Source organism: Cajanus cajan, chromosome 3 (genome assembly GCF_000230855.2).
Source record: "Cajanus cajan strain Asha chromosome 3, NIPB_CcT2T_4, whole genome shotgun sequence".
NCBI classification, from domain to species: Eukaryota; Viridiplantae; Streptophyta; class Magnoliopsida; order Fabales; family Fabaceae; genus Cajanus; species Cajanus cajan.
Genome location: NC_138519.1, coordinates 22055895 through 22127983, shown reverse-complemented (window position 1 = coordinate 22127983; position 72089 = coordinate 22055895). Strand labels below are relative to the sequence as shown.

Below are 72089 nucleotides of genomic sequence, written 5' to 3'. Positions count from 1 at the left end.
TAGTTAAAGGCCCAATGGTCTTCAAGTGTGAGCATCCTTGGATCACCCTTCACCCTTCTTGGTCTTACTTCTTCCAAAGGGATCCTTGGGGATTAGATTTTCATCACTCCTTGTGGCTGGCCGAACCATATATGTCCATCTTAGAAGTCAATCTTGCATAATAATTAGTCATTATCTTGCACATTTATGGTTAGCCACTCTCGCATGCCACCATCACCCCTTGTCTTGTTGTCCATTTTGTGAGTCAACCAATTGAGTTGTAAGTCTGAAATATTTCTGAACATACTGCAAAAATCTGCACCTAACAAGAAGACAAAAGTACCAAAGACACTTCACCCAAAACTTGCCATTTACAATCTACTAGTCCTTTTTGTCCCCTTCCTTTTTTTGTGTAACCTTGTAAACCACCACAAGTGTAAAAAACAAGCAACATAATAAGAAAAAGAGTATCAAAATCTGATCCCATGGGCTGCTCAAAAAACTAGTGTGAAAATTGAATGGAAAAGAAAAGAAAAGAAATTTTTTTTAAAAGGAATTATTGCTAGACTTGTGGACTTGGACCATTTTATCCTTAAACATTTGGACTTGGACTTGGACTATTTTTGGACCTATTTGAGACCAAAACCTTGGCTGGACTTGGAAGAATACCTTGGCTAGACTTGGGATGATGGACATGAAATTATAAAGACAAGACACACTAAACACTTAATTCTACTCTAGAACCATTCTAGGATTTCCTTTGAGTGCTTGCCTTTTTAAATGTGCCTTAATTTTTGCTTGTATTTCTTGGAATTCTTTCTGTTTTTTCTCATCAATATTCCATTGAGTTTAGCCTTTCTAATTGAGCATTTTTAGTTTTCATTTCCTTGGCCTCCTTTTCTTGCTCTTGGTTGGTTTAATTACTTGGTGTAGATGAAGTACACTTTTATTTTCCCTTACAACTTTGGGGAGATTGAGTGGGAGGAGTTGTTCGTGTAGCCCCAAATTGCTTTGGAAGGATTACTAAAAGTCTTGGAGTGTAGACACCTTGGGAGAGGACTAACCAAGTTTGCTCATTGTGAAGGAACCACCATTGAAGGCTTGAAGACTTAAATTTCCTAGTCTTTTCTTGTGTACCATTTTCTTCCTTTTTCTTGTTATTTTGTTGGGCCACTTGTGTCTTGGTCCTTATTCATTAAATTAGGTTGTAATTAGCCTCTTAACTAATTAATTTGTGTAATAATTCGTTTAGTACTTGTGGAAGTGTCTTGAATACCCCCAAGGTCACTTCAAGCTTCCACCCTAGGGCCTCCGACTAGTGTGTGTTTTATTGCTTTCCTTTACTCTTTCTTATTATTAGTATGCATGCCTTAGGTCCTTTTTTACATTTAGAAGGCCCCAAATTTTCCTACTAAGGGTCCGTGCACACACTCACCTTTGTGTCAAAATTGTTTTATGAGAAAAGTGAAAAGGAGCTTAGTGATTTCTACTTGAAAAGGCTTGGTTTTTAAGAGACTCTTTATGGTCCACCTCCCTTGATAGTTCATTTTGTGCACTTAGGCCTCCTATCACTATTCTTTCCCTCAAAATTTGTTGTGAAAACCTTTATCACTCACTCTTTGTGAAAATACTTTCAATAACACCTTTTTGTGAAAACCTTTCTTGATCAAGCATGACTGATCATTGAAGTGTATGTGGTCAAAATACCCATAATATTAGACAAAGTCTTAGGGATGAACTTAGAGAACTTAGGGAATACATAAAAGGAAAAGAAGAAGAAAGTGAAAAAAGAGAGGAAGAATATAAGATAAAAGAGAGAGAAAATGAGAAAAACAATAAGGAAATAACAGAGATGCTAGCAAAACAAGTCATGGAGGGAGGAGTTGGGGGCTCTGAACCAAAGGTTCCCCCAACTAGGTCCCAAAAAGGCAAAGGGGGAAGACACGCTAGCCATGAATGTGAGGGTAGCCAACACCCTTCAAGCCCCCCAAGTGATAGCCATTATAGCAGTCATCACAATGATGATTACTATCAAAGGCCACTAAGAACACAAAGACAAGGGGAGTCTTCCAATAAGGAACCCAACATTACTCTTCCCTCATTTCATGGAAAAAATAATGTTGAAACATATTTAGATTGGGAAATGAAAGTTGAACAACTCTTTTGTTGACATGGAATAAGTGAAGAGAAAAAGGTTTCTCTAGCAACCCTTAGCTTCCAAGGGCATGCTATGTATTGATGGACCTCCTTGGAAATAGAAAGAAGAATGCATCATGAGCCCCCAATACAATATTGGAATGAACTCCGTGGTGCTTTAAAAAGTAGGCATATTCCTCTATACTATGACCAAGAACTTATGGACAAGCTTCAAAGATTAAAACAAGGGTCATCTAGTATGGAAGAATATAGGCAATCTATGAAGTTACTAATGATGAGGGCTGGGATAAGGGAAGAAGAGAGAACCACCATATTAAGATTTCAAAGTGGCCTTAACCTTGAAATAAGAGACAAAGTTAAAATTTTGCCGTATAGGATTTGAATGAACTTGTTCAACTTTGTTCTAGAGTGGAACATCAACTTAAGAGAAAAACGTTTAGAAAAGACTCTACTTTCTCTTATTCCAAAAGTTTTAAGAAGGAAGGATCCTCTTCCAAACCTTTCCCCAATGAAAAAGAAAAGGAAAAGGAAAGACCTTCTCTCAAGGCACTTTCCAAAGATGCTAAAATAAGTAACATCAATTATTTTAAGTGTCTCTGCCATGGGCACATTGCTTCTCAATGTCCAACAAAGAAAACCATGATTTTAAGGGGCCAAGATCACTATCATAGCCTTGACGAAGCTACTTCCTCATCTTCAATTGATGAAGAACAAGTTTTAGAGTCTAAGGAAGAAACTTACCCATGTGAAGGAGACTTATTAATGGTAAGAAGGCTCTTTGGGACCAATCTAGTCATTTCGAACAATCCCAAAGAGAGAACTTGTTTCACACAAGATTTAAGGTTTTAGAAAATACTTGTTCTTTCATTGTGGATAGTGGATCTAGTTGTAATTGTTGTAGTACTAGATTGGTTAACAAGTTAGCCTTGACTACTTTACCTCATCCTAAACCTTATAAGTTACAATGGATAAATAAGGAGGGAGGTATTGTGGTCAACCAACAAGTAAATGTACTTATCTCCATTGATAAGTACAAAGATGAAATTTTATGTGATATAGTGCCATTGGATGCTAGTCATATTTTACTTGGAAGGCCTTGGCAGTTTGACAAACAAACCATTCATGAAGGCCTCTTTAATAAAATAAGTTTCCACCATTTAGGCAATAAAATTGTGTTGTGCCCTCTATCACCTTCCCAAGTGAGTGAGGACGAACTCAAAATGAAAGCCAAAAGAGAAGTGGATGAAAAAAAAGGAGAAAACAAAAGAAAGAAAGAAAAAAGTCTCCCCTTTAAAGCTAAATAAAAGGAAAAGAAGGTATAAAGTTTAGAGGCAAGTGTCCCCTCCAAAGAAGTTGCTCACAAAAGTCACTTATCCCTTAAAAATGACATCAAAAAAACATTTTTTCTTAAGCATTCTTTATATCTCCTCTATTTTAAGGAGACACTAACTACCACTAGTCATGAACTTGAGTCTCTACCTCAAGAGGTTCAAAAACTTTTGAAAGTGTTTGATGACTTATTCCCTCAAGAAGTTCCAAGTGGACTTTCACCATTGAAAGGAATAGAGCATCAAATAGACCTGATGTCGGGTGCAAGTCTACCAAATAGGCCTGCATATAGGAGTAACCCCCTAAAGACCAAAGAGATCGAAACTCAAGTTGAGAACTTGTTGAAGAAGGGATAGGTTCAAACGAGCTTTAGCCCTTGTGTCGCTCCCGTTCTTTTGGTGCCTAAGAAGGATGGCTAGTGGAAGATGTGCATGGATTGTAGAGCCATCAATAACATCACCATAAAATATAGGCACCCAATCCCTAGGCTAAATGATATGTTGGATAAACTACATGGGGCAATCATATTCTCCAAAATTGATCTTAAGAGTGGTTATCACCAAATTAGAATCAAAGAGGGTGATGAATGGAAAACCGCTTTTGAAACCAAGTTTGGTTTGTATGAATGGTTAGTGATGCCTTTTGGTCTCACCAATGCCCCTAGCACCTTTATGTGTCTCATGAATCATGTACTTAGGGATTGCATAGGGAAATTTGTAGTTGTATATTTTGATGACATTTTAATTTTTAGCAAATCCTTAGATGAGCATCTTGGGCATCTAAAAGAAGTGTTAATAATTCTTAGGGTCAACCACCTCTACGCCAACTTAGAGAAATGCACCTTTTGTAAAGAAAATGTGAACTTTCTAGGATTTATAGTTGGCAAAGAGGGAGTGCAACTTGACCCCGATAAAATAAAATCCATCCAAGAGTGTCCCACCCCAAAAAGTGTGGGGGATGTAAGGAGCTTCCATGGTTTAGCAAGCTTCTATAAAAGATTTGTCAAAGACTTCTCCACACTTGCATCCCCTCTTAATGAGCTTGTTAAGAAGGATGTTCCTATCATTTGGGGTGAAGCCCAAGAAAAAGCTTTCAATGATCTTAAGGAAAAGCTCACCAATGCATGTATTCTAGCCCTCCCAAACTTTGCTCAAACCTTTGAGCTAGAATGTGATGCATCCGATTTTGGCATAGGTGTCGTGTTACTTCAAGGAGGCCACCCCATTGCTTACTTTAATGAAAAACTTCATGGGGCCACCTTGAATTATCCCACCTATGACAAGGAGCTTTATGCCCTTATTAGAGCCCTCCAAGTATGGGAGCATTACTTAGTGACTAGGGAGTTTATCATATACACCGATCATGAGTCACTTAAGTACATTAGAGGGCAAGGGAAGCTAAACTAAAGATATGCGAAGTGGGTTGAATATCTTGAGCAATTCCCTTACATTATCAAATATAAAAAGGGAAAGAATAATGTGGTGGCAGATGTTTTATCTAGACGACACTCATTACTTTTTTCCTTGGGGTCTCAAATTCTTGGATTTGATAATATAAAGGAGTTGTATGAGGGTGATCAAGATTTCCAACCCACCTTCACCAAATGCCTCCAAAAGATTTTTGTGACACCCTTACTACCCCAACACATATATTGTAATAATGAAAACTTAACAAAAACAATTTCTCTATTTCGGTAAAAGGGTTCACATGAGAATCTTCAAAATTATTCTTCAATAACCACAACGATAAAAATGAAACGTGAGAGTTTACAAATGATTTTCAAAAATAATATTTACAATTCTAATTCCATATAACAATCTATGTCCTAAAGAAAATCCTCTGCCCCGATGTCACAATATCAGAGCATAACCACAACTCAACCGTTAGCATTCTAGATGTCACTCGTAGTCGGATCTTCCTCACCTAAAATATCCACAAATCGCACGGTGAGAAAATAAAACATCTATATATATAGCACATAAGAAAACACAACATATTATCTCATTATAACTTAATATTCATAAATACTTCAACATATCGTATTTCAATCAATCATACATCGTCATCACGTCATAATTCTCAATCACACCAATCATCACAAATCTTGCACTTCACACTATGCCAAGGTCACGCTACCCATTTAACAATCTCAGGCCGTGCTCACCCCTAATATAACACCGTGCCAAGATCACGTTATCCCTATTCCAGGGCCGTGCTCACCCCTGACATATTAACCAAGGTCACGATACCCACGTAACAATCCAGAGCCGTGCTCACCCCTGATATAACACTGTGCCAAGGTCACGTTATCCCTATTCCAGGGCCGTGCTCACCCCTGACATGTTAACCAAGGTCACGATACTCATGTAACAATCCAGAGCCGTGCTCACCCCTGATATAACACTGTGCCAAGGTCACGTTATCCCTAACCTAGGGCCGTGCTCACCCCTGACATGTTAACCAAGGTCACGATACTCATGTAACAATCTCGGGCCGTGCTCACCCCTGGTCATAGGTGTGAAGAACCACAATCACATCTCATTCACATCCACATTCACATTCACATTCACATCCACATCCACATCCACATCCACATCCACATCTCAATTCCACAATACATACACAATCCACACAAAATGGTGATTCACATACCCCTCAAGTAATTCATCATCTAGATCATCAAATAATATAACAATAACATTCATAAACTAATATAACAAACAACAGAATTATCAATTTAATATAATTTTAACGTAAATAGTAAAATCCCCAATTGTTCTAAAACCTAACTCACAGGCACTTTTCTACAATTTCGTTCTCCCTCTTAGATCACCATTCTTACAAATTATTAGCATATCTATAATCCTCAACACATACAGAATCTAATGGGATCCTCAATTTCTCAAACAGAAATCATCTAATTTTTCACAACCTAACTTACAGGCACTTTTCTATAATTTCGTTCTCTCTCCCAGAGCATCATTTTTACAAGTTAAACATATATTCGTAATCCTAAATATATATAGAATCACATAAGATAATTAATTCTCCAAACATAAATAATTATAAAATTATTCATAACCCTAAGGGCTCTTCCTCTACCTAATTTCCTCATGTAACTCTACATATAAATAATCTCCTTTTCCCCCGTACCTGGATAAATAGGAACTCGGGTAGAACCTCCTCCTCTTTTTCCTTAAATAAGGATCGGAACTAAAACTGGAGCAGAACCTCATCCTCTGAGTTCCCTTTGGTCTTCAGAGAGAAGAAGAGGAAAGAAAGAGAGAACAGAAGAGAAGAGAGAGTGAGAATGAGAGGTGTGTAGAAATGAGAGGATTTGAGGCCTATTTATAGGATTTTTGCCCACCTTCCACTACGGCCCGTTCCAAAATCGGAACGGCCCGTTCTGGGCCCTTCAAACCTACGTAAAATTTTCAACTGGAATGGCCCGTTCCCAAACCAGAACGGCCCGTTCTCAAACCCAGCAGAACGACCCGTTCTAATTCCAGAACGGCCCGTTCTCCAAACCAGAATGGCCCGTTCTCCAAACCAGAACGGCCCGTTCTGCTTCTATAATTTTCGCCATACTCACTATTCCAGAACGGCCCGTTTCAAAATTGAAACGGCCCGTTCTGGGCCACGAATTGGGCCTTTGGCCCACGAAAAATGGGTTGTTACAATACTCCCCTCCTTTAAGAAATTTCGTCCCCGAAATTTTTGTAATGGTAGACTTCTCTCTTCTTACTTTCTATTCCTTATGCAACCTCACTACGTTACTGATATACAACTCTATCAATTTTATCAAAGGATTTCTAAGGGTAAGACATATAAACTTGGCGAGTCTATCCACTGAAACACAAATAAAATTAATCTCTTAAGCGTCTTAGACAAACCTACCACTAAGGTCTATCCACTCACCATCTCACTTCCAAAATGGAGCGTCTAAGTGCTACAAAATTCTTAAAGATTTCTAGTATGCTAACCACAAGTATACAATTGCTTTACTCCTCTCTTCATCTTAGGTCACTACACTTCCGCTGCGCTACTCTGATACATCGTAGTAGCTCTTAAATGAATGCTAAGAGTACTCTTACGTTCTTTTGCTAAGATCATCCATTAATTCACTAGTCACTTTCAACATAATCAATTCAATGCTCCTAAGGATAATCTCACACACCAAGCATAAGTCTTTAAATTCTTCAATCAAATCTAATCCTTAAATCATCAAGAATGACATATCAGAGGTTATCATAATCAAGGCATCTGCCACAATATTAGTTTTACTTCTATGATCATTTCTAAAGATCAAGCACCTAAGCGTAAGTTCACTAGGTATACATATCAGATCTCTAATTTCACCACTCCATCTACACCCAAGTCAAATTCTTATCCATCACCTTATCCTATAGCGTCATACCTTGTCCACAAAGTTATGCCTCTCCAATTTCCTTCAACAATCCATTCATTACTCAAGTCATACATAGTCTCACACTACTAAGGGTAACCTTATAAGCCAAACTTAAATCTCTAATTTGAGCCAAAAGGATTCATCTCTCTAATCATAAGGAAAGATAAATATAAAGGTTTCCTACACAAAACATCGGTCACCACAATGACTTGACTCAAATAACAACTAAGTTTGAAATATTAGTCCTCTAGAAAGTTAAACTATCTCTTTTGTCTAATAATTAACTCCTTCAGTCAACCAATAATTAAGGCTCTAATTATCAATAAATACCTCAAGCTTAGATTCATATAGGCAGTATCTCTAAATATTACAACTGTTAACTTAAAAAAATCATAGGTAAGGTAATTCCTCTAATGAGTTTTCAATTTCCTAGAATCACAAGCTACTACCTTTCCTTCTTGCATCAACACTCCACCCAAACCTATCTTAGAAACATCAACCCATACCACAAAAGGCTTACTAAGATTGGCCAATGCTCACACTAGTGCACTAGTCAATCTTTCCTTAAGAATTTGGAAACTTACTTTCACACTTACTATCTCACACAAAAATAACACTCTTCTTACTCAATCTGCTCAAAGGTAGTGCTATCTTAGAAAGTTACTCAATCAATATCCAACAACAATGAGCTAATCCAAGACACTCATAACCTCGCTAATAGACTCAAGTATCTCTCACTTAAGCACAACTTCTATCTTAGATAGATCTACGTTTTACCTCCACAAGAAATTACATGGCTTAGAAAAATCTTCTTATACAACCAAAATTCATACTTAGATAACTTAGCCTAAAGCTATCTTGGATAAATCCGCACTCTTAATTCCAATTTTATGATAGCACACCTTAAGGTCAACCTTACTGAACACCCGCTAATTGATCCATAAGGTCATCTATCCTCATATCAACATACATGCATATCAAATCATATTAGAATACCTATTTAAACCTTTATATATATATCATTCCCAATCATATATATGAATCTATCACTATTTTACACCATATAACATGTGCATGAACTTAACTTTACCACATAGCATCATACAACCTTTAACAACCTTACAATCCACATGACAACACCTAAGAACATCATAACAAAATCATTTTTATCCTTGCATTGCCTAGTAACTCAAAAACATCATGATAACATATACCTCCCTAAGCATGTATGAATTGATCATCTTTTATACCATGAACCAATCATATAATTTTAATCAACCTTTCAATGACCAAACCTCAAAACATCACCAAATCCATTTTTAACCTTGTTATGCCTAAAATCTCAAAAACATTCATAAAAGCATATATCTACCTGACACATAGAGTTATATTCATCCAAATGATTTCAAACCTATCTCAAAAGAAAGCTAAAAAAGATAAGCTACAACTTTTATGAAAACATAAGATTCCCAAAAGATCATTTTCTTAGCTAAAATTTCAAAAAAAAAATCACCACAAATGTATTCTGCTCTTACAACTAAACTTCTGATCACCAAAGCAATTATAACTAAAGTTCTAGACCTCTGTTTTATGTTATTCCAGTTTCATTGGAAAGATAATATCCAAAGCCACAACTTTCATGAAGACCACAACATCTAATTCTGCCAATACGATACTCATACTGGCACAACAAAACTGTAGTGAAAATATCTTCTACACCAAACAACAATAGTGTATGCCACAAACTACCTCGACTCTTTCCAAACTCACCTCAATTTCTCATTCAAGTCTCTCACTACTATCCTCAATGAAAACAACTCACATGCTACCTAAACCATAAATAGTTGACATGCCAGTACTAACACTCAAGGGAATTACCGTCATTTCAATCTCTCACCAAGGAGACAATCACCTTAGATTCAACCGCTACAACTATAGATGTCAGAAACACCACCAATCGCAAATTCTTAGTACACTCGACAAATCAATGTATCACTTACATCTAAAGTTCTAGTTGGCTAGCACAAGGCTTCGTTCACTATTAATGGCACATGTGTTCGCAACACGAGCGATACTATTTAACCACTACTTCTTACATAAGTAAGAAGTATCAAAACCAATGAGTAATCATCAACTAAGCTATATCATGTCTTCCAAATAAATCCTAAGAACACAATGCACACAAATAAACAAACAAAAACAATCATCACATTAGCACATCAATAAGTTACAATCAAATCATCACATTACTCATCTACCAAACAAGCATAGTAGACTCATAACTCACGGCCGATTGGATCGACCTGCTCTGATACCACTAAATGTGACACCCTTACTACCCCAACACATATATTGTAATAATGAAAACTTAACAAAAACAATTTCTCTATTTCGGTAAAAGGGTTCACATGAGAATCTTCAAAATTATTCTTCAATAACCACAGCGATAAAAATGAAACGTGAGAGTTTACAAATGATTTTCAAAAATAATATTTACAATTCTAATTCCATATAACAATCTATGTCCTAAAGAAAATCCTCTGCCCCGATGTCACAATATCAGAGCATAACCACAACTCAACCGTTAGCATTCTAGATGTCACTCGTAGTCGGATCTTCCTCACCTAAAATATCCACAAATCGCACGGTGAGAAAAGAAAACATCTATATATATAGCACATAAGAAAACACAACATATTATCTCATTATAACTTAATATTCATAAATACTTCAACATATCGTATTTCAATCAATCATACATCGTCATCACGTCATAATTCTCAATCACACCAATCATCACAAATCTTGCACTTCACACTATGCCAAGGTCACGCTACCCATTTAACAATCTCAGGCCGTACTCACCCCTGATATAACACTGTACCAAGGTCACGTTATCCCTATTCCAAGGCCGTGCTCACCCCTGACATGTTAACCAAGGTCACGATACCCACGTAACAATCCAGAGCCGTGCTCACCCCTGATATAACACTGTGCCAAGGTCACGTTATCCCTATTCCAGGGCCGTGCTCACCCCTGACATGTTAACCAAGGTCACGATACTCATGTAACAATCCAGAGCCGTGCTCACCCCTGATATAACACTGTGCCAAGGTCACGTTATCCCTAACCTAGGGTCGTCCTCACCCCTGACATGTTAACCAAGGTCACGATACTCATGTAACAATCTCGGGCCGTGCTCACCCCTGGTCATAGGTGTGAAGAACCACAATCACATCTCATTCACATCCACATTCACATTCACATTCACATCCACATCCACATCCACATCCACATCCACATCCACATCCACATCCACATCCACATCCACATCTCAATTCCACAATACATACACAATCCACACAAAATGGTGATTCGCATACCCCTCAAGTAATTCATCATCTAGATCATCAAATAATATAACAATAACATTCATAAACTAATATAACAAACAACATAATTATCAATTTAATATAATTTTAACGTAAATAGTAAAATCCCCAATTGTTCCAAAACCTAACTCACAGGCACTTTTCTACAATTTCGTTCTCCCTCTTAGATCACCATTCTTACAAATTATTAGCATATCTATAATCCTCAACACATACAGAATCTAATGGGATCCTCAATTTCTCAAACAGAAATCATCCAATTTTTCACAACCTAACTTACAGGCACTTTTCTATAATTTCGTTCTCTCTCCCAGAGCATCATTTTTACAAGTTAAACATATATTCGTAATCCATATATATAGAATCACATAAGATAATTAATTCTCCAAACAAATAATTATAAAATTATTCATAACCCTAAGGGCTCTTCCTCTACCTAATTTCCTCATGTAACTCTACATATAAATAATCTCCTTTTCCCCCGTACCTGGATAAATAGGAACTCGGGCAGAACCTCCTCCTCTTTTTCCTTAAATAAGGATCGGAACTAAAACTGGAGCAGAACCTCATCCTCTGAGTTCCCTTTGGTCTTCAGAGAGAAGAAGAGGAAAGAAAGAGAGAACAGAAGAGAAGAGAAAGTGAGAATGAGTGGTGTGTAGAAATGAGAGGATTTGAGGCCTATTTATAGGATTTTTTGCCCACCTACCACTACGGCCCGTTCCAAAATCGGAACGGCCCGTTCTGGGCCCTTTAAACCTTCGTAAAATTTTCAACTGGAACGGCCCGTTCCCAAACCAGAACGGCCCGTTCTCAAACCCAGCAGAACGACCCGTTCTAATTCCAGAACGGCCCGTTCTCCAAACCAGAATGGCCCGTTCTCCAAACCAGAACGGCCCGTTCTGCTTCTATAATTTTTGCCATACTCACTATTCCAGAATGGCCCGTTTCAAAATTGAAACGGCCCGTTCTGGGCCACGAATTGGGCCTTTGGCCCACGAAAAATGGGCTGTTACAATTTTTGATGGGTTCTATCTCCTTAAGGGGTATCTTTCTAAAATGGGAAGACTTTGTATACCCCAAGAATCCATTAGAAAGCTTTTGATTAAAGAGAGTAATGAGGAGGTCTCATGGGCCATTTTGGGGTTGATAAAATCCTAAGTCTTTTAAAATGTAAATTTTATTGGCCACACATGAGAGTGGATGTTCAAAGTCATTGCTCCAAGTGTATCACTTGTCTTCAATCCAAATCAAGTGTGATGCCTCATCGACTCTACACCTCTCTCCCTATAGCTAGCTCCCTTAAGGTTGACATTAGTATGGATTTTCTACTTGGTCTCCCAAGGACCCTAAGGGGATTTGATTCTATCTTTGTGGTAGTGGATTGTTTTAGAAAAATGGCTTATTTGATACCATGTCACAAAGTAAATGATGCTAACTATATTGCTAAACTCTTCTTCAAGGAGGTGGTCCGTTTTTATGGGTTACCCAAGACTATTGTGTCCGATAGGGATGTTAAGTTCCTTAGTCATTTTTGGAAAATTCTTTGGGCAAAACTAGGAACAAAACTTGTCATTCCACTACTTGCGGCCCACAAACTGATGGCCAAACCGAAGTGGTGAATAGATCCATATCCACATTTTTAAGGGTCATTCTCAAAAGGAATAAGAAAACTTGGGACGAATGCCTCCCCCGCATAGATTTTGCCTATAATAGAGTAGTCCACAAGACTAATAACTTATCTCCTTTTGAGGTTGTATATGGCTTTAATCCTCTTAACCGTCTTGACTTACTCCCACTCCCTATGAAGTTGGGATTGGGTTTGGATTCACTTGAGGAAGGATAGATTCCCTACTCAAAGAAAGTCCAAACTCAACCCTAGGGGTGATGGTCATTTCCAAGTTCTTAAGAAGATCAATGACAACGCATACATCCTAGACCTTACCTCTGAATATGGAGTTAGTTTCTCTTTTAATGTTTGTGATCTACACCTTTTGTAGGGACTAATGACATGTATAAGGTTGAAGATTTGAGGTCAAATACTTCTCAAGAAGGAGGGGATGATGGAGGACCATCCTTGAGACATCGTATAGGGCCTATAACAAGGTTCATGGCTAGGAGAATAGAGGAAGATGAAGAACACACCACACCAAAAGCCATGCTTATCATGTGTGTGGATTTTGGGCCTCTCATTAGCTTGTCGCTTTCCTTTCCTATTTTTCCCTTGTATTTTGGGGTATATTAGATATTAGGATTTTTATTTTTATTTTCTATTTATCCTTTGTATTATGGGGCAAATTAATCTTAGAATTTATTTTAGGACTTAAACCTTGACTTGTAGGGTCAAAAGTCCATCTCTTTCATTTTCTAGGCCTAAGGGTACTTTAGTCTTTTGCAGAGATGAGAGCCATTTCATTTGGGTTGCATCTAGGGTTAATTTAGGGTGCATTTGGGCTTCAAATTTTTGGCCAAATGACTCCCAAGACACCCTAGATGCTCTCCTCTCTCTATAAGTACTCTAGGCCATGCACCTTGTACACACTTTGGAATGTATGCATTTTGAGTGAGCCTTTGTGCCTCAAAAGCCTTCCTTAGTCTCGTAGGGTCCTCACGCCTAACCTCATCTCCTTTCTACCCTAAAGAGAGTTTGAGTTCCCTTGAGTGGCCTCCACCATTCCTTGGTGGAGAGAGTTAGCCAAGAGCACCATAAACACTTTCCACCTTCCTTTCCATTTTCGCCCACCTTGACCTCCACCCTTCAATATAGTTTTTCCACCACCCTTGAGGAACATCCAACCATCATCCTTCCTCCTAGTCCGTGGAGAAAGAGGGAGCTCCTCCTTGGAAGCCAAAGCACAAGCCATGGAAGGAAGGAGCCCATTAATTATTTTTAACAAGTTTGTTAAGATGTCATTATGAAAATCATGTGACTTAATTTGTAGCTTAAATGGCAAGCTTGACATGGTTTGGACATCCAAACCACTTGCATGAGCAAGTGAACATCCAAACCTATGGGCCATAAAAAGCTTTGGGTCATCCAAGCGCCCAAATAAGTCTAAAAAGACTTTGCTAGTTATACCTCCCCTAATCTACTAATTACACCCTCAAGTAATATAAGGACAAAATTATGTACACTACTTGACCCAAAATACAAGGCCAAAAATATCCTAATACAATAACTACTAAAATGAATTACAAGTAAGAAAAATGTATAACAATAATAAGAGTCCTTGAAGGTAAGATAAACCTCCAATGGTGAGGTACCCTTCAAAATAAGGATATTTTTACTACAATTCTTTAAACCAACTTTATCATCCTTCACCCTTTTTAGCCTTATCTCTTCCAAAGGGATCCTTAGGAAGTAGGTTTCCATCAAAATCACATTTTTAACTTGTTTAAAACATGGGGGAAATAACTAAAATTACAAGAATTAAAAAAATGAACTAATGCTTTCAAAATTAAACAACAAAAACAAAGTCCTAATCTGATCCTAACTACGTCCTAATGTCACATGTCCTATTAGAGCAAAACCCAACACCAAGCCTAAGCCTCATGAATATCACACATTATGTTCTTAGACATCGTTATCACCAAAATACCCAAAGTCGTTAACAATTACTTCACATCATAACTTATTTACAATAGTTTTCTGCCATGATTTATATTTCTTAAACATGGATATAGGTATCTGAAACCATTTGTAAGATCAAACACTTAAAGGGTGAAGTCATTAATCATCATTATTCACAACTACATTTCCACCACCTAATTTTCTAAGACCTCATGTAGTCCAAACACAATATCTAAAGCTATACATATGTTATCAAGTTGATATTATTTTTCTTAATTATAAAGATAAGAGAATTATCTACAACTTCTATGTTGATCATAAGAGATAATTTTACCATCTATTATTTTTATACAAAACCACATCGTTTTAGCCTAAATTTGATAGCTTGACCTTTTCTCACTAATTTAATCATAACTATAGTTATACACCTCATTTTTAGATGATTCTAACATAATTTGAAAGTTAACATTTAAGGCTACAACTCTTATGAAGACACTAAAGGCTAATTCGATAATTTGGGATGCTTGCACTGGGCGTCAAAGTGGGTGCATGCCCATGCAGTTACATTAAACACGAGACTTTACAACACCGATCTCACGGGCATGAAATATAGTGCACGAGTGTGCCAGTTGCTTCCCTGAAGTGAAATTCATTGCAACGAAGTGCAAAAATTGCACATGCAAAACCAAAACCCCTAAACTCCAAACCAATTGGTAGAAAGCATGATTAAAACTTAAAATTACTCTATTATACCATCAATTTCTCCAATCTAACTTCAATTTCACATTCTAATTACATACTCCTATTAACTACTCATACAATAATCATTTAGGGTTCCCATAAGAACACCAAAACATATAATTTCAAGCCTATTTTAAAAAGAGTAAATACTTTGAAACTAAGAATTTATCATTACTAAAACTTATAGTTTAGGCAAGATTCAACAATATCCCATTTTTGATAATGACAAAACTTAAACCCAAATTTTAAGAAGAGTAAATACTTTTTTGAAGTCCTATAATCAATTCAAATTTATAGTGTAAAGGTTCTAAATTACTTCTCTTTAATTTATTCATTTATCATACAATGTACAAATTCACTCCCCGTTAATTTAAGAATTGTTTATCAAATAAACTCCCCCTTAACACATGCATTAATTCATATCAAAGATTCATCAATTAATGTACAACTATTACTACTTAGATTACTAACACATTCATTAGATTATCATTCAAATAGTTAGATCATATATTTTGTTCAATCACTAGAAGACATAAACAAATATATGATAACCAAATATATTCATTTAATTTATGCATCTCAAAACAAAATGTCATATTACAACCTACACAAAGTAGTTATCAAAATGTAGATGTAGCGAAAATTGCACGCAAAGTGAAACTAAAGGAATTGTCATTACACAATTATCCATCAATTAATTAAACACATACATCAATTTCATAAAAATCTCTCAATTTCATCAATTTTCATTTTATTATACATAAATTAAGGGTTTCCTACAAGACTATGGGATCTTATAAATTCACAATATCACACGGACAAAACCAAACATGCATTCAAAGGAATTCATATGTCATCAAGATCAATGATTCAATATAGACATACAACTATCTCCTTCAAATAACCAAACAAAGGCCCTCCCAAGGTCCCCTACAAAGTAAAACATTGTACTAAACATTTATGTGTTTCTCTCATACCAAACAAACGGCTCTCAAGATCTTGTCTACAGTGTGACACTAATTCTACCGCAACACATATATTGTAATAATATAAAGGAATAAAGATATAAATTTTCAATAAAGGTAAAATGGTTCACATAAATCCTTCATAAATATACTTCAATAACCACATGATTTAAAAATTGAATTTAAAATAATAAAAGTTCAATAAATGTTCCAAAAGAGATCAATATAACTCCAAATACAAATAAACTTAATTTCTAGAAAACCATTGCCCCGATATCACACTAGCACACACATGACTCAGCTATTGACATCCTAGATGTCACTCATATCAGGATCTTCCTCACCTAAAAACAACAACAAGATGTACGGTGAGAAAAGAAAATATTTATATACAAAGCACACTAGGAAATTTCACAATATAGTTATATACAAAGCACACCATGTGCAATTTTGTCTATATCTAATCAATAATTTTCATCATCAAATCTCAAATCATATATGTACACAAATCATCCATATCCACCATATCACATAACTAGCACCATGTCATGCTCACGCTACCATTGTCGTATCACATGCCCAACGTCGTGCCACGCCGACATATGTGCTAATCGCCACACACATCTTGAACTATGTGTTGAACACGCCACCGCTGTAGCATTACATGCCCAGCATCATGCCATGTCGACATATGTGCTAATTCCCACATATATGCTGCACTATGTCATGCTCACACCACAACTGTAGCATCACATGCCGAGCATTGTGCCACGTTGACATGTGTCAGGACATCACACCACTATCCACATCTTAGTTCCAAGTCACATACACAATCAACATAGCACCTCAAAATAATAATTCATATATCTCATGCAATTCAACAATTAAGTTTCATCATGTCATCCACAATTACAAGTAGTCCCTGGGAACAATGTTCCCAATTCATGAGTTTGCACCCGGAGGGCCGCCGCCATGCAATTTCCCAAAATTGTGAACAATCATAGCTACACATTTATCTTCAAACCAAAACATACAATACCTTATTTCAAGATTATAATTGGTTAAATTGCTTATTATTACACTAAAAAATAACATATATTATTAATTTTATAAAATCATACCTTAATTGGCAAAACCCCCAATTTCCCAAAGACTTAACATGTAGGAACTTTTTACACAATTTCATTCTCACTCCCAGATAATCATTTTTAAGAATTCTTTACAAATCCATACTCATAAACATATATATAATTTAATATAACCATTAATTCTCTAAACAAAAATAATTATGAATCATTCAAAATCGTAAGGGATTTTTCCTTTACCCATTCTCTCACGTGACTTTGCATATAAAATTTCCTTTTTCCCCTGTACTTGGTTGCGTTAATCCAAATATTTTGATGCCATTTGGAAATTTTTTCTGAGCACTTATAGAGAACTGCTCCTCAGAGCTCTTTGTTTCTCATCTCTTTTTCTCCTAACCCTTCAAAACACAAAATGAGGCAGATATGGTTAACTTTGCCTAACCCCTTTCTTAAAAATAATCCATTGGGCTGGGTCAACCCAACCCATTTTTCTTCTCTTCCCAACCTGCTTCTCTTTTCCCCCCAAAATAATTAAATAAAATAAATACATATATAATGTAAAATATTTTTCCTCTATAATAATAATAATAATAATAATATATTTCTAACCCAAGATATAATAATATAATTTCAATATCAAATTATCTTATAAAATCAACCTTTTATATTTTATAATAAAATATATATTTAGTCGACTCATAAATTATCCCTTAAAATATATAAATAATTATTTAAAACATTAATAAAAAATACTTATTTAATACGTACAAAATAATTATTTAAAACATACAAAATAATATTCCCTTATAATAACAAAATAATTATGACTAAATACTATATAATAATAATAATAATAATAATAATAGAATTTTTGAAAAATAGGTGTTACATACAGAGCAACAAAATCACAACAAATGGATTACAGCCAACCTCGCTACCCAAACAATTACTTTACACCCTAGAGTGAGATAACTCACTTCCCCTTTATCTCGATAGATGCTAGAGGAAGGAAAGGGATCTTTGGCATGCATTTTGGCAGCCTTTACATTCTCCTTAAGAACTTTAACATTTAAGAGAGAAAAAAAAAAGATAAGAGAGGTTTAAAACAATCTATAACCCTAATCCCTTTCTAAAATCAACCATATGTTATTTTAATTAAACAAATATAAAACATATTTCTCTCCAAATAATTTACATAATATAATATAATTTCACAAATTATTTCTTAATTAGTTGAAAACACTTCATTATTTTAAAAACTTCCATATTATTAATTGTTCCAACATAAGGGACTATCGCCAGAGAACCCTCAACAATATAGATACTAAGAGAGCCTAGCAATATTGTCATAGTCCAGAACATTCGATGAGCGTAAAAAGCCTAGCCTCTTTAAAATTCCATCCGCTCTATATATGTTAGTGTTGTATTAAAGGTATGAATTTGTTACTTTTAATCCTAATCCCATCAAATGCACTCTATCTTTATCCTCTATATTGAGCCCATAAATCATTTTTATGACCAAGATCGAATCTACGCAAAAATCATGACATTGGTTGGCTACCTCCTTTGATCCAACTAGGTCAAAAACCTATCATACATCCTGAGCTCAAGGTACTTAGGCAAAAGGAGGGTCAGATGGTACAAAGTCTTAGGTTGGCATGCTCGATTGGCAGGGGAGATGTATGATACAAAACCTTATAGACTCGAGCACTAAAATACGAAGGACCTCAAGTCAACATGTTTCATCGGTAGGAGGGATAGTATGATAAACAACCCTAAAGGCTTGAGCACCAGAATGCCAAGGGCCTCAAGCTAATGTGCTCGATTGATAAGAGAGTTGTATGATACATTTATAAAACATATTTTATTAATTAAAAGAAATCCTTTATTGTTTTTAGAAAACTTGGGGTGTTAAATGTTGTCTAATTTGAAAATGAACTTTATCCACTTTAGCCTGCATAGTATTAGAGTTAACAAATAAGTTAGTAAATAATTTTTCTATTTTTAGTTTAATAGTTTGACTTGGTCACCATCCACTAATCACTCTACAAAATTCATATCTTATATATATAGTAAATTACTTGTATGTATGTATGTATGTATGTATGTATGTATGTATGTATGTATGTATGTATGTATGTATGTATAACATAGAGAGAATATGAATTCATTTACACTAAGAGTAGGTCTACTTACAGTTACTCCACTTAATAACTTATGTTCTATAATTATTTTTTATAATCTAAGTTTAAAATTAAAAATTCTTAATGCAAAAATCAATTATGCAAATTTTTAAGAAATTTTTACAAGATTCTGATTGGAGAGTTCAAGGTCCTTTCAGTTGGAAATTTTAGGAAGCCCAACAAGGATGAATAATTCATATCTTTAGGGTGGGGAAAAAAATAGACACTAGAAAGGGAGTTGAATAATCTATATCAAAAACTCACATGTTTTCAAGTATGTGAAATAATATCATAACAAATGAAGGGTCAGAAAGAGTTATCAATAAACATAATGTTTTTATACTAGTTTGTGACACCTTCTATCTTGCATACCATAACACATAAATAATAAAATATGAACAACTTAATCCTTCATTATTAAATACCAAACATGTTCAAATAGAGAGCATCATATCCATAACTTGAACAAAATAACATAATCAGCAAAAATTAAAAAGAAATAAAACTAAGGTTTTCGGAATAAATAAATAGAAACAACATCCTAATCTAATCCTATAAATGCCCTAATGTTACATGTCTTATCAAAGCAAAGACCAACACTGAAGCCTAAGCTTCATCACCAACATTCTCAGCCTCATGCTGATGACACCTGCATAACAACCAAAGGAAACCAACATAAAAGAACAGGGAGTGAGAAGCATCTCACTCTGACCCACGTACGGTGTAGGAATACGCAACGGATACCAAAAAAGTACATAACAAGCAAAGCAATATCAGAGTACACAATAGAATATGATAAGCACATAACACATGTAACACCCCAGTTTTCAATAAAATTATTATTATTATTATTATATGGTATTTGGTCATAATTATTTTAATAATTATAGAAGAATATTATTTTGTACGTTTTAAATAATTATTGTTTTGGACAATTATTTTGTACTTATTAAATAAGTATTTTGTTTATTAGCATATTTAAATAAATATTTATATGTTTTAACAGAAGGTTGATTTTATATGATATTTTGTTATTGAAATTATATTATTATATTTTGGGTCAGAAATATATTATTATTATAGAGGAAAAATATTTTATAATATACATGTATTTATTTTATTTAATTATTTTGAGAAAAAAGAGAAGTGGGTTAGAAGAGAAGGAAAATGGGTTGGGTTGACCCAGCCCAATGGATTAATTTTAAGGAGTCAGGTAGCGTTAACCCTATCTACCTCATTTGCGTTCTGAAGGGTTAGGAAAAAAAATAGGAGAAACAAAGAGCTCTAAGGAAGAGTACTCAGCAACGACCTTAGATCACACCTTTGTCTTCTGCTCATCCAGACGCTTGAAGGAAGAGGGGAGAGGAGAAAATTCTTGAAGGAAGGCGTAAAGTGTTCAGATTGCTCCGTCGTTCTTCTGTTGGCCTTCGTTCATTATCCTTAAGGTACGGGGGAGATGGGTTTCTTCATATGTGAATATAGGGGTGTTCGGGTAGTGAGGGCAATCCCTAAGTCCCTCTAGGCACTTTATTTAAAATTCTGAACGATTATCTGTGCAATCGATGTTCTAAATTCTTAATTCATTTGGAAGAACTTATTTCTTGAATTGTCTTTGAATTCCATTGGGGCTTTCTTGTTAATTCTTTATCCTTAAATTTGATGACTTGAATTTTATGTGTTAAGAAGAGTTTAGATTTTTTTTTTTTTGTAAAACCAATGGAAACCAATTTTTGAGGCTTGAGATGTGTATGGATTGATTTGGAACGTATGAAGAATATAAATGGAGTTAAACTGAACCAACGGGGTGTAGAAGTAGTGAAAATTGGTAAAAACCTTGTTGGAACTCGTAAAACGCAGGTTTAATTTCACAGAGGGGAGTCTGGACAGAGATTTGGGCGTTCAGCGCCAGTTTTGGGCGTCGGGCGTCGGGACCCCGACATACGTTTGTCATTTTGCGATATCCTTCTGTGTAGTTATCCAAATCGAGTGCCGTTTGTTTTTTTCGAAACTAGACATCTGGGGCTACCATTTAGAAACAAGAATCGTGTAAAAATATTAATATTTGATCAAGTTATGTGAGTTTCAATGTGAGCCTTCCAATCTGTGTGCGAACCACAACATCAATTTTTGTGAGCCCTGAATGGTAACCTAAACGACTTTATTAGGATTTGTGTTCTTCATGAAAGTTGTAGATATTGATGTTAGGATTCTAATGGAGTTGGGATCACTTAGAAAGGATATTTATATCTCGAGTTATGGTTAAATTATTAACTGAATGTCATAGATATTGTGATGTGTGTGAAGAATTATGTGAAATTTGTGATCTATGATGTTGATAACTTAATGATAGGTACCTAGCATGTGAGGATGATATTGCATGGATTGTTATTGACATGTGATGATGTTATATAATGGAGATGCATTAATTATGAGTTACGTGGGATGCATGAGTTGCATGAGACTTATGAGTTGCATGTGGTGCTTGAGAAGCCAGACGTGACTATATTGCATTGGACCCTGGGCCCAGAGAGGGGTTGAGACAGGGGGGACCATGACGGGAGGCATTCCATGCGTGGGCCGTTGGGTGTTTAACTACGCAGCTCACTGGCCACAGAGGGTTTAACGGTGGGTGGATTGCCTTTGCACGGGCCGCTGGGTGTTTAACCGTGCAACATACCGGCCCTGGGAGGCTGTTAGAACGGTATGCCCGCATTGGCAACAATTAAGGGAATTGACGAGGTACGCCCATTGTGCGGAGTGCCAAGTTGAGACTCTTAGGAGAGGAGATGTGTATGAGCATATAGTGAGCATGTGTATGAAAGCTTGTATGATTGAAAAAAAAATGATGTTTGGTAATTATATGAGATGTATTTGTTGTTTATATTTAATGATGATATTTTGGATCACGGTGTGGGGGGGAATTGGGTAGCTCTATGTTCATATATGATGTTATCTATCTCTCACCGTCCTGTTTTTATGTGGTTTTCTTTTAGGTGAAGATGAAGGCACTCATAGTGTTGAGTTCTAAAGGGAAAGGGTTCTGCTCTGATAGGATGTGACATTGGGGCATGAATTTAGGATGCTTTAGTTATGAATTGTTATTTGTCGTTTGAGGAGACTTATTTTTAAGAGTTTTATATTCACCTTATATTTGTAAATTCTGGATTCCTTTCATTTTTCTTTAGAGACCTTGATAATTTTCTTTTAAGAGTAAAACTTTATTATCATTATTATTATTATTTCTATTTATTTCAAGACTTGTGAACCTATGAGTTTTTATTAAAATATGTGGACCCTTCTTGATGTTATATTTATTGAATTATTCTTATTGTTGTTACTTATTTATTATGGGGTAGAAGGGTGTCACATTTAGTGGTATCAGAGCAGGTCGATCCAATCGGCCGTGAGTTATGTACTTATCGTGATTCTGTTGTGTACTCTGATTGTGTCTTATTTGTTGTGTACTTTGATGATGTTTTGCTTTGATGATGATGATGTTCTTCTTGTTAAGCTATTTTTTAATTAGAGGAATGATAGTCATGATAGTGTTAGCTAATACCATTATGACCGCTCTTCTTCATTCTTATGATTGCTTATTTGTTTGATACTTCTTGCTTACGGAAGAAGTAGTGGTTGAGTGATATCGCTTGTGTTGCAAGCATATGTGCAAGTAGTGGTAGGCGAGATATTGTGATAATATTATAGGAACTATTGAGGCCTTAGACTTGGGTAAGACATTGATTGTTTTTAGTGTATTAAGAGTTTACGATTGGTGGAATTTTTTAAAGCTATAGTTGTAGCGATTGAATCTAAGGATGATGTATGTTGAGAATTGGAGTTTTGGTATTCTTAAGGAGTGATTGAAGTGTTGATGATTTATAGAGTTTGATGGTTGCATGTTGACCTTTTATGGTTTAGGTAGCATGTGAATTTTATTTTCTAAGCCTTTTATACTGAATATGTGAGTTGTTTTGGTTTAGGATTGTAGTGGAAAGCTTGAATATGAAGTTGAGGTGTGAGTTTGGAAGGGTTGAGGTATTTTTGTGGGCTTAGATATATTGATATACGATTGTTGTTTGGTGTAGAGGATATTTTCGCTGCAGTCTTGTTGTTTCAGTATGAGTACCATATTGACAGATTTAGATTTTATAGTCTTCACAAACGTTGTAGCCTTGGACGTTATATTTCCAATGGAACTAGAATCAGGTAAAACGGAGGTCTAGAACTCTAGTTGTAGCTACTTTGGTGATCAAAGGTCTAGCTGTAAGCGCTGAATATATCTGCTGCGGTTTTTGAAATTTTTAGCTAAGAAGATGATCTTTTTAGAATCTTATGTCTTCGTAGGAGTTGTAGCTTATTTTTTTAGCTTTCTTTTGAGAGAGGTTTGAGATCATTTGGATGAGTATAAATCTCTAGGTATCATTTTCTTTGATCGTTGTTGAAGGGATATGTATGATGTCATGATATTTTTGAACCGTTAGGCAATGCAAGTATAAGAATTGATTTTGTTAAGATGTTTTGGGGTGTTTTCTTGTGGATTGAGAGGTTGTTTAAGATTGTATGATGCTATGTGGTAACGGTTGTTCATGTACATGCTTATGGATGGTATATTTGAAGGTTTAAAGTAGGTATTCTAATATGATTTAATATGCATGTATGTTGATATGTGGATAGATGATCTTAGGGATCAATTGGTGAATGTCGTGTGGTTAGTGAGATTGATCTTAGGGTGTGATATGATCATATTGTATTTGAGGGTGGAGATATATTCAAGACGGTTGTATGTTAAGTTATCTAAGTATTACTATTTTATTTTATTTTATTATTATTTTTTTATTGTATGAGATAAGTTTTCTAGTTCCTGTAAATTCCAGTTAAGGTAAACATGGACCTGTCTCAGGTAGAAGTTGTGTTTAAGTGGGGAGATATCTAAGCCAGTTAGTGAAGATAAGAGTTTTATGAGGTTAGCTTATTATTATTGGAGATTTATTGAAGGAATTTCTAAGATAGCATTGCCCTTAACTACATTCACTAGGAGGAGTATTCTCTTTATGTGGGATAGTAAGTATGAGAGTAGTTCCAACTCTTAAGGCAAGATTGACTAGTGTTAATATTATTGGATTTTAGTAAGCCTTTTGTGGTATATAGTAGTACTTATAACATGAATTTGGATGCATTGTTGATGCGAGAAGGAAAGGTAGTAGCTTATGTTTCTAGGCAATTGAATTAAAATTCATGAGAGGAACTACCTTTTCTATGAGTTAGTGGTTATGATATTACATTAAGATTTGGAGACACTACCTATATGATTCTAAGCTTGAGGTATTTAGTGATTGTTAGAGTCTTAAATATCTTTTGACCAAAAGAGATAGTTGGAATTTCTTAAGGACTAGGATTTTAATCTCAGTTGCTATCTAGGTAAAGGCAATGTGGTGACAGATGCCTTGAGTAGGATGATCTTTTATCTATCATTATGATGATTTAAAGGTTAAATTTGATTGAAGAGTTTAGAGATTTAAGCTTGATTTGTGAGCTTACCCTTAAAAGCATTGAATTGAGTATGTCGAAGGTGACTAGTGAATTAATGGATGAGATTAGAGAAGCCTAAGAGTTAGATCCTTTCTTAGTGAACCAAGTGGAGAGGATTGGTAAGGGTATAGATAGCCCTTTTCGAGTGGAAGTTAATGGTGTTTTGTGGTTTCAGGATAGAATCTATGTGTCTAATAATCCCGAATTAAAGAAGATGATCTTAGAAAAAGGCAATAACAGTACTCTTAGTATTCACTTACGAGCTATTAGATGGATTAGGACCTTAGGAGGATGTATGAGAGTGACGTAGCGGAAGCGTGGTGGTCTAAGGTGAAGAGAGGAGTAGAGGAAGTTGAGGACTCGTGTGTAGTATTCCAAAAGCCTAATGTGAAACATTAGAAAGTCTAATGCAGGAGACATATCCATTTTTATTTACTTCAAGTAATTTCGAGGACGAAATTTTTAAAAGGAGAGGAGAATTGTAACACCCCAGTTTTCAATAAAATTATTATTATTATAATAATAATAATAATTATTATTATATGGTATTTGGTCATAATTATTTTAATAATTATAGAAGAATATTATTTTGTACGTTTTAAATAATTATTGTTTTGGACAATTATTTTGTACGTATTAAATAAGTATTTTTTTTATTAGCATATTTAAATAAATATTTATATGTTTTAACAGAAGGTTGATTTTATATGATATTTTGTTATTGAAATTATATTATTATATTTTGGGTCAGAAATATATTATTATTATAGAGGAAAAATATTTTATAATATACATGTATTTATTTTATTTAATTATTTTGAGAAAAAAGAGAAGTGGGTTAGAAGAGAAGGAAAATGGGTTGGGTTGACCCAGCCCAATGGATTAATTTTAAGGAGTCAGGTAGCGTTAACCCTATCTACCTCATTTGCGTTCTGAAGGGTTAGGAAAAAAAATAGGAGAAACAAAGAGCTCTAAGGAAGAGTACTCAGCAACGACCTTAGATCACACCTTTGTCTTCTGCTCATCCAGACGCTTGAAGGAAGAGGGGAGAGGAGAAAATTCTTGAAGGAAGGCGTAAAGTGTTCAGATTGCTCCGTCGTTCTTCTGTTGGCCTTCGTTCATCATCCTTAAGGTACGGGGGAGATGGGTTTCTTCATATGTGAATATAAGGGTGTTCGGGTAGTGAGGGCAATCCCTAAGTCCCTCTAGGCACTCTATTTAAAATTCTGAACGATTATTTGTGCAATCGATGTTCTAAATTCTTAATTCATTTGGAAGAACTTATTTCTTGAATTGTCTTTGAATTCCATTGGGGCTTTCTTGTTAATTCTTTATCCTTAAATTTGATGACTTGAATTTTATGTGTTAAGAAGAGTTTAGATTTTTTTTTTTGTAAAACCAATGGAAACTAATTTTTGAGGCTTGAGATGTGTATGGATTGATTTGGAACGTATGAAGAATATAAATGGAGTTAAATTGAACCAACGGGGTGTAGAAGTAGTGAAAATTGGTAAAAACCTTGTTGGAACTCGTAAAACGCAGGTTTAATTTCACAGAGGGGAGTCTGGGCAGAGATTTGGGCGTTCAGCGCCAGTTTTGGGCGTCGGGCGTCGGGACCCCGACATACATTTGTAATTTTGCGATATCATTCTGTGTAGTTATCCAAATCGAGTGCCGTTTGTTTTGTTAGAAGCTAGACATCTGGGGCTACCATTTAGACACAATAATCGTGTAAAAAAATTAATATTTGATTAAGTTATGTGAGTTTCAATTTGTGCCTTCCAATCTGTGTGCGAACCACAACATCAATTTTTGTGAGCCCTGAATGGTAACCTAAACGACTTTATTAGGATTTGTGTTCTTCATGAAAGTTGTAGATATTGATGTTAGGATTCTAATGGAGTTGGGATCACTTAGAAAAGATATGTATATCTCGCTTTATGGTTAAATTATTAACTGAATGTCATAGATATTGTGATGTGTGTGAAGAATTATGTGAAATTTGTGATCTATGATGTTGATAACTTAATGATAGGTACCTAGCATGTGAGGATGATATTGCATGGATTTTTATTGACATGTGATGATGTTATATAATGAAGATGCATTAATTATGAGTTACGTGGGATGCATGAGTTGCATGAGACTCATGAGTTGCATGTGGTGCTTAAGAAGCCAGACGTGACTATATTGCATTGGACCCTGGGCCCAAAGAGGGGTTGAGACAGGGGGGACCATGACGGGAGGCATTCCATGCGTGGGCCGTTGGGTGTTTAACTACGCAGCTCACTGGCCACAGAGGGTTTAACGGTGGGTGGATTGCCTTTGCACGGGCTGCTGGGTGTTTAACCGTGCAACATACCGGCCCTGGGAGGCTGTTAGAACGGTATGCCCGCATTGGCAACAACTAAGGGATTTGACGAGGTACGCCCATTGTGCGGAGTGCCAAGTTGAGACTCTTACGAGAGGAGATGTGTATGAGCATATAGTGAGCATGTGTATGAAAGCTTGTATGATTGAAAAAAAAATGATGTTTGGTAATTATATGAGATGTATTTGTTGTTTATATTTAATGATGATATTTTGGATCACGGTGTGGGGGGGAATTGGGTAGCTCTATGTTCATATATGATGTTATCTATCTCTCACCGTCCTGTTTTTATGTGGTTTTCTTTTAGGTGAAGATGAAGGCACTCATAGTCTTGAGTTCTAAAGGGAAAGGGTTCTGCTCTGATAGGATGTGACATTGGGGCATTAATTTAGGATGCTTTAGTTATGAATTGTTATTTGTCGTTTGAGGAGACTTATTTTTAAGAGTTTTATATTCACCTTATATTTGTAAATTCTGGATTCCTTTCATTTTTCTTTAGAGACCTTGATAATTTTCTTTTAAGAGTAAAACTTTATTATCATTATTATTATTATTTCTATTTATTTCAAGACTTGTGAACCTATGAGTTTTTATTAAAATATGTGGACCCTTCTTGATGTTATATTTATTGTATTATTCTTATTGTTGTTACTTATTTATTATGGGGTAGAAGGGTGTCACAACACACACGTCTGGTTTGAATCAACCAGGCTTTGATACCACTAAATGTGACACCCTCTACCCCGCATACCATAACACATAAATAATAAAATTTGAATAACATAATCTTTCATTATTAAAATACCAAACATGTTCAGATAGAGAACACTACATCCATAACTTAAACAAATAACATAATCAATGGAAATTACAAAAGAAATAAGGCTAAGGTTTTCAAAATAATATAATAGAAACAACATCCTAATTTAATCATATTTACGGCCCGATGTCACATGTCCTATCGGAGAAAAGCCCAACATTGAAGCCTAAGCTTCATCACCAACATCCTCAGCCTCATGTTGATGATCACCTACATAACAAACAAAGGAAAACAACACAAAAGAAAATGGAGTGAGAAACATCTCACTCTAGCTCACGGTGTAGGAATACACACCGGATAGCCAAACACAAACAAGACATGTATATGTACATAGCATAGATAGATTAACAATAATATCACTTCCCACTCATCCAAGACATAAAAATCACTTTAACATATAACATTAAAATGCACATGTAATGGACACGGACTACATATTATCATGCATGTGGCACCAATAACACATCACATGATGCATTGCCGCTAGCAACACACGTAGAGTAGTCTAGGAGTACATGTCGAGTCACACCCTATACGCACTCTCACTAGAAGGATATACTACCAGTGTCTAGTAGAGATAGCTAAGCCGCACAAGATACATCCCATGCATAATATGGGCAAGATTGGGACTTACAAATTGAGCTATCCCCAAGGACTAATCCCCAAGCTTTTACACAAGGGGGCCTTCCCTAGCGGTGTATTCCATATCGTACCCTTAAGACATTTATGCAAATGATGCATGTAATTCAAGACTCTATGCATTCTCATATCACATCATCATGTCTATTATCACATATGATCATATCTCATGTCTCATATTCACTTTTCGCATTATCTCATCATATTCATATAGTCTCCACAGAGCACTCTAATTCCTATCAAAACATATTCAAACTCAAAATTAAATATACATTCATGCTTAGTAATCATCAGGAAACACAATAGAAAACTTAGAAGGTAAAACAAAACAACATTCAAAATTTGCCTGTTTCTCATAGGGTTCCCACAAGAACCCACATAGCACTCTAATTTATACCAAAACTTGTTTATTTCCAAAATTAAACATATATTTACACTCAGCAAAAATCAAGGAACATAATAGAAAATTCAGAAGGTAAAGCAGAAAACAGTAGAAATTTGTTTGTTTCTCATAGGGTTCCCACACGAACCCATAGAGCACTTTAATTCATATCAAAACTTATTTATTTTTAAAATTAAACACATATTTACACTCAGCAAACATCAAGGATCACAACAGAAAACTTAGAAGGTAAAACAAAAAATATTAGAAATTTGCCTATTTTTCATAGGATTTCCCGTAGGAACCCTCAAAAATCTCAATCATATAATTACAATTCTAAAACTGAAATTAATCATTCATTCAAGCAATTCATATAATTAGTTACATAAAAGAATAACAATAGATGAAAGACACAATTCGGGAAAACCCCTCATACATGATCATACAACAAACACAATATCAGGGGCTAATCTTACTATCCAACATACATTCTCACACCCAGAGCGAGGTTTCTCACTCCCCCTTACCTTGTTGAGCAGAAAAGATGAATGGTTACGTCTGGGGTGATTTTCTCCTTCTTCCAGTTCTCCGAGCTCAGAAGCATAAACACGTACGTGAGAAAATGTAAAATGTAAAACTGATCAACTTTTTTTTTTTCTTTTTAAAACCTAACCTCCCTTTAACCCTTTAGTAAAAATGTGAACCATGGTTATCAAAAATAATTTCCCTTCCCTTATTATAAATGATTCAATTTAAATATATAAATAATTATAATAAAACACATAATTTTCTCCAAATACTTATTATAAAAAAATATCATAAAAATACATAGTTCTCTAATAAATATTACACAAAATAATTTTCATAAATATTTATTATTTAATTAAAATACTCATAATTATTAAAAAAAACTCTAAAATATTCTATAAGACCCATTTAATTAATTAAAACAATTATAAGAAAATAATTCCAATAAATATAAAAATAAAAATTATTAAACTATTATATTAGTTGAAAATTCGGGATGTTACAATTCTCCCCTCCCTTAAGAAATTTCGTCCTTGAAATTTATCGAAAACAAGAACAAATAAGCTTCATGCATCTTGCTCTCTACTCCCAAATAACACTTCCCTAAATATTTCCTATCATAAAATATTCTAGTAGAAAATCCCATGTAACCTCACTACCTTAATTATGTAAAACTCTATCAATCTTGCCAAGGAACATCTAATATTAATAAGAGTAAGGTGGGCAAAATTGGTGAGTCTATCCACTATAAACCAAAAAGAATCAAATTTCTTAAGCGTCTTAGGCAAACCTACAACCAAGTTCAACACACCATCTCACTTCCAAGCTAGAATGTCTAAAGAATGTCCTAAAGACTTCTGGTGTTCTACCTTAGACTTTTGGCATACTAAACACGAGTACATAAATTCATTTACTTCTTTCTTCATGTTAGGCCACCAAAACATCTTCCTACTTGATGGAGGAGGCCCATGGGCTAAAGGCCCAACTACTAGGGCCATGGCAAGGAAGATTCATGAAGAGTGGGCCCAAGCCCAAGGGAAGCCCATTACTTTGTTTTGTTGGGCTTTGACTCAAGCCCAAGTAGCTTAGGGTAGTATAGGATTTGGGCCTTAGTGCCTTGTATTTTCTTTTGGGCCTTGTATTTTCGGCCATGTAGTGTAGGATATACATTTAGAGGTCATGTGAATTTAGAGTTCTTTAGGTTACATGTGAAGTTACATTAGCATGTAATTAGAAGCACATTTGGTGTGCATTTTGGCCATGTGCAACACATGCACATGGTGTGAACCGAAATACAACTCAAATGGCTTCTTAATTACATGCCAAATGAGCTAGCACATGGGTGATCCGGGTTTAGGCACCAAAATTTGAATTTTGAATTCAAATTTTGGGTGCCTAAGGTTAAGTGAACCTTACCTTGGTTCCACTTAACCTTAGGCTAACCCAAGGTCATCTTAACCTAATTTTCTCCTATAAATCACTATGGTCGAGACTTGTAAGCCATTTTTGGATTAATTGAATGAGTTTTCACTACTTGAAACTTCTCCCTCCGAAAGTCCTTTTGGTTGCCTTCTCTACCCTCCTTGAGTGTTTCTCTTTGTAGAGCTAGGTCACCTTACTTCTTTGGAACTTAGCTTGAGAGCAAGCTAGGACCACCTTGAGTCTCCTTGGAGCTTCCATGCTTGACGTTCCTTCCAAGGATCCGTGGAGACTTGAAGCTTCTTCCTATGTGCATCCAAGTGGAGGCACATCAAGACTCCCCTCCCTCTTGAAAAGGATTTGTCCTCAAATCCAAAGCTTCCTCCTCTTGGGTAGCTAGTCCTGTAAACAAAGAGAGATAAGAAACATTGAAGCTAGAACTAACACCATACTCAGAAGGGAGATCTAGGACATAGGCATTATTATTAATTTTCTTAAGGATTTGGAAAGGACCATCCCCTCTAGGACTAAGTTTTGACTTTCTTTTGGAAGGAAACCTATCCTTCCTAAGGTGTAGCCAAACCCAATCACCTTCCTTGAAGATAACTTCTTTCCTACCCTTATTATTATATTTTTGGTATTTTTCTGTTTGGGATTGAATATGATCTCTAACCCCTCATGTAATTTCTTGACAAACTCAGCCCTAGATGTGCCTTCTTTATGAATAAAGGAAGCAACACCTGGTAGAGGTAATAAATCTAATGGAGTAAGAGGATTAAAGCCATAAACAATCTCAAAAGGAGACATGTTAGTGGTCTTGTGAATCACTCTATTATAGGCAAACTCCACATGAGGGAGATAGTCATCCCATGACTTTTTATTGCCTTTGAGGATTGCCCTCAACATAGTCCCTAGAGACCTATTTACTACCTCAGTTTGCCCATCAGTTTGGGGATGACATGTGGTAGAAAATAGAAGTTTAGTTCCTAGCTTTGCCCAAAGAGTTTTCCAAAAATGGCTAAGGAACTTAACATCTCTATCTAAGACTATAGTTTTAGGTAACCCATGTAGTCTCACAATTTCCTGAAAGAATAATTTAGCAATGTGACTTGCATCATCCACTTTGTGGCATGGAATAAAGTGTGCCATTTTGCTAAAATGGTCCACTACCACAAATATGGAATCTTTTCCTCCTTGGGTTCTAGGCAATCCAAGAATAAAATCCATGGAAATGTCTACCCAAGGAGAAGAGGATATAGGCAAGGGTGTGTATAGCCCCTGAGGTTTAGTGGTAGACTTTGCTTGTAAACTAGCAATGCAACTACTACAAAATCTTTGGACATCTCTTTTCATATGAGGCCAAAAGAATTTCTCTCTCAAAAGTGAAAGAGTCTTCTCAATTCCTGATGGAATCATGCCTAGGAAAGCAAGGGGTGACACATTGAAAGAGCCAAGAGGAATGGGCTAGATATGAAGATTTGGGCCAGTCGAGGTCCAATGGGCCCGATGGGCTTGGAAGGCCCAAGTTGAACTTCTCATGGGCCATATCTTGTTTTAGCTATTTTCTTATGTCTTGTATATATCATGTTAGTATAGGATTCCTATATTTTAGGTCTTGTATTTTGGACCATTTAGGATAGCATTTTAGGATATAGGCTTATTGGGCCTAGTTTTGGGCTTCATGGGCCTTTGGGCTTTTGGTACCCAATATTGGGCTCATTTTCATTCTTGTAATTTTTCCTTTCCATTGTATTTGCTTGGCCATTGTATTTAGGCCATTAGAATAGGAATTTAGAAGGATTAAGTAATAAAGCATGAATCATAGAATGTTAATTACATTTAGGAGTAATTAGAGTTTCATTTGAGTCACATGTTTTGTGCCAAAGGTGGCTGCACATGTGTACACTCAAATGAACCCTAAATTACCTCTAAATCCAATTAAGAATCTAGAAGGAAGGGCTGCACATGGGTTAGGATAAGTGGACGTCCAATTTGAATTCAAATTCAAATTTGAATTCAAATTGGCGCCACTTTTGAGTGCATATGTGATGGCTCCAAAGACTCCTATGATCCGTGGCTTTAAATGCTTGACTCCTTCACTATTGTAAACACTTTTGAATGAATGAGAATTCTGAATTTTACTTCAGCCATATTCTCTCCAAGAGTCACCGAAATCTCACTAAACCTAGTCTTAGGAAAACCTCCATTCCTAAGCTTGAAAGTGAGCTTTCCTTTGGATCTTTAGCTTGGATGCTTCCATCCTTAGCTTAGGGATTCTCCTATCATTCCATTCATCTTCTTCCTCCATTTGAATTTATGCAAGCTCAAGGAAAAGGTCTTCAAATTAGGAGAAGGTCACAAGAAGCAAGAATCACTCCATTGCTTCAACCTAAACTCCATCAATTCCAAAATGCCCCATGAGCCCACCCTCATGGCTCTCCCTAACCAAAAGTTTTCTAATAGATCCTTGGGGTATACAAAGTTTGTTTTCTTTAAAAAGAAACCCCTCAGAAATATAGTAACCTTGGTAAGGTTTTTGAATACATAAGGAATAAAAGTTAGCAAAATCAAGGTCTTTCTCATACAACTCCTTGATGTCATCAAACCCTAGTATTTGAGAGCCTAGGGTGTTCAATAAAACATGTCTTCTTGACAAAGCATCAGCTACTACATTTGTAGAGCCCTTTTTATATTTGATGACATAAGGAAACTGTTCAAGGTACTCAACCCATTCTACATGCCTCTTATTTAATTTATGTTGACCCTTCAAATATTTAAGTGATTCATGATCACTATGGATGACAAATTCCTTGGTCACAAGGTAATGTTCCCAAGTTTGAAGGGCACGAACTAAAGCATATAACTCCTTGTCATAGGTAGGGTAGTTCAAAGCAGCCCCATGAAGTTTTTCACTGAAATAAGCTATGGGGTGGCCACCTTGTAACAACACAGCTCCTATGCCAAGTCCTGAAGCATCACATTCTAGCTCAAAGGTTTTAGAAAAATCAGGCAAAGCTAGAACAGGTGCTTGAGTAAGTTTATGCTTTAGTTCTTGAAAGGCTAAGTTATGTTTTTCCTTCCATTCAAAGACCACATCCTTCTTCACCAACTCATTGAGAGGTGAAGCTAATGTAGAGAAGTTAGGAACAAATCTTTTTTAAAAACTTGCCAAACCATGGAAGCTCCTAACTTCACTAACATTAGTAGGAATAAGCCATTCTTGGATGGCTTTGATTTTCTTGGGGTCCACATGAACCCCATTTTTGCTTACCACAAATCCTAGAAAAATAACATTATCCACACAAAAAGTGCACTTGTCTACATTGGCAAACAAGTGATTATCTCTAAGGACAAGAAAGACTTGCCTTAGGTGATCCACATGATCACTTAGACTTTTGCTATAGATTAAGATATCATCAAAATAAACAACTACAAACCTACCAATGCAATCCCTAAGGGTATGATTCATCAACCTCATGAATGTGCTAGGTGCATTAGTAAGCCCAAAAGGCATTACTAACCATTCATATAATCCAAACTTAGTCTTAAAAGCGGTCTTCCACTCATCGCCTTCTTTTATTCTAATTTGGTGATATCCACTATTAAGATCTACCTTGGAAAATATGGATAACCCATGCAATTCATCAAGCATGTCATCAAGCCTAGGAATTGGGTGCCTATATTTTATGGTGATGTTGTTGATGGATCTACAGTCACAACACATCCTCCATTTTCCATCTTTTTTTGGCACCAAGATGACAGGCACAACACAAGGACTTAAACTCTTTTGAATCCAACCCTTCTCCAACAACTCTTGTACTTGCTTCTCTATCTCCTTGGTTTCTTGTGGATTAGTCCTATAGGCGAGTCTATTTGGAAGACTAGCCCCAGGCACAAGATCTATTTGATGCTCTATTCCCCTAAAAGGTGGAAGTCCAATGGGACCTTCCTTGGGAAATATATCATCAAATTCTTTTAAAAGATTTGTTACCTCAAGAGGTAGAGAAGTTTCCAAAGAAAATGTGGCAGTGCAAGTTAGTGTTCCTCTACACATGAGGATATGAGATGATGGTTCAAGAAAGAGAGAGGTTTTATGCAAAGGTTTTGAATCAAAAATCTCTCCTTGAACTATCTCTAGAGAGGGAACACTAGTCTCTCTAGAATCCTCTTTTTCCCTAATTTTTAGGGGTTTTTTTTTCAATTTTTTTTGTTTTTCTTTTTTTTGCTCACGTTTGGCCTTCATTTTTACTTGATCTTCCATCACTTGGGAAGGTGATAGAGGATGAAGCACAAACTTCTTACCCTTGTGAGTGAAAGTTATTTTATTAGTTAGACCATCATGATGAGTTTGGTTATCAAATTGCCATGGTCTACCTAATAAAATATGACAAGCTTCCATAGGAACTACATCACATTTAACTTTATCTTTATAGTTCCCAATAGAAAACTCTACTTCCACTTGTTGGTTGACCACCATATCCCCATCATCATTAAGCCAATGAAGTTGATAAGGTTTTGGGTGGGGTGTGGTAGTCAAACCCAACTTTTCAACCATCGTAGTGCTACAACAATTGCACCATGATCCACTATCCACTATGAGAGAACAAGCTTTGTTGAAAATATTGCATCTTGTATGAAAAATGTTCTCTCTTTGGGATTGTGTATCACTAGGTTGGTTATTGAGGACTCTTCTCATCATAAGAAGTTCCCCATTGTAAGGGTAAGTGACCTCACATGACTCTCCCTCACTTGCTTCTTCTTCATCCTCACTTGAAGATGAAGAAGTAGTAGCTTCATCATGGCTACTATAAATGTCTTGGCCCCTTAAAATCATCACTTTCTTATTAGGGCATTGAGAAGCAATGTGACCTCTCCCAAGACACTTAAAGCACTTTATATCACTAGACTTGGTGCTAGTGTGAGGTGTTTATTTTTTTATCTTTTTCTTTACCTTTGTCTAGATTTTTGGAGGGAAAAGTAGTCTTCTTTTCGAAATCAATTTTCTTGCCCTCCCTCTTATAGTTATCCTTAGAAAAAGAAGATGAGTATGAGCTTGTTTTAAAACCTTTTCTTAAATTTTGTTGTTCAACCTTAATGCAAAGTTGAACCAAATCATCCAAATCCCTATAAGGGAGAAGCTCAACCTTATCTCTTATTTCAAAAGATAAACCACTCAAAAATCTAGCAATGGTAATATTTTCTTTTTCCCTAATGCCAGCCCTCATTATGTATAACTCCATCTTTTGTCTATATTCTTCCACAGTCATATTGTTTTGATGGAGTCTTTGGAGCTTGTTGATAAGCTCCCTAGTGTAGTATGAGGGAATATGCCTCCTCCTCAAGGCACTCCTTAATTCATTCCAATATTGAATTGGAGGTTCATTATGGAGCCGCCTATCTCTAACAAGAGAGGTCCACCAATACATGGCATGACCTTGGAAGCTCAAGGTGGCTAGGGAAACTTTTCTTTCTTCACTCACTTGGTGGCAAGTGAAGATTTGTTCCACCTTCATTTCCCAATCTAGGTACCCCTCCACATCATCTTTTCCATGAAAATAAGGGAGATCTACCCTAGATTCCCTTGTCTTAGAGGTCCTATGAAATTTCCTAGGAGGTGGGTGATAATGATCTCCTAAAGCTAGGCTATCATGCATTGACTCTCCTAGTGTGGAACTATGAGCCTATGAACTATGTTGACCATGATATTTTTTTTATCTTTTTCCTTTAATAGACGAATTTCCTCCTTCATAAGAGCAATTTGAGCTTTTCTTTCAAATTTTTCTCTAAGTCTTTGTTGTGATTCTTGCTCTTTCCATAACTTTAGTGATCTTAATTCACGTGATAATGTAACAAAATCTTTGTTATCACTTGAATTAGTATCACTATGAGGAGTAGAAGATTCTTCCATTATAGGTGAAAGATTCTTTTTGAAGAAAGAAGTTTGAAAATCAATTTTTATGCAAGGTTAAGACTAAGTACTTGGAGGAGTATGTATACAAATTGAACTTTGGAGGGAGGTGAGCTACTAGGAGCCACTTAAAAACCAAGCCTCTTCAAGTAAAAATTACTAATCCCCTTTGTAGTTAATCTCTACCAAATTCTTTTCAATGAAAATTATTTTTGATGTTTTATGAGCTATGATATACTAGTCGTAGGAAAGCAAATAAAGACAAGAATTAAGCAAGAAAATAAGCTATCTAAACGTGTCCTAGGGTGAGAGCTTGAGAGATACCAAAGATCAATCAAGGACCACTCCCACCAAGTACTAACGAAAATTCTAACCCTAATGAGAGATGATTGTGTACCAAAGACACCCCTAAGACACTCCTTTAAAATGGCCAAATACAAGGTAAGATCACAACTTAAAAGCAAAGAAACAAGTGGCTTATAGATTTTATGAAAACAACCACTAAGAACTAGAGATGAATTTAGAGACCGAATTTGCAACAAAAAAAGTTTCAAACTATTAATGAAAAATTGGTCTCTAAAATCCGTCACTAATTCTTATATATTTTTTTTAAAACTCAATTACAAATTCAAATGAAAATCTCCAAGATGCTTCACGGTTTGTCCATCCCAGCAGCCACACCATTCCAGCCAATAATGTGATTAGTGTTTGTGTTTAAGTAGTCAAAACCGAGAGCCCTCTAGCTTTCTTTCTCCTCTTTTCCTTAGGCTTCTTTTGATGACCCTTGTAGAACTAGCTTCTAGGAAGATAGGCTAGGTCAAACTTACGCCACACTTTGATTAAAACAAATATAGGAACAGCAAAGAGTAGTGAGGAAAAAGAAAGACAAGAGTAGATTAAGAGATGACAAGTTTATATGACACAAACAAATAGGTGACTAGAACAAGAAGGAATTGTCCTAAGATGAGTTCTAGAATGGATGCTCAAAACCAAAACACTCAAAGATGTAATAATTGCTAATTTTCTGATCCAAAAATAGATACAAACCGAGAAGTAAACCGAGAAGTAAACAAGCTTAGCACTGTGTTTTTTTTTAAATCTTTAGGAGTTGCCTTTTACTATGAAATTTTATGTCTCAAATAAGTCTCGGTCTTTTTGATGGAAACACTAAAACCGGATTCACAAATGAGTGCCAAATGACAAGCCAAATTGATTTCAAATTCAACACAAATGAGACATGCTTTTCATGCTTGTAAATGTAATTGGCACATACACGGTTTTGGCTCCACAATTTCAGATTCAAATTTGAATTACAAACACAAATTCAATCACTTCTTTAGACAACAAAGATCAAACACACTCACGGATAAAAGAAAATTTTCAAAACATTTTCAGATTTTGGAAACCTAAAATTCTAAGAAAACTACTAATGGTCTAATAGTAGTTCATGAACTCAATTAAAAACAAAATGATGAGCTTATACCAAATGTTATGGACCTCGGCCAAATCCAGAAAATGATTTCAAAAATGTAAAAGAAAATCAAAAGTTAAACAAGCATAGCTAAGAATGATGAACATGAAAGGAACTACACATACTTACTAGACATGGATTCAAAAATAAAATGACTCAAACATATGATGACCGAATAAAATTTCAAATATGACTCAAGAAAACCAAAAACGTTCTTAGGTAGAAAATTCCTATCAAGCACAAGAAGAGAGCATGATTCATGGAAGCATATAATCATAGGCGCATATATGAATCATTCAAGCAACAAGAAACTAGATCCATCAAATTTAAGACAAGAAAAATAAATCTAGGAAGGAATCAACTCTCAAGTGACATGAACAAAAAGATGAACACAAGATGAACACAAAATTGAAACACGGATCCACACTTCAAAAGGCAAGGAAATTAACTTATCTCTTGAAGAACCAAAATGCTCTTGATACCACTTGATGTGCCTCCACTTGGATGCACATAGGAAGAAGCTTCAAGTCTCCATGGATCCTTGGAAGGAACGTCAAGGATGGAAGCTCCAAGGAGACTCAAGGTGGCCGTAGCTTGCTCTCAAGCTAAGTTCCAAAGAAGTAAGGTGACCTAGCTCTACAAGGAGAAACACTCAAGGAGGGTAGAGAAGGCAACCAAAAGGATTTTTGGAGGGAGAGGTTTCAAGTAGTGAAAACTCATTCAATTAATCCAAAAGTGGCTTACAAGTCTCGGCCATAGTGATTTATAGGAGAAAATTAGGTTAAGATGACCTTGGGTTAGCCTAAGGTTAAGTGGAACCAAGGTAAGGTTCACTTAACCTTAGGCGCCCAAAATTTGAATTCAAAATTCAAATTTTGGTGCCTAAACCTGGATCACCCATGTGCTAGCTCATTTGGCATGTAATTAAGAAGCCATTCTAGTATTAGGATGGCCCTCTATGAGGGTTTGTATGGTAGAAGATGTAGGACACCCTTATGTTGGGTAGAGCTTGGAGAGAATGCTATATTAGGACCTGAGATAGTTCAACAGACTATTGAAAAGGCTAGGATGATCCAGGATAAAATGAGAGCATCCCAGAGTAGACAGAAAAGCTACCATGATAAAAGAAGGAAAGACCTTGAGTTTAAAGAGGGAGACCATGTATTCCTTAAAGTAACTCCTTGGATTGGAGTTGGTAGAGCACTTAAATCTCGCAAGCTTACTCCACGATTCATTGGTCCCTACCAAGTCCTTAAGAGAATTGGTGATGTAGCTTACCAAATTGCGTTACCTCCATCCCTATCAAATCTTCATAATGTCTTTCATGTTTCCCAACTTAGAAAATACATTCATGACCCATCTCATATTGTTGAATCCGACAACATTCAGTTAAAGGATAACCTCACCTATGAAACTATACCTTTGAGGATTGAGGATAAGAGGGTAAAGCAACTAAGAGGTAAGGAAATTCCTTTAGTCAAGGTTGTTTGGGGAGGAAATGTTGAAGAAAGTGCTACGTGGGAATTAGAAAGTCATATGCAAGAAACATATCCGTTTTTCTTTGCTTCAGGTAATTTCGGGGACGAAATTTCTATAAGGAGGGGAGAATTGTAACATCCTGAAAATATTTACCAATGTAATAATTAATTGTTATCATTATTATTTTTATATATGGAGATTAATTTCTTATGATTATTTTAACCAATTAAATGGGTTTTATAAAGTATTTTAGATATTTTTAATTAATATGAGTATTTTAATAATAATTCTTTACGAAAAAAAATATTTTATATTTTAGTAGCCCAGAACGGGCTGTTAAGAAATTGGAACGGGTCGTTCCAAACTACCAGAATAACATATATATCTTGCATCGAAACGGGCCATTCCAAGACATGTTTTTATGAGAAAAATTTGAAACCAGAACGAGCCGTTCCGATTTAAGAACGGGCCGTTCCTGTACACGATTTTATAAGAAAATTTCGAAACCAGAACCGGGCCGTTCTGAATGAAGAACGGGCAGTTCCGGTTACATGTTTTACATAGCATTAATAAGTCCAGAATGGGCCATTTCGGTGGCATACTTTTGAGTTGACGAAGGAACCCAGAACGGGCCGTTCCGGATTTGGAACAGGCCGTTCTGGCCACGGCCTGGTGCCTATAAATAAAGCATTTTCACTCTTTAAAATTCATTTCTTCATTTTCTTATCTTTTTCCTCCTTTCTCTCTGAAGACGAAGGGGAACCTAGAGGGGGCGACCAACAAGATTCAGCTCCTGCTTATCGAGGTAAGGGGGGAGTGAGAAATCTTGCTCAGGGTGTGGGAATATATGTTGGGTAGTGGGATTGGCCCCCAATCCTGTGTTTGCTGTATTTTTTTGTATGCTCATACATGAGCGATTTTTCCCAATTGTATCTGTTTTGCTTATTATTTTTCTTATATGCAATTAATTGTATGATTTAGAGTGCTCTATGGGTTCCTATGGGAAACCCTATGAGAAATAGACAAAATATAAATATTTTCTATTTTGATTTCTGATTGCTCTATTGTATTTCTTGTTGAATGTAATGTGTAGGTATGTGATTAATTTTGAGAATAAATATGTTTTGATATGATTTAGAGTGCTCTATGGTTTCGTGCGGGAAACCCTATGAGAAATAGACAAAATATAAATATTTTCTGTTTTGATTTTTGATTGTTCTGTTATATTCCTTGTATGATGAGATGTAAAAATATGTATTTAATTTTATAAATAAATGAGTTTTGATATAAATTAAAGTGCTCTGTGGAGGCTTTGTGAATATGATGAGATAATGTGAAATGTGATTGAGACATGAGACATGAAATGTGATGACGAATGTGATGATGTGATATGACCATGGGAAATGATAATGTGATATGAGAATGCATAGAATCTTGATTGACATGCATCATTTTGCATAAGTGTTTTAAGTGTACGATATGGAATACACCGCTAGAGAAGGCCCCCTAGTGTAAAAGCTATGGGGATTAGTACTTGGGGATAGCTCGGTTTGGAAGTCCCAGTCTCGCCCATTGTGTGCATGGGATGTATCTTGCGCGGCTTAGCTATACCGACGAGACTCTGGTAGTATATCCTTCTAGTGAGAGTGCGCAGAGGGTGTGACCCGGCATGTATTCCTAGACTACTCTTCATATATTGCTAGCGGCAATATGCCATGTGATGTTTTACTGGCGCCACATGCATGATAATATGTAGTCCGTGTCCATACATGTGCATTTTCAATGTTATATAAATAATTGATATTTTTATGTCCCGGATGAGTGAGATGTAATATTGTTATAAATAAATCTATGCTATATCTGTCTTGTTTGTGTTTGGCTATCCGGTGTGTATTTCTACACTATGAGCTAGAGTGAGATGTTTCTCACTCCCTTTTCTTTTGTGTTGTTTTCCTTTGGTTTTTATACAGGTGATTATCAGCATGAGGCTGGAAATGTATGTGATGAAGCTTAGGCTTCAGAGTTTGGCTTTGCTCTTATAGGACATGTGACATCGGGGCTTAGATAGGATTAAATTAGGATGTTCACTAATTAAATTATTTTTGGAGACTCTACTTTTAATGTTTTTTTAAAAAATTTTGCTGATTTTGTTAAGTTATGCATGTGGTACTCTCTAGCTGAACACGTTTGATATTTTAATTATAAAATGTTATATTATTCAAATTTTATTATGTGTTATGATATGCGGGATAGAGGGTGTCACAATCCTCAAATATACAATCTCATATATTGTACTGTAATAATAATATATAATAATTTTATATTACAAATAATAATAATTAATAATAATAATATATTTAATTATTATTTATTTATATGTACTTACTTTTATAACTAACATCTACTTATTTTTATTTAAAATTATAATTTAAATTATTTAATTTTATAATTTATAATGATAATATAATTTATAAAATTATAAATATTTATTTATTACATACTTAGAAATTAAATTTTAATATTTTAAATAAATTATTAATTAATTTAATATATTTATTTACCTTAAATCAAACATTTAAAATTCAAAAAATGTATTTATCCTTGTTTTTTCTTCTTCTAATTATCAACTATTAATAAAATACTAACTTAAAATTATCTAATTATATATAATATTCTCATATCAAATTTAAAACCAGATATTAGTTATACAAAAATATTAAGATCATATAGTAAATTGTCAATAATATTTTAGTTAAATAATTTAAAATAATTAATGTTTCAATTATATTGTTAATTAGCAAATAATTTATTCAAAAACTAATTAATTTTTTATATTAATTATTAGTAAAATTTAATAACTTTTAATTTAACAATTAATTGATCGATAAAATTCAACACACGCCATGAGTTATTGAGCGGAATAACTTTACCGAAATTTATTTTGTAAGTTATCTTTAATCAAACATATAAAATTCAAAATATGTATTTATCCTTGTTTTATTTTTAAATTATCAACCATTAATAAAATACTAACTTAAAATCTTATCTAATAATATCATAATATTTTCATATCAAATTTAAAACTAGTTCTTACATTTTTTACAAATATAAATTTGTCTGAAATATTTCATCAATAATATAGCTTTTCCTACAAAAAATTTCTCATCAAAAATATAAATTTTTCAACAGATTTAATTTTCTTTTATAAGAAATCATCTTTGTTTAATATAACATTTTGTATATCTGATTTAAGAGTAAAAGATTTTTAATTTAACGGTTGAATTTACAAAATTCACATTTAATATAGAGTTATACGTAATGTTGTAACTGATTTTGTCTAAAAAGTAATAGATAATCATACCCTTAACTGATTTTTATTTTATATATTATAATTTTATTTGTAATAATATGATTATATATTTAAATAGTTTAATTTTAATAATTTTTTAAGTATATTTTTGTCTTTTCACTTAAAATATTTGAATTTCTATATTTTAATTTGAATTATTTTTTAAGTATATTTTTGTCTTTTTGTCTTAAATTTTTGAATTTCTATATTCTAATTTTAATAATTTTTTATTTCTATTATTTATTAACTCTTTTCTTTTTTTAATGTTTTATAACATTATTAAAATTTTATAATTTTAATTTCTATAATTTTATCTTACTTTTTGATTTATAAATATAATTTGGATTACTCATTTTATAATTAAATTAATTTTTTAAAATTTTTTATTAGTTTACATTCTAAGAATTTATTGAAACCCCTCAATCTTTAATTCTACTAATCGTACTATATGTTATTTTTAAATTTGAACTCCTAAACTTTATTTGTTATGTATGACATTTTATTTTGTATGAATGAACTTGTTTTGATTTACATAATTATGATTGATTTAATATCTTTAAATAGGATAATTATTTAATACAATTTTGAATTTAAAAAAAAATAATTTTTCATAGAATTTCCCACGAATTTCCTACGGATTTATCAGTGGGTAATTTCCCATTGACTAATCCGTGGGTAATTTCTCACGGACTAATCCGTGGGTAATTTCCCACGAATTTTTCCATGGATAATTTCCCACGGATAAACTCGTGGGAAATTACCCACAGATTAGTCCGTGGGAAATTACTCACGGATAAATCCGTGGGAAATGTAACATCCCGAATTTTTCTGCTAATACTATGAATAATTATTATTTATTTTTGTATTTATGAAGATTATTTTCTTATAATCATTTTGATTAATTAAATGGGTTTGATTGAAGTTTTAAAGGTTTTTAATAATAATCATTTATGAAAATTATTTTGTATAATATTATTAATTATGATATTTTGTTATAATTATTATTTGAAGAAAATCATGTTTTAAATTGTATGGTAATTATTATTTTCATTTGATATATATATATATATATATGTTATTTATTTATTTATTAATTAACAATTCTGGATTTTCATAGCTCTGGAACGGTCCGTTCCAGTTTGGGAACGGGCCGTTCCAAATCAAGCATGCGTGGGTAAAATTTTAACCCAGAACGGGCCGTTCCACTTTGGAAAATGGTCGTTCCAGATGTGGTTTTAAAGGACAAAGTCTTGACTCAGAACAGGCCGTTCTGGTTTTGGAACGGGCCATTCTGGGAGAGATTTTTGACCATGTTCTATGTGCCCAGAACGGGCCCTTCCGGATTTGGAACGGGTCGTTCTGGCCGCAGCCTAATGCCTATAAATGCGTTCCGGCATTCCAAAAAAAATGCATTTTTCACTTTTGACCCTTTTTCTCCTACACTTTCAAGAGATCCTGCTTCAATTTCAACCCCTGTTCATGTAACACCCTATTATTTTAATATTATTATTGAGTCTTTTCGTAAATTTATTAAGTTTTAGGGGTATTTTTGTAAATATTAATGGCATTTTTGCAGTTTTATTAAAGTTTGAGGGGTAAATGGGTAACTTGGAACGGGCTGTTCCAAAGTTGGAACGGGCCGTTCCAAGCAATAAAAAGATACTGAAATTTTAAGTTGGGAACGGGCCCAGAACGGGCCGTTCCGGAAGGAGAACGGGCCGTTCCGGAGGGAGAACGGGCCGTTCTGCTGAGAGTGAGAACGGGCCGTTCTGGTTTTAGAACGGGCCGTTCTGCTTTTTGGAAACGGGCCGTTCCAATTTTAGAACGGGCCGTTCCAGTTGAAAATTTTGCACAGATTCGAAGGTTCCAGAACGGGCCGTTCCGAAATTGGTACGGGCCGTTCCGGGTAACCCAGATTGCCTATAAATAGGAGGCATGGGGGGGTGAAAAATTATAACTGTGAAGGGTGACAAATTTTAGAGAGAGAGAGAGAGAGAGAGAAAGAGGAGGGAGAGAAAGAGGAATCTTGAGGAGGAGATTCTGTCCTAGTTCCGGTTATTGTTTAAGGAGAGAAGTGGAGGTTCTGCCCTAGTTCCAGTTACTGTCTAAGGAAAGAGAGGAGGAGGTTCTGCCCAAGTTCCTATCTATTCAGGTACGGGGGAAAAGGGGATTATTTATATGTATAGTACATGAGGGAATTGGGTAGAGGAAGAATTCCTTAGGATTATGATTGATTTTACAATTATTTGATTTGGAGAATTATTGGTTCTATTAAAATTATCTGTGTTGAGGTTTATAAATATGCCTAAGTGTAGGAATGATGATCTGTGAAGAAGAATGAATTGTAAGGAAAATGCGGTGAGCTAGATTTTGGAATAATGAGGGGTTTTACTGTTTATATTAATTATTCTATTGATTATTATATTAATGAAAGTTTTTGCTATATTACTTGTTAAGAATTAATGATATTGATGTATGAATGTGATTTTGATTGTGATTGTGGTGTCTCACATCGATGACTAGGGATGGCACGGCCCCTGGGTATGTGGTGCTACAGGGAGGGCGTGACCCTAGCATGGTGTGGGATGAGTAAGACAATTAACACACACCACTTATGTCGTTTATGGCAGCCCTGACATGGGGTTAATTGCAAGAGATTGTATTGATTGTAATGTGATTGTGTTTCCTCACACCAAAAGACTAGGGATGGCATGGCCCCTGGGTAAGTGATGCTACAGGGAGGGTATGACCCTGGTCTGGTGTGGGTTGAGTGAGGCAATTAACCTGTATCACTTGTGTCAGATATGGCGAGGTCTTGGCATAGTGTTAATTGTGAAATTGGCATGAATTATAGATGTTGAGATAATTGTTATATTGATGTGAATGAGGAAAGGTAAAAATGATAGTGTTAATTATAAAATTTAAATGGATTGTGATGGATTGATAAATTATGATACATGCTTGTAAATATTTTATTAAATAAAGAAAATATGATGAGATTTTAACATGGTGTGTTTGGATGTACTTTGCATATAGATATCTTCTTTTCTCACCGTATAAATTGTGGATATTTTAGGTGGAGAAGATCCGGCTGCAAGTGGCATATAGGATGCCAACAGTTTTATTTTGGGAAATGCTCTGATATTGTGACATCGGGGCAAAGGATTTTTAGGAGCGAAATATTCGTGTGAATTTGGTACTGTAATATTATTTTAAAAACAATTTGTAAAAACTCTTGTGTGTTATATGTTATATTTCTGCTAACGTGGTTGTTCGAAGTTTCTCATGTGAACCCTTTTTACTGTAAAAGAAAGATTTATTACAATATATGTGTTGGGGTAGTAAGGGTGTCACATTTAGTGGTATCAGAGCATGTCGATTCAATCGGCCGTAAGTTATGAGTCTGCTATGCTTGTTTGGTAGATGAATGGTGTAGTAAATTGATTGTTGAATTTATTGATATAAACGATTGATTAAATTTGTTGTTTTAGAGTATGATTGTTAACTTTTCTGGGAGGACAGAAAAACAATGGCAGGAGGTAGAAACGATCGTGCAATCGCTGATGCTCTGCAAGCGATGGCTCAGGCTATTGGTAATCTGAACCAACGACCAGAGATAGATTGGCTAGAGAGATTTCAGCGAAATAATCCGCCAAGCTTTCGTGGAGGCTATAATCCTGATGGAGCTGCTGATTGGATTTTTGAAATTGAAAAGATATTCCAAGCTATGGGATGTCCTTTGATACAGAAGGTAACTTTGGCTGTTTTTATGCTTTCTGGAGAGGCTGGCATCTGGTGGCAAGGTGCTTTGCAAAGAATGATGGCTGCGGGAACTCAAGTAAACTGGGATAACTTCAAGCGGCTGTTCTTGGAGAAATATTTTCCCCGAGATGTGAGACATAAGAAACAGGTGGAATTCCTTGAATTGAAACAAGGAGAGAATTCTGTGGCTGAATACGTGACTAAATTTGAAGACTTAGTTAGATTTTGCCCTATGTATGATGGTGTAGACAATGAGGAGGACAAATGCGTGAAGTTTGTGAGCGGTCTTCGCCCTGAGATCAAACAAGTGTTCAATTATCAAGGGATTACTCACTACCATGAATTGGTAAACAAGTGCAGAGTATTTGATGAGGACAACCGAGCTAGGGTAACTCATTATAAGAGTGGAGGACCGATGAGAAATACTAAGTTTGGTTCAGCTAATAAGAATAAACCTTATACCAAGTTTGTAGGGGACTCAAGTTCTAAGGTGAATCATCAAGGTTCTACGCAACAAAGAAGCCAAGTTCCAATGGTTAGCCAAACTTCTGGAAGGGGAAGTGTGGGTTTTGTTCCACACAACAACTGTTTTAAATGTGGAAAGCCAGGTCATAGGGCAGTTGATTGTCGGATGCAAAGGATAATGATATGCTTCAAATGTAAAGCAGAGGGACATAAAGCTAGTGAATGCCCTCAGAGTATGAAAGAAATAACAGAGGCTGGAGGAAGCGCTAGCAAACCTCGAACCACAGGAAGAGTATTTGCTTTGAGTGGTGCTGAAGCTACTCAATCCGAAGACTTAATTCAGGGTATGTGTTTCATTAATGGAACTCCTTTAACCGTTTTATATGATTCTGGTGCGACTCACTCTTTCATATCACATGCGTGTGTGTCTAAACTAAAATTACCTGTCTCTTCCTTGTCTTTTGAGTTAATTGTCGAAACACCCACTAGTGAATCGGTAATCACTTCTGATGTCTGTTCAAAGTGTCCTCTGACTATTGAAGGTAGAGATTTCATGGTTGACTTAATTTGTTTACCTCTAAGTCAACTAGATGTTATTTTGGGTATGGACTGGTTATCTTCCAATCATGTCCTTTTGAATTGTGCTAGTAAATCTATTATTTTTGGGGAGTCTGTTGAAAAAGTGAGTAAGGATTATTTGACTGCCAACCAAGTTAAGGTATCTTTGCAAGAAGATGCCCAAGTATACATGTTGTTAGCTTCTCTGAATTCCGAGAAAAATGTTTTGGTAAATGAACTGCCTGTTGTGTGTGACTTTTCGGATGTCTTTTCTGATGTGTCTAGCTTACCACCCAGAAGAGAAGTAGAATTTTCCATAGATTTAGTTCCAGGAACAGGACCTATCTCTATTGCACCTTACAGGATGTCACCCATAGAGTTAGTGGAACTAAAGAAACAAATAGAAGACTTGTTGAAAAAGGGGTTTGTGAGGCCTAGTGTATCACCTTGGGGAGCACCCGTACTTCTAGTCAAAAAGAAGGATGGTAGTATGCGGTTGTGTGTAGATTATCGCCAGTTGAACAAAGTGACCATTAAGAACAAATATCCGTTGCCTAGGATAGATGATCTTATGGATCAGTTGGTAGGTGCTTGTGTGTTTAGTAAAATCGATCTTAGATCAGGGTACCATCAGATTAGAGTTAAGAGTGAAGATGTACCTAAGACAGCATTTAGGACCCGTTATGGACACTATGAGTACCTAGTAATGCCTTTTGGTGTGACGAATGCTCCTGCAATTTTTATGGATTACATGAACCGGATTCTTCATCCGTACTTGGATAAATTTGTAGTTGTCTTCATAGATGACATACTAGTTTATTCTAAGACTAAAGAGGAGCATGAAGAACACTTAAGGGTAGTACTACAAACCCTCAGGGAGAAACAACTTTATGCTAAATTGTCTAAGTGTGACTTTTGGCTTGAGGAGGTGAGTTTCTTAGGACATGTAATTTCAAGTGGGGGAATAGCAGTGGATCCATCTAAGGTTGAGGTTGTGCTTAATTGGGAGACACCTAAGTCAGTTAGTGAGATCAGGAGTTTCCTTGGATTGGCTGGATACTATAGAAGATTCATAGAAGGATTCTCTAAGTTAGCATTACCCTTGACAAGTTTGACTAGGAAAGGAGTTATGTTTGTATGGGATAGTAAATGTGAGGATAGTTTCCGAGCCCTTAAGGAAAAATTGACTAGTGCACCGTTTTAGTATTGCCTGATCTTAGCAAGACTTTTGTGATTTATTGTGACGCTTCTAAGATGGGTTTGGGTGGAGTGTTAATGCAAGAAGGAAAGGTCGTATCTTATGCATCTAGGCAATTAAAAATACATGAGAGGAATTACCCCACCCATGATCTTGAATTAGCAGCAGTGGTGTTCACACTTAAGATTTGGAGACATTATTTGTATGGTTCAAAATTTGAAGTGTTTAGTGATCATAAGAGTCTTAGGTATTTGTTTGATCAAAAGGAATTAAATATGAGGCAAAGGAGATGGTTGGAGTTCCTTAAGGACTATGATTTTGATCTTAGTTATCATCCAGGAAAAGCTAATGTGGTAGTTGATGCTTTGAGTAGGAAATCTTTGCAGTTGTCTTCTCTTATGATTAGGGAGATGGACCTTTTGGCACAATTTAGAGACTTAAGTCTGACTTGTGAGGTGACTCATAGTAGTGTGAGACTAGGTATGACTCGGGTGACTAGTGAGCTGTTGAAGGAAATTGGAGAAGCACAAATAGTGGATTCATTTCTAGTAGCTAGACGTGATGCTATAGGGCAAGGGATTGAAGGAGAATTTACCTTGGGTGTAGATGGAGTAGTAAGATTTAAAGACCGAGTATGTGTGCCTAGTGATCCTACGCTTAGACGATTGATCCTAGAGGAAGGTCATAGGAGCAAGCTTAGTTTTCACCCAGGAGCAACTAAGATGTATCATGACCTTAGGAAGATATTCTGGTGGCCTAGGATGAAGAAAGATATAGCTGAATTTGTGAGTGCCTGTTTAGTGTGTTAGAAGGCTAAAATAGAGCATCAAAAACCTTCAGGACTACTTCAGCCTTTGAGTATACCCGAGTGGAAATGGGATAGCATTTCCATGGATTTTGTAGTTGCTTTGCCTAGGACTAGGAGAGGACATGATTCCATTTGGGTTATAGTTGATAGGCTGACTAAGAGTGCACATTTCTTACCTATTAACATTAAGTATTCTCTAGAAAAATTGGCTAGATTGTATATTGATGAGATTGTGAGATTACATGGGATACCATCTAGCATAGTTTCAGACAGGGACCCTAGATTCACCTCTAGGTTTTGGGAGAGCCTACAACAAGCTTTGGGAACCCAACTGAGACTTAGTTCAGCTTACCACCCTCAAACTGATGGTCAGACTGAGAGGACTATTCAATCTTTAGAGGATTTGCTTAGAGCCTGTGTGTTGGACCAAGGGGGAAGTTGGGATAGTCTTTTACCTTTGATAGAGTTTACCTATAATAATAGTTACCACTCTAGCATAGGTATGGCACCCTATGAAGCCTTGTATGGTAGGAGGTGTAGGACTCCTTTGTGTTGGTGCGAGCCTGGTGATAATATCATCTTAGGACCTGAGATTGTGCAACAAACCACTGAAAAGGTTAGATTGATACAAGAAAGGATGAGGACAGCTCAGAATAGACAGAAAAATTATGCTGACAGGAGGAGAAAGGATTTGGAATTTCAAGAAGGTGACCATGTGTTCTTAAAAGTCACTCCATGGACTGGGGTTGGCAGGGCATTAAAATCTAGAAAACTTACTCCTCGATTTATTGGTCCTTTTCAAATTCTAAAAAGAGTCGGTAATGTTGCCTACCAAATTGCTTTGCCTCCTAATCTGTCAAATCTTCATGATGTTTTTCATATTTCTCAACTTCGAAAATACGTCCATGATCCTTCACATGTGATTGAATCGGATCATATTGAGGTTAAAGAGAATCTAACGGTGGAAGCAACCCCTGTGAGAGTCGAGGATCGAATGGTAAAGCAACTTAGGGGTAAAGAAATTCCTTTGGTGAAAGTTATTTGGGGAGGAGCTACACCAGAAAGTGCTACTTGGGAACTAGAGGAGAAGATGAGAGCGTTATATCCATTTTTATTTACTTCAGGTAATTTCGAGGACGAAATTTTTAAAAGGAGGGGAGAATTGTAACACCCTATTATTTTAATATTATTATTGAGTCTTTTCGTAAATTTATTAAGTTTTAGGGGTATTTTTGTAAATATTAATGGCATTTTTGCAGTTTTATTAAAGTTTGAGGGGTAAATGGGTAACTTGGAACGGGCTGTTCCAAAGTTGGAACGGGCCGTTCCAAGCAATAAAAAGATACTGAAATTTTAAGTTGGGAACGGGCCCAGAACGGGCCGTTCCGGAAGGAGAACGGGCCGTTCCGGAGGGAGAACGGGCCGTTCTGCTGAGAGTGAGAACGGGCCGTTCTGGTTTTAGAACGGGCCGTTCTGCTTTTTGGAAACGGGCCGTTCCAATTTTAGAACGGGCCGTTCCAGTTGAAAATTTTGCACAAATTCGAAGGTTCCAGAACGGGCCGTTCCGAAATTGGTACGGGCCGTTCCGGGTAACCCAGATTGCCTATAAATAGGAGGCATGGGGGGTGAAAAATTATAACTGTGAAGGGTGACAAATTTTAGAGAGAGAGAGAGAGAGAGAGAGAGAAAGAGGAGGGAGAGAAAGAGGAATCTTGAGGAGGAGATTCTGTCCTAGTTCCGGTTATTGTTTAAGGAGAGAAGTGGAGGTTCTGCCCTAGTTCCAGTTACTGTCTAAGGAAAGAGAGGAGGAGGTTCTGCCCAAGTTCCTATCTATTCAGGTACGGGGGAAAAGGGGATTATTTATATGTATAGTACATGAGGGAATTGGGTAGAGGAAGAATTCCTTAGGATTATGATTGATTTTACAATTATTTGATTTGGAGAATTATTGGTTCTATTAAAATTATCTGTGTTGAGGTTTATAAATATGCCTAAGTGTAGGAATGATGATCTGTGAAGAAGAATGAATTGTAAGGAAAATGCGGTGAGCTAGATTTTGGAATAATGAGGGGTTTTACTGTTTATATTAATTATTCTATTGATTATTATATTAATGAAAGTTTTTGCTATATTACTTGTTAAGAATTAATGATATTGATGTATGAATGTGATTTTGATTGTGATTGTGGTGTCTCACATCGATGACTAGGGATGGCACGGCCCCTGGGTATGTGGTGCTACAGGGAGGGCGTGACCCTAGCATGGTGTGGGATGAGTAAGACAATTAACACACACCACTTATGTCGTTTATGGCAGCCCTGACATGGGGTTAATTGCAAGAGATTGTATTGATTGTAATGTGATTGTGTTTCCTCACACCAAAAGACTAGGGATGGCATGGCCCCTGGGTAAGTGATGCTACAGGGAGGGTATGACCCTGGTCTGGTGTGGGTTGAGTGAGGCAATTAACCTGTATCACTTGTGTCAGATATGGCGAGGTCTTGGCATAGTGTTAATTGTGAAATTGGCATGAATTATAGATGTTGAGATAATTGTTATATTGATGTGAATGAGGAAAGGTAAAAATGATAGTGTTAATTATAAAATTTAAATGGATTGTGATGGATTGATAAATTATGATACATGCTTGTAAATATTTTATTAAATAAAGAAAATATGATGAGATTTTAACATGGTGTGTTTGGATGTACTTTGCATATAGATATCTTCTTTTCTCACCGTATAAATTGTGGATATTTTAGGTGGAGAAGATCCGGCTGCAAGTGGCATATAGGATGCCAACAGTTTTATTTTGGGAAATGCTCTGATATTGTGACATCGGGGCAAAGGATTTTTAGGAGCGAAATATTCGTGTGAATTTGGTACTGTAATATTATTTTAAAAACAATTTGTAAAAACTCTTGTGTGTTATATGTTATATTTCTGCTAACGTGGTTGTTCGAAGTTTCTCATGTGAACCCTTTTTACTGTAAAAGAAAGATTTATTACAATATATGTGTTGGGGTAGTAAGGGTGTCACAGTTCATCGAGGTAAGGGGGGAGTGAGAAACCTCGCTCTGGGTGTGTGATTGTATGCTCGGTAGTGGGATTGACCGCCAATCCTGTTGTATTTTTTTGTATGCTCATGTATGAGGGATTTCTCCTAATTGTATCTGTTTTGTTTATTATTTTTCTTATATGCAATTAATTGTATGATTTGAGATCTCTATGGGTTCCTATGGGAAACCCTATGAAAAACAGGAAAAATATGAATATTTTCTGTTTTGCTATTTGATTGCTCTATTGTATTCCTTGTTGAATGTAATGTGTAAATATGTGTTTAATTTTGAGAATAAATATGTTTTGATATGATTTAGAGTGCTCTATGGGTTCCTGCGGGAAACCCTATGAGAAATAGGCAAAATATTAATATTTTCTGTTTTGATTTCTAATTGTTCTGTTATATTACTAGTTTGATGAGATGTAAAAATATGTATTTAATTTTAAAAATAGACGAGTTTTGATATAAATTAAAGTGCTCTGTAGAGGTTATGTGAATATGATGAGATAATGTGATAATGTGATATGAGAATGCATAGTATTGATTGACATGCATCATTTGCATAAGTGTTTTAAGGGTACGATATGGAATACACCGCCAGAGAAGGCCCCCTAGTGTAAAAGCTTTGGGGATTAGTCCTTAAGGATGGCTCGGTTTGGAAGTCCCAGACTCGCCCATTGTGTGCATGGGATGTATCTTGCACGACTTAGCTATCTCGACGAGACTCTGGTAGTATATCCTTCTAGTGAGAGTGCGCAGAGGGTGTGACCCGACATGTACTCCTAGACTATTCTTCGTGTATTGCTAGCGGTAATATGCCATGTGATGTTTTACTAGCGCCACATGCATGATAATGTGAAGTTCGTGTCCATGCATGTGCATTCTTATTGTTAAATGATGATAAATTGATACCTTTATGTCTGGGATGAGTGAGATGTAATGTTGTTGTTAATATATCTATGATATATCTGTCTTGTTTGTGTTTGGCTATCCGGTGTGTATTTCTACACTGTGAGCCAGAGTGAGATGTTTCTCACTCCCTTTTCTCTTGTGTTGTTTTCTCTAACTGTTATACAGGTTATTATCAGCAATGAGGCTGAGGATGTGGGCAATATGGAGCTTAGACTTCTATGTGGGATTTTGCTCTGATAGGACATGTGACATCGGGACATAGATTGAATTAGAATATGATATTGTTTATGATTTATTAAAGTATATATTTTGGAAAATTCAGTTTTTATTTCTTTGTAATTTTACCGCCATGTTATTTGGATTAAGTTTATGAATGTGAACTCTTTACCCTTACGTGGTTGTAATTACCTTTAATTATTTATTTATTTTTTTAATTACTGTATATGTATGTTGGGGTAGAGGGTGTGACATTAAGTGGTATCAGAGCAGATCGATCCAATCGGCCGTGAGTTATGTACTTATCACGACTCTGTTGTGTACTCTGACTGTGTCCTTTTTGTTGTGTACTATGATGATGTTTTGCTTTGATGATGATGATGTTCTTCTTGTGTTGATATTGTTGTGTTTGATATTGTTATTTTGTAATTAGAGGAATGATAGTCATGATAGTGTTAGCTAATACCATTATGACCGCTCTTCTTCATTCTTATGATTGCTTATTTGTTTGAGACGTCTTGCTTACGAAAGAAGTAGTGGTTGAGTGATATCGCTTGTGTTGCAAGCATATGTGCGAGTAGTGGTAGACGAGATATTGTGCTAATATTGTAGGAACTATTGAGGCCTTAGATTTGGATAAGAAATTGAGTTTTTTTAGTGTATTAAGAGTTTACGATTGGTGAAATTTTTGAAAGCTATAGTTGTAGCGATTGAATCTAAGGATGATGTATGTTGAGAATTAGAGTTTTGGTATTCTTAAGGAGAGATTGAAGTGTCGATGATTTCTAGAGTTTGATGGTTGCATGTTGACCTTTTATGGTTTAGGTAGTATGTGTATTTTATTTTCTAAGCCTTTTATATTCAATATGTGAGTTGTTTTTGTTTAGGAGTGTAGTGGAAAGCTTGAATATGAAGTCGAGGTGTGAGTTTGGAAGTTGAGGTATTTTTGTGGGCTTAAATACATTGATATACTATTGTTGTTTGGTGTAGAGGATATTTTCGCTGCAGTTTTGTTGTGCCAGGATGAGTACCATACTGACAGATTTAGATTTTATGGTCTTCACAAAAGTTGTAGCCTTCGACGTCATCTTTCCAATGGAACTAGAATCAGGTAAAACGGAGGTCTAGAACTCCAGTTATAACTACTTTGGTGATCAAAGGTCTAGCTGTAAGCGCTGAGTATATCTGCTGCGGTTTTTGAATTTTTTAGCTAAGAAGATGATCTTTCTAGAATCTTATGTGTTCATAGGAGTTGTAGATTATTCTCTTAGCTTTCTTTTGAGATAGGTTTGAGATCATTTGGATGAGTAGAACTCTCTGTGTGTTATTTTCTTTGATAGTTGTTGAAAGGAGAAGTAGGTTGTAATAATATTTTCGGGTTAGTAGGCAATGCAAGGATAAGAATCGATTTTGTTAAGATGTTTTGGGGGGTTTTCATGTGGATTGAGAGGTTGGTTAAGGTTGTATGATGCTATGTGGTAAAGGTTGTTCATGTACATACTTATGGATGGTATATATGAAGGTTTAAGGTAGGTATTCTAATATGATTTAATATGCATGTATGTTGATATGTGGATAAATGACCTTAGGGATCAATTGGTGAATGTCGTGTGGTCAGTGAGATTGATCTTAGGGTGTGATATGATCATATTGTAGTTGAGGGTGGAGATATATCCAAGACGGTTGTATGTTAAGTTATCTAAGTATTACTATTTTATTTTATCTTATTTTATTTTATTATTATTTTTTTATTGTATGAGATAAGTTTTCTAGTTCCTGTAAATTTCAGTTGAGGTAAACATGGATCTGTCTCAGGTAGAAGTTGTGTTTAAGTGGGGAGATATCTAAACCAGTTAGTGAGAATAAGAGTTTTATGAGATTAGTTTATTATTGGATATTTATTGAAGGAATTTCTAAGATAGCATTGCCCTTAACTACATTCACTAGGAGGAGTATTGTCTTTGTGTGAGATAGTAAGTATGAGAGTAGTTCTAACTATTAAGGCAAGATTGACTAGTGTTAATATTATTGGATTTTAGTAAGTCTTTTGTGGTATATAGTAGTACTTATAAGATGAATTTGGATGCATTGTTGATGCAAGAAGGAAAGGTGGTAGCTTATGTTTCTAGGCAATTGAAAACTCATGAGAGGAACTACCTTATCTATGAGTTAGTGGTTATGATATTACATTAAGATTTGGAGACACTACCTATATGATTCTAAGCTTGAGGTATTTAGTGATTGTTAGAGTCTTAAATATCTTTTGACCAAAGGAGATAGTTGGAATTTCTTAAGGACTAGGATTTTAATCTCAATTGTTATCTAGGTAAAGACAATGTGGTGACAGATGCCTTGAGTAGGATGATCTTTCATCTATCGTTTTGATGATTTAAAGGTTAAATTTGATTGAAGAGTTTAGAGATTTAAGCTTGATTTGTGAACTTACCCTTAGAAGCATTGAATTGAGTATGTCAAAGGTGACTAGTGAATTAATGGATGAGATTAGAGGAGCCTAAGAGTTAGATCCTTTCTTAGAGAACCAAGTGGAGAGGATTGGTAAGGGTATAGATAGGCCTTTTCGAGTGGAAGTTGATGGTGTTTTGTCATTTCAGGATAGAATCTATGTGTCTAATAATCCCGAATTAAGGAAGATGATCTTAGAAGAAGGCAATAAGAGTACTTTTAGTATTCATTTAGCAGCTATTAAGATGGATTAGGACCTTAGGAAGATGTATGAGAGTGGCGTAGCGGAAGCGTGGTGGTCTAAGGTGAAGAGAGGAGTAGGGAAAGTTGTGGATTCGTGTGTAGTATTCCAGAAGTCTAAGGTGGAACATTAGAAAGTCAAATGCAGGAGACATATCCATTTTTATTTGCTTCAGGAAATTTCGGGGACGAAATTTTTAAAAGAAGGGGAGAATTGTAACATCCCGAATTTTTCTGCTAATACTATGAATAATTATTATTTATTTTTGTATTTATGAAGATTATTTCCTTATAATTATTTTGATTAATTAAATGGGTTTGATTGAAGTTTTAAAGGTTTTTAATAATAATCATTTATGAAAATTATTTTGTATAATATTATTAATTAAGATATTTTGTTATAATTATTATTTGAAGAAAATCATGTTTTAAATTGTATTGTAATTATTATTTTCATTTGATATATATATATATATATATATGTTATTTATTTATTTATTAATTAACAATTCTGGATTTTCATAGCTCTGGAACGGGTCGTTCCAGTTTGGGAACGGGCCGTTCGTGTCCATGCATGTGCATTCTTATTATTAAATGATGATAAATTGATACTTTTATGTCTGGGATGAGTGAGATGTAATGTTATTGTTAATATATCTATGATATATCTGTCTTGTTTGTGTTTGGCTATCTGGTGTGTATTTCTACACTATGAGCCAGAGTGAGTTGTTTCTCACTCCCTTTTCTCTTATGTTGTTTTCTCTAACTGTTATACAGGTTATTATCAGCAATGAGGCTGAGGATGTGGGTGATGGAGCTTAGACTTCTATGTCGGATTTTGCTCTGATAGGACATGTGACATCGTGACATAGATAGAATTAGAATATGATATTGTTTATGATTTATTAAAGTATATATTTTGGAAAATTTAGTTTTTATTTCTTTGTAATTTTACCGGCATGTTATTTGAATTAAGTTTATGAATGTGAACTCTTTACCCTTACGTGGTTGTAATTACCTTTATTTATTTATTTATTTTTTTAATTACTGTATATGGATGTTGGGGTAGAGGGTGTCACAAGAAATCTGTGGGAAATTGTGAAAAATTATCTTTTTTTTTTAATTCAAATTTGTATTAAATAGTTATCCTATTTAAAGATATTAAATCAATCATAATTATGTAAATCAAAACAAGTTCATTCATACAAAATAAAATGTCATACATAACAAATAAAGTTTAGGAGTTTAAATTTAAAAATAACATATAGTACGATCACTAGAATTATATAACATAATGTCTAATAATCAGAATATCCATGTTGTTGTTATCTAATAATCAAAGATTGAGGGGTTTCAATTCATTCTTAGAATGTAAACTCATAAAAAATTTTAAAAAATTAAAAAAATTATAGAGATTAAAATTATAAAATTTTAATAGTTATAAAACATTAAAAAAAGAAAAGAATTAATAAATAATAGAAATAAAAAATTATTAAAATTAAAATATAGATAGAAATAAAAAATTATTAAAATTAAAATATAGAAATTCAAAAATTTTAGACAAAAAGACAAAAATATACTTAAAAAATAATTCAAATTAAAATATAGAAATTCCAAGATTTTAACTGAAAAGACAAAAATATACTTAAAGAATTATTAAAATTAAACAATTTAAATATATAATCATATTATTACAAATAAAATTAGAATATATAAAATAAAAATCAGTTAAGGGTGTGATTATCTATTATTTTTTAGACAAAATCAGTTACAAGATGACGTATATTTTCCTTTATCTATTACTATAGATAATCAAACAACTATATATTTAACTTTTTTCTTCCATTCATTTTTTCTGTCTTTATCTCTACTTTCTATATATAGATTCATTGAAGTTTTAAATACGCATATTTATACTCGTTACTTTATATTTTACTGATTTACTTAAATATAAAATTCAGAAATCAATAAAATGTAAATTTAAGAAATTACTACAACTTAAAAAGATATTTTTAAATCAATCAGTTATTAGGAACAAAAATAATTATTTAGTGTAATTATTTTAACTTTAATGTTTTATATTTTAAATAAAGAAGATTTAATCTAGAAAAAATTCCATTAACCCCTACTTGAAGTTTTTCTCAATAACGTATATCTCTTCTCAAATTTTTAAGTGAGTATTAATTTTCTTATTTATTTATTTAAGTGGCACATACAACTACTTATATAAGATAATACTATTTACATACTATTAAGAGAAAATAATTTATTAATACAAATATCAATAATTAAATGAGATTTGATCTCTTATTTCTTTATTTCAACTTTTTTGAAATTTATTTTAAATATCATGCACACTGTGATTTAAAATATATATTAAATTTAATTAATAATTTTAAAAATGAATTAAAAAAAATCTTATTTTCAAAATTGAAGATCAATGAAAGTTTTCATGAAAATAACATAATATTGGATGTAATTTAGAAAAAAATGATAGATACATATATATGATTTGCAGAACATAATTTAACTTTTCCCCCCTTATTTAATTAATAACGTTATTTTCAAAGAGATGAGTGATTTTTTAAAATTAAAGAAAAGATATGTTATTCTTAAATTTGGACGTCATGTGTTGATATTTTTCAAGATAAGTTAAAAAAAACACATTTACGCTAATTAGTTTATAATTTATAATAACCTAATTAAACATATAATTATATATAGGTAAGCCATACCTCACTCACTCTGATTTATATTTATCTTATTCATTACGATATATTTATATTTTGAAAACACCCATATCAATGGGATCAAGATTGTTTGCATTTGAAAAATAATTGGCTTATATTTTATTTAATAATTTCAAACGGATTTAAATCCGTGGAAAATTTCGTCGAAAATTTTAGACGGATTTAAATCCGTGGAAAATTTTGTCAGAAATTTCATCAGTTAAAATTCTGTCAAAAATTCCGTCAGAAATTTCCAATAGATCTAAATCCATGGGAAATTTCTGACGGATTTTTGTCCATGGGAAATTATCCGTCAGAAATTTCACTTTTTCTTGTAGTGAAAATGAATCATCTAATTGTACTTCTCCAATTTTTCTTCGATAATCCACTAATTACTCGAATCATGCCTAGCCTCATACCACTAGGAGTAATCTCACATGTCAAACTTAAATCCATAAATCGAGCCAAAATATCCATCTTTATAATCATAAGGGAAGATAACTGTGGAGATTTCCTACTCAAAGCATCGGTCACCACATTGGCTTGGCCTAAATAACAACTAAGATCAAAATCATAGTCCTTAAGAAATTTTAACCATCTCCTTTTTATCATATTCAACTCATTCTAGTCAAAAGATACTTAAGGTTCTTATGATGACTAAACACCTTAAGCTTAGAACCATATAGGTAGTGTCTCCAAACTAAAATATGAATACCACAGTCGCTAACTCAAGATCATGGGTAGGGTAATTTCTCTCAAATCCAACATAGAAGCATCATAATATACCATAAAAGACTTACTAAACTTCAGTAATATTAACACAGGCACACTAGTCAATCTTTCCTTAAGAATTTGGAAACTACTCTCTCATTTACTATCCCACATAAAGGCAACTCTCTCTTCATGGTCAATCCAGTCAAAGGTAATGTTATCTTAGAAATTTCCTCAATAAATCTCCTATAATAATAAGCTAATACAAGAAAACTCTCAACTCACTAATTGACTTAGGTATCTCTCACATAAGCACAACATCTACCATAGATAGACCCATATTATACCTCCACTAGAAATTACAAGACCTAGAAAACACTCCATACAATCAAAAATCATACTTAGATAACTTAGCCTACAACTAGCTTGGATATATCCCCACCCTCAACTCCAATCTAATGATATCACACCCTAAGGTTAATCTTACTAAACACACAAATATCCACTAATTGATTCATAAGGTCATCTATCCTCATCAATATACATGCATATTAAATCATATTAGAATACCTACTTTAAACATTCATATATACCATCCCTAAGCATGTACGAATCAATTACCATTTACTCCATATAGCATGTACATGAACCAACTTTACCACATAGCATCATACAACCTTAAACAACCTTTCAATCCACATGACAACACCTTAGAACAACATAACCAAATTAGCTTTTATCCTTGCATTGCCTAACAACTCAAAAACATTATGACAGCATACATCTCCCTTCAACAACTATCAAAGAAAATAACACAGAGAGTTATACGCATCCAAATAAAGTCACATTACAAGAAAAACACAAATTTCTAACGGATCCATAATTTTCGACAGAATTTTTTGTCAGAAATTTTTCGACAGAAATATAAATCTGTCAGAAATTTTAGACAGAAAATTTTTGACAGAAATTTTCGATGGAAAATTTTCGACAGAAAATTCCATTGGAAATTTTTGACGAAAAAATAAATCTGTCAAAATTTTTGACGGAAAATTTCTAACGGAATATTCCATCAAAAATTTCTGAAGGATTTATATTTCTGTCAGAAATTTCTAACGAAAATATAAATCCGTTGGAAATTTCTTATTTTTAATTCTTATTTTTAATTTCTTTTTTTAATTTTATTTTTAATTCTTATTTTAATTTTCTAAAATTTGAATTTTTATTTTTAATTTTTATTTTTTATGTAATCATTTTTAACTACTTTTTATTTTTTATTTTAAATATAAATAATTATCTTAGGTGTAACCTATAACAATTACGTACCATTATCGTATTGATCTTTAAAACCTCTTAAAAAACTTTTAGTTTTTTAAAATAAATATTATTTATCTACCTTAAAGTAATCAAACTAGCTAGTGAATTTATATTTTAGAGGGATGAAAATCAAAGAAAAATATTTTACTCATTTTACAAGTACGAAATAATCTTTATAAATCTTACAAGGATGAAAGATAAAGAAAAAAATTTACAAAGACCAAAATCAAAATCACCCATCTTATAGGGACTAAAATATATTTAAACCTTCTAAAATTAATATTTTTTATCTTAAAAATTATTTTAAATAAATAATATTTATTTTTAAATATTTATAAACTACTTAGAGATGTTAGTGTATTGTCTTTAAAATTATAGTAAGCAAGTTCAAGTGTGAATATTTTCGTATTTGTGTGTTTCATGAGTTTTCTATTAAATAATTAGTGCATATATTAGTTTATTTAACATAAATATTTGTTTTATATTTTAGAAGAAAAAAATAAATTTTTTATTTTGTAGAAGTAATAAGCTTAAAATTATATATATATATATATATATATATAATATAGGGGGTTATAATTATACTGGTGTAACTTTTACTAAGTATTACGCCGCTCAATAAGTTTATATTAAATGTGAATTTTGTAAATTCAACCGTTAAATTAAAAGTTCATATCATTTTATACATGTATATCAAATTTTGTTAAAATTGAACAACAACTGGAAGGTAATCAAAGTGTTCATATTTTAGTGTATTTTGAAATGAATATATTACATCAATTTTGTTTTATAGAAATGAAGTACCAAATCATCTTGGATTAATATAAAATTTTGTATATATAATCTAAAAGATATGAACTTTCAATCTAACGGTTGAATTTACCAAATTCACATTTAATATAAAGTTATTGAGCACTGTAATACTTAGTAAAAGTCACATTTAATATATATATATATATATATATATATATCTATATATATAGTATATATATATATATCAAATGTGACTTTTACTAAGTATTACACCGCTCAATAGCTTTATATTAAAATTGAATTTTGTAAATCTAACCATTATTAAATTGAAAATTAATTACTCTTAAATCATATATACAAAATGTTATATTAATCAAAGATAAATTCTTATAAAACAAAATTAATCTGTCAAAAAATTTAAAATAACTCTTGGTAAAGTTATTCTGCTCAATAACTCATGATGTGTGTTGAATTTCATCAACCCAATTAATTGTTAAATTAAAAGTTATTAAATTTTACTAATAATTAATATAAAAAATGAATTAGCTTTGGAATAAATTATTTTCTAATTAACAATATAATTGAAACATTAATTATTTTTAATTATTTAACTAAAATCTTATAGACAATTTACTATATGATCTTAATATTTTTGTATAACTAATATCTGGTTTTAAATTTGTTATGAGAATATTATGATATAATTAGATAAGATTTTAAGTTAATATTTTATTAATGGTTGATAATTAGAAAATAAAACAAAGATAAATACATTTTTTTAATGTTATATGTTTGATTTAAGGTAAATAAATAAATTAATAATTTATTTAAAATGTTAAAATTTAATTTATAAGTGTGCAATAAATAAATGTTTATAATTTTATAAATTATATTATCATTATAAATTATAAAATTAAATTATTTAAATTATAATTTTAAATAGAAATAAGTAGATGTTAATTATTAAAGTAAGTACATATAAATAAAGAATAATAAAATATTTTATTATTGTAATGACCCGGCTGGTAACTACACATGTCACTGAACATCGGAAATACTAGACAGAAAGAATGAGTATATAAATATAGGATCTAGAATATAAATATATATATGGTTCCAATCTGACTAGAGTTAGAATGTGCAAAAACAACAAAGCAAAACAAAATACATCATTAATTGCTACACCAAGTAGCTGAAACAACACAACATCAGCTTAAAATCGACTCCGCCTGCCAGCTGCAGACTCACCACAAGCCACACACCTATCCCTGCTCTGCTCTCGTACATAGTACGATCATAGCATTCCAACCACATGGAAACAACAAAGGGTAAGCTAGTATAAAAAGAACAACGTATAGCAAGATTTAAGTAATATGAACAACTACAACTATCAACACATCTTCAGTCTACGTCACATCGATTGTACGACAAAATCAGCAAATAGCATATAATGTGTCGTCACGCATACCATCTCGGAGATCTCCTACAACAACACATCCATTATGGCCTACAACAACTCAGCCCTTATGGCCTACAACAACCCAGCGCCATGAACAACGCTCAGCACGAAGCTCAGCTGCAACCTTACCAAGTTCAAAAATTTGCCCAAACACCTGCAAAAACCAACTTTCCACCACATGCAATCCAACCAAAGTACCAGATTTTCATCCAAGAGTTTCAAAATAACTTCTTTTTACACACGCATCTACAATCAAATAAAAACCAAGAACTTTCTCAAAACCCCAAAGTCCCCAAAAACTCAATGTGTCACCCAAACAGCTAAGAATCTGCAATCAAAATCAACCACATGAGTTCTTAGACTCATTTCAGCCAAATCACAACAAGAAAACTAACTTCCTTTACCTCGGGCAAAGATTCCGAGCTCCTGGAAGAGGAAGAAATGGAGAAGAGAAGTGGAAGAATGAGAAGCTCCGCACGACACGACTCTAGAAGAAAATCACCTACTTAACACCTTGAATTCAAGCAATGAGAGTGAATCAAAATTGTGAGAAGAAGGAGTGAATAAGAGAGTTTTGAGAGTGAAAGAGAGTTGAGTGTTCGGGGAAGAAAAGGAAGAGAATAATCGGGGTCTCACAACCTCCCCAACAACAAGAGTTTTTGTCCCCGAAAATCGACTTACTTAGGAAAGAAACAGATACCGCTCCCTGCACTGTTGCTCCACCTCCCATGTAGCCTCACCAGTAGCTGCATCCCACAACACCTTCACCAGAGCAATGGACTTGCCCCTCAACTCCTTCAGCTTATGATCAATCATAGCTACTAGTAACTTCTCAAAGGCCACTACATGACTCGGGTCATGAACGTACTTCCTCAGCTGGGAAACACGAAACACATCGTGTAGGTTTGAAAGAGACGGTGGCAAAGCCAACCGATAAGCAACCGGACCCACACGCTGTATGATCTGATGGGGACCCACAAACCTCGGTGTTAACTTCCTTACTCTCAGCGCTCTACCCCCCTTCGGCAAACTCCAAAGGCTTCCGCCTTTTGTTAGCATACAACTTTTGCCTACTCTGAGCAGTTATCATCCTCTCCTGAATCATCTTTACCTTCTCAGTAGTTTGCAAGATCAGTTCCGGTCCCACAACCACTGATTCACCATCCTGATACCAGCATAGAGGAGTCCTACATCTCCTGCCATACAAGGCTTCAAACGGCGCCATCCCAATACTAGCATGAAAGCTATTATTGTATGTAAACTCCACCAATGGTAGGACCTCCTCCCAGCTACCCAAGTGGTCCAACACACAAGCCCTCAACAAATCCTCCAAGGACTGGATTGTCTTTTCTGACTGACCATCCGTCTGCGGATGATAAGCAGAACTCAGCTTCAACTTTGTGCCTAAGGCTTGGTGTAGACTCTGCCAAAATATGGAAGTGAACCTTGGATCTCTATCTGAAATAATACTGGAAGGAACCCCGTGCCACCGTACTATCTCCCTCACATACAACTGCGTCAGCTTCTCCAAGGATCACTTGATGTTGACAGGCAAGAAATGTATACACTTGGTTAACCGATCAACAATCACCCAGATAGCATCACTATTCCTAGCTGACCTAGGCAACCCCACAATGAAATCCATAGTAATGCTATCCCACTTCCACTCTGAAACTCAATCTGCTGGAACAATCCACTCAGCTTCTAATGCTTCACCTTCGCCTTCTGACAAGTCAGACAGGCCCGCCACATATTCAGCTATCTCCCTCTTCATACTAGACCACCAAAAAGTCTTCTTGAGGTCCTGGTACATCTTAGTCATACCTGGATGTATGCTAAGTCTACTCTTGCAGCCTTCCTCCAACACAGTTTTCTTCAACTCAGCATCCTGAGGTAGGCAAATTCTGCCCATGAACCTCAAGATTCCATCTCTGCCCAACTCAAAACCGACAGCCTTCTCGGTACCCAGCAAACCAAGAAGCTTAACCAACTCAACATCTTGCAACTGCTTGAGTCCAACCTACCTCAAGAACTCATTAGTTATGGTAATTGCCCCACAACTAATGTGATCCTGAGCTAACTCCACACAGAGATTCAAATCCCTGAACTCCTCCACCAGCTTTAGCTCCTTAATCATCATACCAGACATGTGGATGGATTTTCTACTCAGTGCATCCGCCACAACGTTGGCCTTACCAGGATGATACATCAACTGGAAATCATAGTCCTTCAGAAAATCCATCCACCGTCTCTGCCTCATGTTCAACTCCTTCTGATCAAACAGATACTTCAAACTCTTGTGATCACTGAAGAAGCTGAACTGAGCACCATACAGATAATGTCGCCATATCTTCAAGGAAAAAACAACTGCCAACTCCAAGTCATAAGTGGGATAATTCCTCTCATGGTTCTTCAGTTGCCTTGAAGAATATGCCACCACTTTCCTATGTTGCATCAGCACACACCCAAGACCCTGGTGAGAGGCATCACAGTACACATCAAAGGGCTCACCAGAATCCGGCAACACCAACACAGGAGAAGTAGTCAACCTCCTCTTCAACTCCTCAAAACTCCGCTCATAGGCATTTGTCCAAATGAACGACTGCTTCTTCCTTGTCAGCTGGGTTAGAGGCGCTACTATCTTGGAGAATCCCTCAATGAACTGTCGATAGTAACCCGCCAGACCCATAAAGCTTCGAATGTCGATGACTGTCCTTGGACGCTCCCACTGTAACACCGACTCCACCTTAGACGGATCAACCACAATCCCCTCATCTAAAATCACGTGGCCCAAGAACTTTACTTCATCCAACCAAAACTCACATTTGGAAAGCTTAACATACAGCTGCTTTGCCTTCAAAATCTCCAGCACCAACCTCAAGTGCTCTTCATGCTCTTCTCGGGTCCTAGAATAAATCAAGATATCATCAATAAATACCACCACGAATTTATCCAAGAACGGCCGGAAGATCCTGTTCATGTAATCCATGAACACTGCAGGGGCGTTGGTCACACCAAACAGCATCACGACATACTCATAGTGACCATACCTAGTGCTGAAAGCAGTCTTCGGTATGTCACCCTCCTTCACCCTAATCTGGTGATAGCCCGACCTCAAGTCAATCTTCGAGAAAATGGATGCTCCCTTAAGTTGATCCATTAAGTCATCTATCCGTGGCACTGGATATTTGTTCTTAATGGTCAACTTATTCAACTTCCGGTAATCCACACAAAGTTGACTACCTCCATCCTTCTTCTTTACCAACAACACCGGAGCACCCCACGGTGAAACGCTCGGCCGCACCAACTACTTCTCCAATAGGTCCTCCAATTGACCCTTCAGCTCAACCAACTCAGCAGGATCCATCTTATCGGGAGCCACCGACACTGGCCCCGCTCCTGGGACCAAGTCAATGCTAAACTCTATCTCCCTAGTAGGAGGCAACCCAGGCACTTCATCGGGGAACACCTCAACAAAATCCCGCACCACATCAATCTCTGTAATAACCCTTTCAGTCTCCACACTCATAGCAACAAGTAGAAGACAACACTCTGCTCCATCCCTCAACAATGATTCAGCTTGGCTAGTTGAAATCAACAACTCATCCTCCTCCTGAGGAAAGATTAACCGCCTTTTGGAACAATCTATAAGGATACGATTGGTAGATAACCAATCCATTCCTAAGATTATGTCAATATCAACCAAAGGAAAACAAATCAAGTTTACCTTATACTTCTTCCCATTCACATCAATAAGGCAACCAACACACAACTCAGAAGCAACTACTGAAGCAGAAGCGGGCGTCGACACTAGCAGTCTCAACCTCAAATCACACACAGGTACACCCAGCATAGCAACACAATCATAAGAGATAAAGGAGTGAGAAGCTCCAGAATCAAACAAAAACACCACATCCTTACCAACAGCTCTGCCCTTCCCCTTCACAAGATCAGAAGAAGTCGAAGCTTCAGCACCTATCACAGCAAAGACCCTACCGGCAGTGGTGGGTTTGTCACCCCTCTGGGCATCTCCTTTCTGTGCATCACTCCTCCATGCACTCCTCTCCGGTCTGTTTCTAGTGGGGCAGTTGAAAGACACATGGCCCATCTGCTAGCACCTGAAACACCGGTTCTCTGTGTGGGGACAATCCCTGATCATATAGGACCCACCAAACCTGTAACATCTAAGGGCAGCACCTCCACCCTGTCCTCCACCACCAGCAGCACCAGAAGGTTGCCTGATGACAAGACCCCCTTGTTGTGGTTGGGGCCTATCATACGGCTTCTTTTGTGATACAGCACCACGGTTACCACCTTCCAACCGCTCAACAACATTTGCCTTCTCCACTAAGGCTGGAAATTCAGTGATGGCCATAGGCACCACCACCCTCTTCAACTCATACTTTAGACCCTCAACAAACTTCTGACATTTCCAGTCCTCAGCTATACCTTGCGAATAGAAACGAGCCAGGTGCTCGAATCTCATCGCATACTCAGAAACTGTTATCCCTTCTTGGTGTAATCGCATGAATTCAGCTTCCTTGGCATGCCTTACACACTGTCGCCACCGGCCCGAAACGGGGCTTTCGGCATTCGCGAGGGATGGTTGGACTCTTTTATTTGTTTAAAAATATGGATTGCTAGAATGACTTATTCTCGAACTGAGACCTTGTCAAGCGAGCAATTTTATTAAAATGCTCACCAATCCATGTTTTTCCCAAGCGAGACCCTCCATGGATTAGCGGTTTTCATAAAAAAGAAGGGTTCATGGAGTCGCCACCAATGTTTTACTCAAAACATTAGAAAAAGAGGTTTAAGGCAATCGATTCAAAAATCGACTTCGGCCATGACAACCAGAGTCGGGTAAGGGAGTCGGTTATGTTGAAGATTGAAGAATCTACATCTGGAAGATGTTCCCTAGAAGTTTTTGTTTTGATGTTTTGTTCATGTTGCTTTTTATTTTAAGCCTATGTCAAAAGGATAATGTATTGATTGTTTAAAAGATTAGGCTTGTATGTGTTTGTTTGTTATGTGTTAAAAATTAGTAATTAACATGAAGGTGAAAATATCATAATACTCATTTTTCTTATTTCATTCATTGTTGAGAACATGAAGTATTAATTTACTGAGTGTTTGAGACTTTAAATGAAAACTTGAAAACATCAGAAATTTTCTGAGTTAAGGAATAGATTACCTGAACTGGTAATAGATTACCTGACTCATGTTGAAAAACTGATTGATACTGGAATAATCGATTACCATGTGTGGTAATAGATTACCAAACTGGTTCTGATGATTTCAAGAGGAAAAAGGATCGTGTTAATCGATTACCTCTTTAAAGTAATCGATTACCTCTGTTCCAAATGTGAGTTTTGTGTTATTTTGGCATCGTGTTAATCGATTACCATGTTAGGTAATAGATTAAAACAGGAGCTGAAATAATTAGTTCAGTTATTCTAACTCGTGGTAATAGATTACCATCACAGGTAATAGATTATCTCTGTTATGAATATAACTGAAATAACTGTTTCCTTGCACATGAAAATTGTCTTTAAATAAGATTAAAACTGAAGTTTTTTTAACAAGAAAAAAAAAGAAAAAAAAAGAGAATTTTCACACACGGAAAGAAGTTTTTTAATACACATTACTGCAAAAGAGAAAAAGATTTTCTGAAAAGAAAGAAAGTACATATCTGCTGAAAATCAACTTTTGGAAAAAGAAGTGTGCAAGATCAATTCAAGAAGATGAAGTTCATATAGAAAATTCATTCTAAACTGGTTTACATTGTTGAAGATCATATCTACACGAACAGGTGTACTCGTTTCTGATCTTTTGTTATTGTTTGAATGGTTTTAACTCTTGAGATTAGAGAATCTCTGGAAGAGTTGTGTAAAGAGAAATCTTGAGATAGGTTTTTCTCAAGTAGGATATTGTGGGATCAATATTCTTGGGTTATATGTTTCTTGTGGAGTCAAGAAATGGTTTGTTAATCTTGTAGGTGTCAAGATTTGCTTGTTAAATTCATTGATTGGATATTGCTTGTGCAGGGTGCATGTAAAGAATATCAATAGTGGATTTGACTGGATTTAGAGGTGTATCTAAATCTGAAACTGGATGTAGGCCTTTGGATGGCTGAACCAGTATATATCTTGGTGCATGATTTTCTTAACTCTTACACTCTTTACATTCTGTATAAGTTTCTTGATTAATGTTGATGAAGAAAAACATTATCTGCAGAAACTGAACTTTAAAGATTCTTGGTAATTGATAAATTCAATCTTTACATATCTTGTTATTCAAATCTTGTTGGATAAGCTGTGCATTTATAACTCTGAATTACTTTTTATGTTTAAAGGTTTGTTTTAAATCAAGATTTGTTTGGTAAAGATTTAGAAAGCAAAGAAGAAAAGGAAAAATAACATAGAATCTATTCAACCCCCCCTTCTAGATTCTAACCGTAGGGACCAACAGGTTACGCGTAGGGAAGGTGTTAGCACCCCACAGCGCCCCTTTCGGGTTCCCTATGACAGATTATTTCTAAAAATAATAGTGCGAAATTACTAAATTACCCCTATTTATTCTAAACAAGTATAACTTAACTATCTACATGATGACAGTTAAATATACACATAGAAAGCAGTAAAAGGAAGGACTTAAGAAGAAACCTTTGAAGCGTGCTTTTATATTCAAGTAAAACTGGGAAGCTTTTTGGCGTTCCCTCGCTCTACAAGCCTGCTCGCTCCCTCCTAGAAAATTTTAAATATGGAAATCCGGAGGATTTCCCTTCTACTAAGTTCGAATCTCCAAGCTAAATGCTCGGAATTCCAGAACTTCGTCGGATCGACTCCCAGAGAGATTTCTAGGGCAGAACACTGCTCAAAAACCCCAGAATACTCAAGGAGGGAGTCAAAACCGTGTGTAGAAGTGTGTAGAGACGTCCAAATGGCCTCATATTTATAGGAATGGAGCTCAGTACGGCCCCTGGGTTCAATACGGTCCGTACTGCATTTTTACACTTCAATACGGCCCGTATTGAATTCAGTACGGCCGTATTGAAGCACCGACACTTGCCGACACTTCAATGCGGCCGTATTGATTCAATACAGCCCGTATTGAAGTGTAAAACAACCAATACGGCCGTATTGGTTTCAATACGGGCCGTATTGGTTGCAGTACGGGCCGTATTGAGTACAAAATATGCAGTACGGCCGTACTGAACTCCAAGGAGGCCGTATTGAGCTCTAAACCTCCCACTTTCTTATTTTTTGCTACTCTAAGACCTCTAAACCTACAGATAGTCATCCTATGGTCTTCTGGGAGTCCTTCTGGCTGACTTTCCTTTGATCTTCGAGAGTCTTCGAGTCTTATTTCCGTCCCGGACAATTTTAGGGGTCTACAGCTGCCCCCCCTTTACTTAGTCGGACGGCCTTTTGGTATACCGGCTGACAAGTAAAGGAGTTGACCCAATTGTCCGGGTGATGTGCCAACCTTCTGACTTGTAATGTCTTCCGGTGGAAAATTGTTGAGTAGCCTCTCCAGGTGAGTGCATACCTCGGCGCTTCTGACATCCTCGGTAGCTGAGTTTACCCTCTCCAGGGTCAACTTCACTCGACGCCCGAGCCGGAAGTTGAACACTGACGTGCCTCTGGCGACGCTGGTGATTGAGTACCGTCTCTCCAGACCTAGCCTCACTCGACGCCCGAGCCGGAAGCTAGACACCAGTGTTATCATCACACTG

The 72089-nt window shown here is 35.2% G+C and overlaps 2 protein-coding genes and 1 long non-coding RNA gene across 3 annotated transcripts; all 3 read left to right on the top strand.

Moving 5' to 3' along the window:
- Positions 1 to 39822: 39822 nt before the first annotated feature.
- Positions 39823 to 42367, top strand: LOC145956145 (uncharacterized). The gene is made up of 3 exons (XM_083071709.1): positions 39823 to 39973; positions 40067 to 40444; positions 42324 to 42367. Exons 1-3 carry the CDS (start codon positions 39823 to 39825, stop codon positions 42365 to 42367), a joined length of 573 nt encoding a protein of 190 aa, XP_082927835.1.
- A 2807-nt stretch (positions 42368 to 45174) lies between these two features.
- LOC145956144 (uncharacterized) lies at positions 45175 to 48795 on the top strand. Its single transcript, XM_083071708.1, has 3 exons — positions 45175 to 45854; positions 47225 to 48162; positions 48773 to 48795. The coding sequence occupies exons 2-3, from the start codon at positions 47232 to 47234 to the stop codon at positions 48793 to 48795; spliced, it is 954 nt and encodes a 317-aa protein (XP_082927834.1). The 5' UTR covers positions 45175 to 45854; positions 47225 to 47231.
- Positions 48796 to 52028: 3233 nt separating this feature from the next.
- On the top strand, positions 52029 to 53411 carry LOC145955674 (uncharacterized). The gene is made up of 2 exons (XR_014432323.1): positions 52029 to 52331; positions 53256 to 53411. It is a non-coding gene; the product is annotated as an uncharacterized LOC145955674 (long non-coding RNA).
- Positions 53412 to 72089: the final 18678 nt, after the last annotated feature.

Excerpts from the sequence above, each read along its gene's own strand:
- LOC145956145 (XM_083071709.1), top strand. The coding sequence starts at position 39,823 with ATGGCCCTCTATGAGGGTTTGTATGGTAGAAGATGTAGGACACCCTTA. Across the intron at positions 39,974-40,066 it reads TAAAATGAGAGCATCCCAGA|TTGGTAGAGCACTTAAATCT; the intron begins GTAGACAGAAAA and ends CTTGGATTGGAG. Across the intron at positions 40,445-42,323 it reads TCCGTTTTTCTTTGCTTCAG|GTGATTATCAGCATGAGGCT; the intron begins GTAATTTCGGGG and ends GTTTTTATACAG.
- LOC145956144 (XM_083071708.1), top strand. The coding sequence starts at position 47,232 with ATGGCAGGAGGTAGAAACGATCGTGCAATCGCTGATGCTCTGCAAGCG. Across the intron at positions 48,163-48,772 it reads AGCTAGTGAATGCCCTCAGA|CTTACCACCCAGAAGAGAAG; the intron begins GTATGAAAGAAA and ends TGATGTGTCTAG.